We start from the raw sequence: 57,068 nt of genomic DNA on the forward strand, positions 1-57,068 counted from the left end.
TAAGGAATTATTTATAGGCAGTGCTTGCTTTATATGCCTCCTTATGGTACCTTTTCAAGACTGGCAGGCTCACAGAAGAACAGCATTCTCCGTTGCATGGTAATGAAGAGGGGCAACAGCAGTATCAACAGATGCCTGCTGGCATCTCTGCATCACACAGTGGAGTGTGGGTGCAGAGACATCTAATCTAGCAGTATTGCAACTAGCAGCACAAGCATGAAGGCCACAGTGTAACACGGCACCTAGGAGGGAGAGTCTTTCCAAGGATCGCTATTGCTTTTATAGTAAAGTTAGTTTCTCCAGAGATGGCTGCTGCGAGTCATACAGACAAACCAGCTCAGGTATGAATAGGTCACGTGTCTCTGTCGCATGATGCAGACATGTCCATTCCTTTTCCAGCTCCCCAAAATGACTAGATTGCTAGAAAATAGTTGAAAAAAATTCTACCTCCACCAAAGCCAAGCACAGAACCACACACAAATCCTGGGTTAAATGTGGAAAGAGGAGATTTTAAAAACGTGAAGGGTACAGGAGTAAGTAGTTTGAGCCTGGAGCTTACATGTGAGAGTAGCAAAACAGAAAATGTTTTACCAGCCATAACTGTAAAGAAAAATGATTGAGTTTTTATCACTTTGTAAAGAAAATAACTGGCTTGGATTGAGCCCTTCCCTAGGAGTGTTTGCAAACCAAACATTACATAGCTGCCAAGTGCCTGAAAACCAAAATGTGAAACCGACCTAAAACAAAAGCAGAAGTGATTGCTTTATTTCCATCAACACAGAAGAATAATAATCAGAGGCCTAGATGCAAGGTGGTTAAAGACCTCTAGGACGTGATTCATCTGACACGGTAATGTGCACAATGCCTAGGCCTCCTATATAAGCAACAGAAAGTTATATACACTGCTAAGGTGAAATTCATCTTATCCTAAAAGTTGGTCAGATAAGTCACACCCCTGAAGTGCCTATGATCACATTACATATAAGATGCCTACAGTTAGGTGAGATGAATACTTTGCCTAATCTTTAACATAAATCAGTCTGCAACATCATCGTGTGCCCTTTTCAGTTAAACTAGGCATTTTAAATAAAAGTAGAACCAGAAATAAGAATAGGATTTTAGAGATGGACAAGATCTGGAACTGTCTTGGGACATCTGTGCAGTGATGGCAATTTCCCAGGTTTCTGCTACGCTACAGATTTTACTGACGTTATGTTTCACTTGTCTTTCAGACTGCATACCTATATGCACATACGTTAGCTAGAGCTTAATATGAAACGCCTGATCAAGGTTCAGGTGCACTTAGAGTGTCTTTCCCACAGAAATGAAATAGATGGGAACTAGATTACTTCTGAGAAACCGGCAGCCACGCAAACAACGTCTCACTTTCCTCAACAGCTGCTTGGATGCTGTAGCCAGCTAGAGACAACACCTACTTTAACCGACTGTGTGGGTGTTCACAGAACGCTAGCGATGCTCAGCCCCATTAGGGGAGTGCGTTAGAGATCTTATTTTTCAAACTGTCATACCAATATTAAGTAATGACTTCTCTCAGTGTTTCTGGGAGCTACAGAATAAGGAATGTTAATTCCATTTTATGATTGCCAAAGTTTAATCAGAGAGAAGTAAAAGCCTAAAGAGAGGCCTTACCCCTCCTCCCAAGTTTTGCCAACCTAACTGTGTTGGTCCGGAGAGTGAATACAGCACCTTTGTTTACTCCGCCTTTATTTTCTTGGAAAAGTAACATGAGCTTTTTACTCATTAGGAGGGTTTCCTGGTATTAAATTGGTACAACACCAATTTAAGTTACCTGGCAAATACTTCCTTGTGCTGATGAAATTTTAGTCAGTGCAGAAACACACGTGTACCTACAAGATGATCGTATGTTCCCCCCCACTGGACTTCACCGTTTCTCATACACATCACACATTGCATTTAAAATCCTGTTCCTGCCTTACTGTGTATTCCTCTGTGTGTGTGTGTGTGTGTGTGTGTGTGTGTGTGTGTGTGTGTGTGTGTGTGTGTGTGTGTGTGTGTGTGTGTGTGTGCGTGCGTGCAGAATTTCAGAAATATCCCTCGTTTGTCAGGTTAGAAGTGCCCTGACCCACGCGATTGTGCAGAACTGTACAGTGAGTTAACAGACTTCCACACCGAGACTGGATTTAGGGTTACGCACTTGAAAGTTAATATCTGTGTTTATTAGTGAGAGTGAATCAACAGCTGATCCCATGCTATGCAGAGCTCAAACTAGATGTGAGGTCAGTTGTGCCAGACCCTGCTTAATCAGCTGGCTTTGCATGGAAACATGGTAAGAGGGGGCAAGGCTAGGAGACGCAGCTCCTATTGGCAGCCTCTGGCAGCTCCCTCACACTACAAAGCAAATGGTATAGAAGAGTACAGGTGGGATACCTATAGTCACATTGGGCTCACCCACCCAGAGACTGCACAGTTTGACTTTCTTCTGCATGTTATTGATTTGTGACATGTAATGGCATAGCACAGTTGTCCTAGCTGTACACTAGCGCTCTATCCTGTGAAACAGTTCATTCAGGTCTGATGTAGCTTAACTGAGCTCAGGCGGGTTTAGCTGCCCTCTGCACTCCTGCAGCCTTGCTGAAGCCTCAGGGTACCCCAGAGGCAATCCCTCCACAGGGGCCTCGGCCACCCCCTGTTTAGGGACTAGCGACCTCCTTAAAATTGCTACTCCGCTGCCGCTAGCTATGCCACAAGCACTCACCTGAGGTTTGGGGCCAGCGCTTTAAGCATTTCCCCCTCCTGAACTGGAGCAGGTGTGGCTCCTCTCCACAGCTGCTGGCTGTCCTGAAGTGCATCTTTCTCACGCTTTCCTGGTACACTTGTCCCACTTGGTATAACTATCTAGCGCTTGCTGGAAGGGATTCTAAACATCACGTGCTCACATCCCCATACCCACACATTTGAGCTATAGAGTCAGCCACTGCCTCTCCCCCATCTATGCCTGCAATGAACGTTTAGCTCAGGAGACTGAGAAAGACTCACCCCTGTTTAGCCTGGGGCCTTAGCTCTGACACACATTTAAATCCCTTAGGTTTAAATCACACTGAGATATGAACCTGAGTCTCTAGAACGTAGGCAACTTCCCTAATCATTAGAGGCTACTGGTTATTTTGAGGTGGCTCTGCTTGTTTTTCACAGACAGAAAAGTCACATCTAGGTATCTATGGTGGAGGAATCATGGCTGAGTGCTGTGTGAAAACAGATGCCTGTCTCCGAGCAAGTCAGCCAGTCTTGCGTGTATTCTCTGCTCTTTTCACCTGTGTTCTCTTGCAAGCCAGCATGGACAATCTCTTCCTAAAAAAGCAAGGGAGGGTCTCTCCACTATTTGTTTAAGCATTCCTGTGCATTATACAGGGAGCATACTTACCTTTCTCAGGGTTAAGGGCTTCACTGTGTGACAAGCCTAGCAAGTACTGAGGTGTCAGAGTGCCTGAGAACCAAACAAGGCTCTAGTCCCAAGAGACCTACTCAAGGACATCCATGATATAAACTTTTTACACTGACAGCTATGATCAAAACTCTTCACACTGCTGGCTACCGCTATCCAAGCACTAGACTATTTTTTCCCTACTTATTCTGATTGTTCCTTAAGGGCTAAATGCACAAAAGGATTTAGGCATATAGTAATTCATTATGCAATAGAGAGGGCAGTGGGGCTAGTTAATAATTCCCTGCCTCACCACAAAGACAATAATTTAAGAGCTGTGAAACAGCTTCAAGCGTGGCTGAGAAGGCCTGCCCACAAAAACTTTAGCCAGGTGGCATTGCGGTCACACGCCCAGCCTGCCCCAGCTGAGGCAGCACAGAGACTTGAAAATGGGCCTCACCTTCCCAGATGTGAACCCCAAGCACCTTCTCTCATTCTTTCAACAGAAAACACTGACTTTGCATCTAACCTCTGGAGATGGCTCAGACAAAGGCACCTCACTATGCTTGAGGGAGGCTGGGGTCCTGCCCAGCTCTTTTGTACTTTCTTTTGACTGGCTTGGTCAGCTCCTTTCATTACATCCTGGCATCAGTGAATCCCAGCATTCGTTAGTCCATGCCGAGCAGGGAATATCGCACTGTTACCTCGAGCATGAGAAGTCTTACAGGGGGCACTGCAGCTAGACTGGTAAGCATCTACAGCTGTGAAATCATGCAGAAATTCTGTGATAGATCCCCAAACTAAACCCAGATTTCCAAAGTCTTAGTCCAGAGTTGTATGGAAAACACCTTTCAGTACACTCTTTTGTGGCTACTAGTTGTCAGTATTGCATTTTATCATCAAAGGACATCCTCATATTCAGCCCTCATCCTTCATCTCATTGCTCAGCTGAAACAGTCAGTTCTGAGCTCAAAAGGCTACAACATCAGGGAACAAATAGCAACACCAGTCAGGGTTGCCAGACTCGGGAGAGATCCCTGGGGAGGATTGTTCCCTGCTGAGTTCCCTAGATTGCTATATGTAACTTCCTGGATTACTGCAATTAATTCTAGCTCAAAGGAAGAAAATCTTGTTTTAAATACACCATCACCACTTCCTATACTACTGCCACCTTCCTTCAGGCTTTTCCTGAAGAACTGAAGTGTTATCAATACTTCCAGTTTCTCCCCAAGTCAAATGAAGGTGGAGCACATCTGGAGCCAACACCAGAAGCTTCAGCTTTCCAGTGAATTTCAATCAACCTGAAATAAAGCCATGTGAGACTGTCTGGATCCTCTTCCTTTCCTCGCGGAGAAGACCCGTGGCTCAGAACCGGTGCAGATAACAGGGAGAGCTCTCTTCTCTGCAGAGTTAGCACCCTGAACTTAACATTATTAAGAGAGTGGGGGCAGGAAAGGTAGTTCCTGTGAATCTTCTGCTCCTCCCCCTTCTCCTTGCTTTTTACACAGTGCTAGCCCTGGCATAGCAGAGAGGAGGACTCTGCTGCACATATTTCTTTCCGGCATGGGAGAAGTGGGTGAGCAAACAGAGCAAAAGCAAGAGGAGCAGAGCTGAATTTGGCCTGGAAGAGATCTCACATGGGAGCCAAATTGATTAGGCAGAAGCAAGGCCAAAACTGATGGAAGAGTAGCTGAGGAATAAATGTTTTACAATGAAGAAATGACGAAAGATAATTTTATTTGTTGGGCAAGGGGCTGGAGCCATGTGGGGAATGTGCTTTAGGAATTATGTGACCTTAACATACTTGGGAACCCTAGCACTGCCTTTTCTTTCTCTGTCACTTTCACACAAAAAAATTACAGATACAATGTATTGCTGTGCATTACAAAAAAAGTTCAAAATTCAAAGGGCAGATACAGAAAAGTCTTACAGTTTATGGGTCTCACTCAGGATTTTTGAAGCTTTGGGCATCATAGTGCTGAAGACTTCAGAAGTCCTCTCATCCAAATGATGGCAATGCTTGAGTCTCCTGATTAAGTAAGGTCTGAGATGGGGCAGTATTTTGGGTGCACCCAAACCAGTTATATTCCATTAAGATCCTAACTTACATTCACTGCTTACCTTGGCGCAATTCTCCCTTATTTTGAAGCCCACAGCTAATCAAACTCCTCACTGTAGTTTGTTGACAGAAAAACCCTGTAAAACCAAGTTACCAGGCACTGTCTATTATTCATTCAGGGTGCAGGGATCCTTTAATGCTGGGATAATATTCTAACTGTGAGGATCAGAAAGAGTACTAGGAAGAGGAATTAACCACAGCAGTAATCTGGAGGTGAACTGAAATGCTTTAAAAATATTGCCTTACAACTCCAACCTGCAATAGAATTACATATAGAGTAATGGCAATGATGGTACAACCTTGCTTTTTTGATCAATAGTTAGTTATCCAAATTAAGTCAGTCCTAATTCTTAATTATACTGAAAGCTCACTTAATTATCCACTCTTCATTTATCACAGCCAGCTGAGCAAATGCCTCACTTCCACTTGCCCCAAAGTATCGTTTCTCTTTCACCTTATCCTTGCTGCGTGCCTCCTCATTCATTTTCCACATCTCTCTCTTCTTCAGTCTTGCCTCTGCTGGCAGACTTGTACTTCCCTGATTTTATGCATTGGTCCTTTTTACTAACTCAGTTACATGACTGTTTGAAGCCTTTCCATAACCACTGACTAAATACAGATTGATTGATTGATTTAAGAGACAGTTTTTAAAGGCATTACCAAAAAGATACGTGAAATAAAGCAAGTTTGATGAGCAGGCTCCTTAGGAATGAATAACAAACTCCACCGGCTTCTCTTCTTCTCCACAGACATTTTCTTTCCTATTATTTTCCTTCCCTTTCCATTTTCTATCTGCTGTAGTCTGCGTTTGTTAGCATGCTCTCCTTCGAATTTACAGATTTTGGAAACTTGCGTTACTTAAGAACTAATACATATGTTTAAGTAAATCTGAGTCATAGCAGGGAACACAGGAGACAGGGTACATAATATTACAATATTAAAACAGTTTCAAAGCCTCTTCACTGCTCCTGGCCCAAAGAGTAGCTCCAAAATCTAGGCTCAAGCATGGTGGATCTATCACTTTATTATTATTTTTTTTTTTTACTGGTAATGTTTCTCTATCCAACTTCCCTTAAAAATTAAAGTACCTTAGTTCAAAATTTGAAAAGGAATAAAAAATTTTGAAGATCACATCTGCACATATATTTAACATTCATAGTTTTAGAATACAAGAATCCTTTGGAGCTTTGTGCAGTGTTGAAGACCTTAAAATAGTTTTCATGTGTTCTCCTAAAGTTCATTTTGTCCTATCCCAGTATATACAGTTTCTGGATGCTACATAGCTGCTATCTGCTTCAACCACAGTGACAGCTTTTCAGTGCCTCTTACTGCAACGTGCTTTGATCCCAGAGGGACCAGGGATCCTCTCTGCTCTTCTAGTTCTAGCTTAAAACATATATCTGAGTTTATCTCTAAACAAAGTCCAGCCATTTGAATCTCAGTCCTGAAAAATGAAAAAAAAAAAAATCAGGGCAACATATATTGTTCCATAGTAATCACTCACCTTGCTGAGAGAGCTTTGTATTTTTGCTGTGCAGCACGATAGGGAGGGTTACCTAAACGTTCAAAATCAACTCCCTTTTGGCTGTAAGTTTCCAAACTTGTATACAAGATTAAAAAAAAAAAAAAAACCTAAAAAAGCCCTTCCAAAACCAAAAAGCACTCAGTAGCAATCGCAAAAAATTATTTGTTCTGACACTACCTCTCACATAGCCAGCGTTACTGCAAAGGGAGACACTACCAAGTGCATGGTTCTAACAGATTGCCCAGAAAGGCTGAGGAGTCTCCTTCCTTGGAGATATTCAAAAGCCATCTGGACACAATTCTGGGTAATGTGCTCTAGGTGACCCTGCTTTAGCAGGGGGTTTGGAGTAGATGATCTCCAGAGGTCCCTTCCAACCTCCGCCATTCTGTGATTCTGTGAAGCCATAGCACAACAGTACTCAGAAAGACTGTTTTTTTTCATTGCATTTCCTTTCCCTGGCCATAACATTTATTTATATAGATGATAGGTACCAAGGTCATATAATAAAACTGAGGCCCTCATATATTAAGTTTTTGTCCTGATCTGATTGGTAAGCAGCCATCCATACCAAAATAAACTTCTAATTTAGAAAGGATAAACCAGAATGAGCTAAAATTTGCCTTACCTGAAGTGTGTCAGAAACAAAGAATTGAATACGCTTGCTGGAACTTGTAGGTAGATACATAACAATGATGGGAGGCAACACAAAGCTGAACATTATTGCGTATTTTTGGAACAGCACAATGCACTTTAAACACCTGGAGAAGGAGAAAGCACTCTAAACTAATTGTATATGCTTTGTACCACACTTTATATAAAACTGTTCCTTAATTGTGAGATCTCTGAAAAAGAATTAGTGTCTAGAAATTACTCAGGGCAACAGAACCGAAATATTGACTGAAATCTGCAGAGATACAGGAAAACTCTGCACATTTTTAGGAAAAATGTACATAAAGAGATGACCCTACTAAGCTCACTCGGACCAGACATACATTTCTTCTTTGGGAAGAATCAAGCCTCTCAGGCATGTTGTGACTGTACTCTGTATGTCCATGGACACAGCTTGGAAACAGTGGCAGACCATGAACTATGGAAAAAGAAGAACAGAATGGCTTGAACCTGAAACACAGAACTCAGATATCAGCTCAGAAAAGGCCTCATTTGCCCACCACTGTGAGAAAAATGACATCCTGGGCTCTTTTGACTCAGAGACCAGCACGGGTATGGAAAAAGTTTTTGCTTTTGCACTCTATACTAGCGATCTTAAAATACTGTAATCAATTACACTATTAAAAACTGCCTAGTTCTGAGCAGTCTGTACTATGTTGCCGTAACATCATATTATGTATTTCTGGACATGTTTCTCCCCAAGGGGTAAACATCTTTTTCAAACTGGTTGAAAGAGCCAGCACGAGAAACACTGAGGCTGAAGCCAGGGCTTGCTCTTGGAGTAGAAGAGCTAGAGGGAGGCCTATTTTCTTGCTTCAAAAGGGATTCATTTCCTGGGAAACTGTATAAAGGTCAGAAGCACATTATGCTCTCTGTGATTGTGAAAAGGCATGTGGACACTGATGTTACATAAATATTTACAACGACTATTACTAACCAAACCTGTTTCCAGCCCCTACTCCTCCCAAGTTAAAAAAAGGATAATAGGAAAGAATTGAGTAGTGAAGAATAACAACAGTGAAAGACTAGCCTGAAAACACTAATGGAAATGGCACACTTATCTGAACAGGAAGAGACATTACCCACCCCCTAAAGAAAAAAAAAAAATAAAGGAGCATCTGTAATTTTCCAATGCAGATTATGGAAGACTGCAGGTCAGCTGTGACAAGAACGATAACAGCACCACGCTTTTGTTTTCTTCATTTTACCCTTGAGCAGATAACCTTTCATATTTTGGTAGAGGAGGCACATTGGTGATGATGTTTTTGTGATGTTGCAAAACTCCGTTTTCTTCTCATCCCTCTGGGAACAAATTCATCCATGTCATTTAACCACAGCACAGCTTTATAAAGAACACACTGGCTAAAGGCACAGCTCTTTGTAGGGACTCAGATACACAAATATCTATCCTCTGTATCAAAAGCTAGCTGATGAACTGTCAATAAAAGGGTATTCATAAATGACAGCATGCTAACGTAGTGTCAGAGAACCAGACAGAGATAGTATTTGGCCCACTGTTAGTTCACATTTACATAGGTGATCTAGGACCCAAGCAGGCAAACTGCAGCTCTGGAGTTACACATGGCCTGCAAGCTGTTCAGATATGCCCCTGTTGGACAAGAGTTAGTGGCAGCATTATGCTGGTGGCAAGCTGCTGGGTAATACAACACCACAGCTGCAGAAGGAAGTGAATCAGCAAGGTTCGCTGGGGCAGATACTGAGTCACCTTGAGACCCGGCAGTATGCTTGGGTTTGTGGCTGAACCCTGACATTCTTGGAAGCTCTGAGATCTATGAAGAATTACTGTTTTTTCCTTTTTCAGGACTACTCCTGCAGTTCCCCTTCCTTTCAGCTCTCAGAAAGCTGTAGTATCTGTCTTAATGCATGCAACTTCTGATTGCACTTCAGTGGGAGAGGCAGCTCTCTAAGGCACTTGTGAAAACCTCACCCACAAGCTACAACTGTTCAGGAGTCATGAAGGAGCAGATGAGATCCATAAAAAGAGACGTTTAAATGGAATAGAAGAAAGTGTTCTTAGGCTAAGTTTTGTTATGGAAGAATAGAGACAGTAGAAACCAGAGACTGTAACATTTTAAGTTAATCTTGAAATAGATTTGGCATAGTCATTCCCATCCTTTGACAGCAGAAACTCCTACTGTCCTTTGGGCAAATGGTTTTATGATGCAGCTCTATTTAGTGAGTTTTGAACCAAGGATTAGAAAACACACTTTGGTTTTATTGTAGGCCACTCCATTATGAACATTAGTAAAAACTTCATTGTGTATACATCAGTGAAAATAAACAAGACAAAACACAGGAGAAACAGAAAAGCTTTTGTTAAATGTTGCTAGAGAATAGCCCAGTGTTCAAAAAATTTAAGTGTATTTATTTTCCATCATTTTCCCAACTATAACCTGAGATTTCCACTACCTCCCTTTCTCATCTCTGCTGCCCATTGAAACAGTGCTTGAGAGAACACTTGTTTCTATAGTCAGCAAAGGCTGATGTGCAGGCAGACTAAAACTGATGTAACAGATTCCTTTCCTGCAGTTTCTTCTGTAATCACTTCCACTATATACCAACACTCTGACTGGACTATTTGGAAATATCTTTTTCATGACACACGTTCCAGAACCTGTGTTCCTGGACACTGCAAACATGTCACCGTGTCACTCACCGCATTTCTGGGAATCCAGCAATCTATATGTCTAATTTCTCAGCCCCGTACTCCAAACGCCTGCCTTCTCTTTTCACCAGTGTCCACTTGGAATCTCAGTCCAATGCAGAAGTTGATGGCTCACCCAAATGCTTCGTTCTAGTTTACTGCTATGGTCAAGTTTTCAAAGTTAATGCTCTGGGATGCAAGTAGCACAATAGGAATAAAAAAAAAAATCAGAAGATTAGAAATGGATATATAATTGGCAGCAGGAATTAGATTCTATTAGACCTTTTAAAATGGCATAATTTATCAAAAGTTTTCTGAGGATTTATTGGAATAATAAAAAACAGTTCAGTTTCATGATTGACAGAAGGGCAACATGAGCAGGTCTGTAATTCCAGAGATAAAAGATAGTTGTGCTTATATAAAGACATTAACAAAAACAGCTGCACCATTCATTTAAGCCATCAGCTCATCAGAATAGCATCTCTTGGTTTTTCCAATTGCTCATGGGCAAAAATATTCAATCTGTTTCTAGATTACAGTAGCCCTTGCTAACATTGGGCCTGTGACAATCCTGGGACCACTGGCACTTAAAACTACCTCTAGTCCTCCTTTTTTGGCTTCCAAGAAGTAAAAAGAAAAGTTCTACCTAAATGAACTGTCACATTTAGCTAATGACATTTGGTCTGCCTAATATTTTACAGAGGATGATCCTGCTATAAGTTCTGGGGTAAGGAATGGCCTGCCTAATTACCTACCCTGTTGGTCTCTCTTTAATACTGATCAACCTCTGATGCAGAAGTTTCCTTCACAAAATTGAATATTCCATCTCTCCTGGGCACCTATACGTGCTCTGCCTCATTGCCATCTATGAACTAGCAATCAGATAAGTAAAAGAATGTTATTGCCTTTGGCAAGCACAAGCATACAGGTCATGGAGCACGTCTGCAGTGGCTGCCAGGCCATTTTAAAATAGTGTTTTTCATTAAGTCTTTTAGCAACATGAAATTTGTTTTTCTGTATTAAATGGTACATAGTATTCTAGTTGTGGCATTTGCAAAATGCCACACATAACAGTGAGAGGCTCCAAGAACTTTCCATGCAAAGAAAAGGACACCGGCCAGTGCTGGGTACACATGTGAAAATGTACCTTATATATTGGGGTGGCAAGGTAGGCATTATCTCTGTAAATGTACTTTTGATTAAGCATCCTGCTGGTTAGTTCTTGGTGGTGCTGCAAATGAAACATTTTGTTGTCATTGCTCAACTCAGAATAGAAGCATCTCAAACTCAAAAAACAAGTTTTCTTTCCCGTATGAACACCAGGGCAGCTCCATTCACAGATTTCTAAGCAGTAACCTCTCGTGCACTAACACCTAAGAGACGCCAAGGGGATGTTTCTTCTCTAAAGTGCTTCGGTAGGAGCTGTGTGGGTGTACCATTCAGTCTGGTCCTTTTGTTTTGTGTCCTTGCCACTGCAGCTCTCCACGTCATTGAGTCCTGTCATACTACTTTTGTTGCCATCCATTAAGTCTTCTTCTGCCAGCTCTTTGCTCTTCTTGGTGCCCTGGCAGAGGTCACTGGAGCTCTCTAGTAAGTTGATGCAAAATTTGATAATGAGTGCTAGCCAGGCCATCCCAAAGAGGATCCACAGAGAGATTACATTCTTGTACCAGCCTGGATAGGTGAGGTCTGGATTCATCCCTACAAGAGAATGACCCAACACATTTCTAGATTGGACCAAGAGTGTCTCAAAGGGAGGCATTACATGTAAAGCAAAAACTCAGTTCACAGAATCAGTCAAGGAAGCTCCTCAGTTAAGGAAGGACTACTGGTCATGACTCATCAGTAACATACTATCAATATAAAGAGTAACTCATGGACTCACGATGCTTGCTTTGCATGGTGAAAATGGAGTTCACACAACCATGATAATTGAGACAGTATACGAGTCATAGGGTAGGCAGAAATACAGACGAGCTTTAGCGCTTAGCAAAAGACCTAGAGGAAATATTATCTAACATTAATGACTTCCATATAAAACACGAGTATGCCACCTACTAAGCATGTAAATAGATACTTTAAAGCAAGTATGTTTCATAGATATGCAGCAACAGTCCAGAGCTCACTAGGAATTGTAAAGATTACTCATAAGAAAGAAAAATAAATCCAAAATTAGATCTATGTGAAAGCGAAATTGTTCACACAATCATGGACTACAAGTGTACAGTTTCATTTCTACAGTTATCATTCAGCATGACAATACTGTATTAGTATGCAACAGGTGTTCCCAGCAGGCAAAGAGGTAAGCGGATTTTATTTGCTCATTGGTGTATATGTCTCGTTAAGCCAACTGTAAGCATGTGAGTGAGTCTTTAAGACTGGGAGCAAAGGGAACTGAGCAGTCATAAGGGAAAAACTCTAAGACCAATCAGGCCCTGGTTGAAATTACGTTACCTCTGGCTGATTTCTCAGTAAGGTAACTTGCGATCTCTTCGGAGCAGAGCCCACATTTTTAGTCTGCATTTCCACAGTGTTCAGCGCAAAGAAGCTTCTACATGCTGAGTTAATGTCAGTAGTAATATATTAACATTGTTAATAATAATACAGGCAAAGCAAAGAAATGAGCTCAGCTCTATGAAGTGCCTGGACCGTATCTGTAAAGCAGGCTGGGGTACACTTACAAACATAGAGAAGACAGAAACTACAAACCAGTGACAGCAAAGTCTTTGCATGAGTTCTTTCCTCTACTGCTTCGCAGGTCTCATTATTTATTTTTCTTACCTTAGGAAGGTTTGCCAGTTTATAGCTGAATACCTACAGTGCAGCTGATACTAAAGAATACCAGATACTTTTGGGACACAGCCCGAGGAGTTAACAGGTATGACATGATGCTTCCATGGACCAGGAGGTCACTGCCCATACCACATTTCAAAGAAAAGGACACACAAGACTGGGTTGAAATGTGATATCAACAGAGGCAGGAGATTAGGTGCTTATCGTCTGTTACTGGCCATATGTAATAACCCTGCCCCAATACTGCCTGGATAAACTAGTGATTCCTAAATAGTCCCACAAAGCGTTATCATCTACAACATTATGACAAGTAGTCATTCATCAGTGGAGCCACATTAAACAGTCAATCCTTTATATCTGTTTAATTGTATTTTCATTACAATGGAACTGCAAGATATTTTGAGTTTGTTACTGGGCCATCAGTCCTAAACTTTTGGGACCTACCAACCACTTCTGTGGTAACTACTCTTTGGGCTGGCTTTCTGCATCAAAGTGAATTTCCATCAGAAAGATTATTGTAATCATCCTTCAAACAAGCACCTTTCATCAATGCTAAATTCAAAGGTATAAGAATTGTTTACTTCTAAATATTAAATGAAAACAAGAGAGAAGGACCATTTGAGGCTTCCAAGGAGAATCCTTTATCTAGAGATCATCTGATTTATACGTGCAGTTTTGGGTATGAGAAGATCAGAAGCAGTTCAGGACCCGCATGGCACCATGCTCCTAGTAGAAGGGCTTACTGAGTGTGTAGATTAATAGATTTCAAAGCCAGTAAGAGAAGGTATGTTAATACTACTAAATAAAAGAGGTGAGGGACCATTCTACAACTCCAAGGGCAAGCTCCGCAGCGTGGCTCATGTTCCCCTCAAAACACAGCAGCTTTGTCCAAAGTGAACATTGGACATCACGCTTGGTATGTGATATCCTCTAGAATTTGCCTGGGCCGGAACAGTGCCAAGGAGGGGAAATGGGGAAAACATGGGAAAACAGCATGATAGTCAAAAAAAGTGCTTGCAACTATGCCCCGGCTCTGTTTAAAAGTAAAGACATAAACCAGAAACACAGAATTGTAAGGCCAAAATGGTCTGGCCTCTGCACGCCATAGGTCAGTAACATGTATCCAGTTACTCCCATACTGAACCTCTTTTTATCTTTGGCGATATACCAAGTAACACACAGGTGAAGGCATGCCTGGAAATGTGGGGGTATACTACAGAAGTACTTCAAAATTAGCAGGAAATGATAGAAGTAAAGCTGCTACAGCACAGAGTCCAACAACATCTATAAAACCAACACAGGAAAATGTTGAAGTGGCTAGCTTTTGCTAAGCTCTATCTGGCTACCCAAGCCAATTATCTAGGCTAACTTGTTTCAAGCTAGTTTTAAAGGCATCTACACAAGGTAGAGTCAGGGCTTTGGTGCATTATAGACAAGTCCTAAGGTACCTATCACTAAGTTTCCTGAGCATCAAACAAGCACTTTGAAGAAATGAAAATAAAGAATTCACAGTTAAACGTTTCAGTCTTTCTATCTCCCAGGGATTCATGGGTGCATGTATTTCTATAATCAATTTTTTTTTTAAATGAGAAAGCTTTTATCAAAAAGTGTGTTCTGTGTTTCAGTGAATGCATCAGGCATGGTCCCAATCCCATTTACTCTGGCAAAAGGTTTTGGCAAAGGAGAACAAGCAGTGCCTGGTGCCTGACAGTCTTCACCCTGGTGACTTAGGCTGCCCTTCAGAATGCAGTCATCTGGGGTTCTGACAGAGGAAACGGTCAGTCTGTTAAGGGCAAAGCAGAGTAGCCTCAGCTTAAAACTAAATGTTCCCAGTGTCAAGTACTTCCACTGGAATGCACCAAGTGTGCAGTGAGAGAACGTGGCGATTAAAAAAGTAGCGTTCCGACCTGGTCTCATAGTCATTCAAGGAGGACATCACCTGGATGCTGGAAAGTCACTCAGTGACCTTGAAATGATTGTTTTGTCCCTCCACATGTGACTCTGCTACCTCAGAAATCATGCCCTCTTCAGCCTGTCAAACGCCTACCACAATGGATTTGTTATCTGGTCTGAAGACTGCTAGTGGTGTAAAACTGCCAAGCTGGGAGCTCGATATGCCACACATTTGGCTTTGATGTTGAGTAGGTGAAAGCAATGAAGTTTGAACTACTCACCAATCACATAATCTCCAAACCCTATAGTGCTTAGGGTAATGAAGGAATAGTAGAAGCCTTCTTCATAACTCCATCCTTCTTTAGCAGAGAACAACACGGGAGGTAGCAGGAGGAACAATAACAAGCAAGTTAGCAGTGCGCATATCCTAATCAGGAGGGTAGCTTTTTTCTAGTAAAACAGGGAAAAGATGACACTGTTAGAAGAAAGGTGGGACAAAGTCCAGCTCAATTTCTGATTGAAGATGATTCTGGACTCCATAAAAATCACACAAACATTCGTGACATTCCCTCAGAATAAATGGTATGGCTCTCCCAGTCAACACAAACTGGGCATCACTTATCGTGAGTCCTAAATGCATGCCATTTTAAGGCTATTCCACAAATGCTCCATGTAACTCTCATGTGCAATTTTAACTATGATTGACGATAAACAGATCAGATATCCCAGGGCTGCGAATGGCTCTAAGGCGCTTCTGTTGCCGTAGGGGAAGTCATTAATCAGAGCAAGTTCCATCAATTAATAAACAACCTTATCTGACACCTCATAGGGCTGTCATAAGTTAAATTTATTCACTTCCAGTTATTCCTGAGTATTATTCCAATTTTGGCCAAGAAGTTAGGCAGTCTGTTCTTGTTAGTATAAGGATGTCAAATATTAGACAATGCCCTTTCTCTCCCAAACTTGTGGGCAAGACATACCTGGCTGCATTGCTTACCTGCCAGTGAAACTTCTCCTCTAGGTGATGGGCACAATGCTGAACCCCTGACAGCATCAGCTGCCCAATTGAGTTCAAGAGAACAAGATTCAAGGGGATCCCAAAAAGTGCAAAGAAGATGCAGAAGACTCGACCAGCTGCAGTGCTGGGGCTTAGGTTCCCATAGCCTAGAAGGAGAGGAATAAGGTGTTAAATCTAAAGCAGTTTATGCTTATCCTCCTTCCCAGGAGAGATGGACCTCCATCTTCTACAAAAGAAAGAGAAGAAGGTCACTGCTCCAAAAGGATCTTTTTATAAATAACTATAACTTACATCCATTGTTTGTCATATCCTATTATAGGCTGGAAAACAACATTTCTTTCCCTGCCAATTTTGTTTAGTTCCTTTTCCATTTACCAGCGAATTTCCTCTCCCCTACCCACTGTCCTAGCTGGGATTTGACGTAAATGCAAAACTTCCGTTTATTTCACTTTTTGTAAGTATTGTTGGCATAGGGTTTGCTGGTAAATGATCCTGTACGGCTGTCAGAAGGTCCCTGAATCATAACAATAGAGTTTTAATAATAATAACCTTTTTCTACCTTTGTCCCACAGGACTAGTGAACTTACCACTGCCTTCTTGCTTATACTCTCCATTGTGCTGCGGGTACCACCTACACCTTATTATCGAAATTGTCAGATTGTTTACCATAAATCAATAAACTGAGATTAACTATATTTAATCTGAATAAAATGCTTCAATTTCATACCTAAAGAAAAACTTGTGTATTGGAAAATTTGTTATTTTTTTCTAATCGTATCAGTTGGTTTAACAAAACATACTGCTCTGCAAACATAGCCTTGCTTGTATCCTTACACCATCATGGCTTCAGTAATGCTGCTGCAATGTTTGCCTTTAGTCCTCACATTTCTCTTCTTAAAATATCCTGTAAATTAATAGACTTGCACTTCAGTACTTTCACGTGGCTTATGACATGAGGAAAGTCAGATCTAACTTTTGTTTTTTTCCAGAGGATGCTTTTAAGACAAGGGAAAGATTAGTGCCTGTTAAGCATTTCGGCATCAGCTTAGCCACTTAGAGCCCTATGGCCTTGACTAGATTTCAAAATCACTTTCTCTCGTTACAGAATTCGTATGTGTCCGTATACAAAACTGACGTAAGCTGGCAAAATGCCTCTTTTCTCCAAGAAGATCGTTAACTCCCGCCCAGCAACACACAGCTGCTAGCTCACTGCACCCCAGAGGCTCTCCTGCCGTGGGAGCCTCCTTCCTGCACTTGCCAGCGGCACGGCCCCGTGACGAGCGAGCAGCACCCCAGGAGGCAGAGCCCCAAGCGCTGGGCTCTGTAACAGCTGGCCCGAGCACCCACGGTTGGCAAAGTAGGGCCCTGCTCCTTAAATGACGTTCATCTCACATCAGCCGCTGGAAGCCACTGAACAACAACGTAATAAGCTCCGACTATAAACTTGAGATTTCAACACATTCTGCACCGAGTTTTACGCTGACAAAAATCTCTTGCCATGGACCGCTCCACAAATACACATGTATACCTCTGCACATACACAGGTAAACTAACCAACTAAAGGTCTGGCAAGAAACGCTCTTACAGTATGCATGTAGGCTATCTTTTCGTCTCCTCCCTCCAATAACTTTAGGTTTAAATGCTTTGTAAGCCCCTTACTTTTAACATACACAGTAACACGTAACATATTTCCAAAGCAATGGCTCCAAAATTCTGGCCCAGAAAAGGGGCAGAGTGCCACTGGGAAAGAACGGGATGCTGTTATGTAACCAAAGATTGTTTTGAAATACATTCAAACAAAGAGGCAAAAGCAAGACTGTTCAGCAGCCTTAATTCTAATGCTATATTCTTTACTTTTCAGTTACTCTGCAATTTTTATACACTGTCTTTTTTCTCCACATGTAATTGCTGACAGTCACTTCTACTGGCTTTGAACATTTCTAGACTAAAAGGTGTGACAATCTACCAGGCAAGTAAACCTGGTAGATTATCCCTTTCGAGTGAATTTGATGGATGTGTGTCTGGTATGGTCTGTGTCATGCTGATTGTGCCACACTTCAGCAAACTGATTCCAGTTTTTCCTCTGTAACAGTATTTAGGGCGTTTTGCAGGTTGGTCTGGACTCAGGGGACAGAGCTGGGAGATAGTTACTGTAAGGCTGGAGCTTGAAGGTGAGTCACATTGATCTGGCCGAGGACATTTACAGCCAGCCATTTGTGAGGTTTTTTTTCTTTCCCTTCTATATAAGGTTAACAAAAGCTGTGTGTTGGCTTCAGCAGCTCTTCTGCCACCTCAGCTTCCCATGCTATCCAGCCTCTAGAGAAGACACTCAAGAGACAGAAGAAAGGTCCATGATCTCAGGTTACACACAATGCGAAGCACAGTTACCTTCAGGATTCTGTGGACCTCACTTCATGCTGACTAGGAAGCATTTAAGGTCCGCAGTAGGTTAAGTTGTACATTACACTTACTTGAGAGTAGCAAATTCACTGCCTGAATGATGTAAGAAGGTCCAATGTGTATGGTGTTCAGCTGAATACCCGATCTGCGTTCTATATAGGATTGATCTTGCTCCCTTTTCTCTTGGGCTCAGTAGCTTAGGATAATTTCCTGAAGACCTGGTGAGCAGTTGCTGTGGATATGCTGAAAAGCCATGTCCCATCATCTTTTTATACGGGATACAAGACTGGATCAAACGGCACGGCAAATCTTAGACTGTGCAAAAACGACTAGCAACCTACCTCTGGCCCATGGCCCACCCTTGCCTTTGGACTAGAGAAATGGATGTCAGTATAACCTTATCATTCTATTTTCTTGTTACAAACCCCAAACAGGAATGAGCAAATGGGACTTACCCTGTTCAGTGAAAGGAACTAGAGCGACATGTTATGCCATTGCAGGCTATACATTATTCTTTGGAGCTGATTCAGACCTTTTAAATTAAGCTACACGCTGTCAGCTGTGTCCCCACACAAGCCTGCTGCTGCGATCTCACTTGGTGCTTGTCCGTATAGGCACATTCAGGGATATTCATGAAAACTATGTGGAGGTCTAAGTAACTGGATTAAATTCCTGTATACCTGTTCTCATTCCAAAAAAAGTCCAACATAGCTTAACCTTCCTCAAAATAAGAGCATTTCTATTTCTAACTGATCATATTCACATGCTTTAACTCATATGCTTCAGCTACATAGCTTCAGTAAATTCAGCTTAGTTTTCCTGCATGCCTATTACATTACCAAACATAAGAGATGCATGGGCTCTGCGAACTGGCTAAGAAGAGGAGACTGATGTATGATTAATGGAGTATTAGTAAAAGATCTCTTCATTTGCAAGACATTATCCCACTCACAGTGCCTCCAGCTCAGCCATGGCAACTGCTACTTCCTGCTACTGACAATGGGAGATATGTTTGGCTCCAATTCTCCCTGCCTAGTTGTGAAAGTCTTATTTTAAGCAAAGAGCACTTTGGATGAAAAAAGGCAGTTCTGATTAGCTGAAAAACATCTACAAATTCACCAAATAATTTCAGTTAGGGAAAAAAAAAACAGTTAGATTTTCACAAAAAAAGCCAGAAGAAAAGGCCCTTCTTTATCCAGTATCTTTATCAGCGGTTCGAACTTGTGCGCACAGTTTTGGGGAGATTTTGGGTTAATTCTTTCTCCTACCTGAGTAGATACAAACCAAGAGTTCCCATAGGAATGACCTTATCGGAAAGCTACAGGATGTTCTTGTGTAGGAGCAGGGAAGGGCTCTTAGCCTCGCCTGCTGACAGTATTTTGCTTTGAATGCTCAAACACTCAAAGCCTGGGAGCTGTGTGGCTCGCCTTCCGCATGAGTGCCCGAACCATGGAGCCACTGGGCATTCAAGTGTGGAGCGCCAGCACCAGAATTACTTTACTCTGTATTACACATTTAAATACTCAAAGAAAGATGCTCCACTTGGCAGTTGGGGCAATCTCTAGTGAGCCACAATCCTGTTCTCCCAGGCACAAGTGAAAATTATACACTGCTCTCCTACACCCTGAGGGAGTGCTCAAACCATCAAGCTTCTGGCAAGAAGTACACTGCCATCTCCTTGTCTAACACTTTTCAGAAGATCTAACCTTTTATTTCCCCCATATTTCTTAAAAGTAACCTGAGTGTTTTAATCTGGTCTAAAAGAAAGCTTTTGTTCATGATGAATTTAAACGTTGCACTGAGGAAAAAAAAAAAACTTGAATTCAGTTTAGAGGGAGAAGATTTCTTATTATAATTCAGCAGTCAAAGTGGAAAAAAACAGACATTGATTATTCACATAGCCCTAAGCTATGTTTATCTAGTTCCTGAAAAGTGACCGTATGCCTAGCTTAGCTGGGATATGCCCTTGATAAAACTGTGAGAAACCTGTCTGACCTCATAACTGATGCTGCTTCAAGCAAGAGTCACGATCTTCCGAGGTCCCCTTTAACCTGAATTACCCTGTGACCCTTGCAAGCAGTAAGATTTTCAAAGGCAATTAGGTACCATCTATACTCAATTGAACATCAGTGAGACAGGTTCCTATCTTCTCTCATACCTTTGAAAACCTCTGCCAGCACTAGCTACTCAAAAGAAGTAAATGTGCTTGCCTTTTCAAGCTTCCCTTGAGATTTTGTTATACCCACATTCTCTAAAAGGAGGAATGCTTAACATTTAGACATGCCTACTGAGCTCAGCACAGCTGATATTGGAAGACATAGTTATTTCTATTTCATAGGTGCGATCCACTGAACAGTGGCAGAGACAAAGAGGGCTCAGCAGTTCCAGTACTTGCACTAGCATGTCAGCTTTGTTAACAATCCCAAAAATTATGAGAATGGATTTTTAAAAGGCAGCGGTGGCAGGATCTAAGGAACCATGTCTCATATGAGGAAGCTCGTTTGAACACTGGCAGGTTGAAAGGAAAAGAAAGTGGAGAGTAGTAAAAATCATGTGGAGTGAATAGCATAGCAGATGCATTGACCATGTTTGTGGGCGATTGTCCTAAGGCATAAGCATTAGAGATCCTGTTACTATCACAATACTCTGTTTATCTGTCCAAGTTGGCCAATGTGGGACCATAAAAACAAACAATGCTAGAACTGTTCTTGACTTGCTTTCTATTCTGGGGACCAAATCCAATTAATCTGAAGCTCATAGAAAAGATGAAGAGTAGTAAGAATTCTCTTTGATGAATCTGAATGATCAAATATCAAAGTTAGCATGCATCAAAAGCGTATGAATTATCTAATGCTAAAAGAAAAGCCTATCAAAACAGTGCATGTATGATCAACCTACACTAATGCACAATCTACTGATGCTACAGTAAGGTTTATTGCAGCTCTTTAGCTGAAGCTGAGCGTGTGTGTGGACTGATGGGCTGAAAACACGTCTGAACCATGTTATTTATTGTTTTGCCCCTACGAAGTTCCAGGCAATAGCAAAATTTCCACGCACACTGCTCGAATCTGTGACTCACAATCCTGCGTAAAAGACGAGGAAACAAGGCTTGGGACAAGTATTGCTGCCTTCTTATATTGATTTGTATTGTAAGTATACTGCACACTGTATAGGATGAGATACATGCAGTAAGAAAAGCAAAGAGTTTGCCAGTACTCAGGAGACAGCGCAGAGGAGACTGATGTGAGCTCTATCCCCATCTGCCTTGGTGACCTCCATGGGCCCTTCTGCCATGTCCGACTCAGCCCTCGCAGAGTAGCTCTGTCAAGTGCCGTGGGGCAAGGGAAAGACCAAAAGTCAAAGGTGCACGATTCCTTAGTGGAGAATTCCCCATCACAAATGGAAGATTCAAAGGTGAAAATGGCCCTAGCTCGTAATTCCATGGTTTAACTACTTCGAGGCATCACGTTGCTATAACAGGACTTCCCAATGAACCTGGGAGCCTGCTGCCTAGAAGCTGTGCCTCTCCTTGAGAGCTCCATTACATGCTGGACACCACCATAGAGAGTCAAAGTCTTAGGAAAAAAAAATTTTGCTGGCCCAAAGCCCTATGCTGTCAGAAGCTCCAGGACTTCACAGCCCTGAATTAGCCTTTGCTTTTCCTAAGGGAATCATCTGTGGCTATGTACTAAATACTGCCCCTCACTCAACAACCCCCTGCTCCTTGCCTCTTCTTTGGCTCCTTCAAGGGATTGTCGTTAGGAGCTATCACACTGTGTTAACTGGGGAAGGGAAAGAGAGAAGGAAGGTTTGCTCTTCCCCTTCCATTCTTCACCATGAAATGGTTTACTTGCTTTTACTGCTTCTATTTAATGTTTTAAAAATTTGTTTAAAAGTTATACAAATGAGTACTTAGCTTTACCACCAGAAAAATGGGAATGCAGTGCTAGATGAAGACATTCGTACACCCAGAATAAAGGAGGACATTTAGACTACGAGAGGACAATACTCTTCCTGCTTCTCTTAGAAGTCTAGCACAGATGATCTCAATCTCATCTCAAATCCTTTCCCCTGCCTTCTCCTCTGATATTAAATCACTCTATCACATATTTTAATCTTCTGTCCTACTTTGAACTTGTTTTAACCTCTGGCCTGTTAGCTTAAACTAACGAGGAAGAGAGTAAACATAGAGATAATAGACTTTATGTCAGCAGGGAATAAAGATGTCTGAGGGAAAAAGCTGATAGTACTTTAGCTTCTTTTTTCTGAATGCATTCAATACTAGAGCTCTAAAGGAACTCTGAAAATTATTCTTCCAGGCATTAAGGAAGGAGAAGAGATCTGTAGAAGAACCTGCAGACAATGAGGTAGCATACAAGATTATACGAGAGGTAAAAAGACAGCAATGAAGAAAGCACAGAAACATAATAGTGAGGAGAAGGAACTTGCAGAAGGCCAGGACTGCAGATCCCATATGATCAAAAGTACAAGTACAGTTCCACTCAGTTCACACAATTGGCCAAAAGCTATGTGGATTTTGGGGCATTTCTCTAAGCAACAGCTTTGGGTTCATACACACCCTCTGTTCTTTGAGCCTTTCAGCTTAGAGTACCAAGTTTGTCTAGCCTGCAGGTTAGAACCTTACTTTTTTTTTTTAAAAAAACTTTTTCAGCAAAATTTGTGTGTATCTTTTAATCACTCGTTCTCTGGAAATAGATGAAGCTCTGGTTTCAGTGGAAGAAGGGGACAGCACATAAAAGACTGCATAATGAGACATGGGAATGTAGTTTGTCATCAGGCACCAATGGGGAAAGAAGCTAATGTTCTATTCCCTGTCCCTTGCTGTATCCCAATGAGATGAAGTTCTGGTGAGGACTTGGAGAAACACACCAAGCCTTTTGAAGGGGGGCAAAGCAGTTCAAGCAGAAACAAGCTGACAGACTCAAAAGACCATCTTATAAGAGAAAGGGATGGAGATAATGGGTTTGGAAGTGCTATTTGAACAGGCTAGAGAAGTAAATAGGTAATGCAAAAGCCACAAAGACAACTTCACATCACATAAGAGGCCAGCAAGGCCTCTTGCAATAGCATTAACTGCAGAGAAAGAGCATAGAAGACACAAGCACAACCAAAAGAGGAACTTGCAGCAGCTGGACCACATGGGGTAGGGTCCCTCCAGTTCCTCCATTACAATCTCTATTCTGTCTGCCTAAATTACTGAGAATTTCTCTTCACCAGTTTAACTCTGCTTTAAAATCTTCCTTGCCACATAAGGTGTGTAAACCTCACCACACCCTTCTCAAAAAACATCTCATCTGGATCATTTCCCCCATGGCCCTGCTTTGCACAAGGTAGGAACCTTATCCCTTTACTTACAGTGAAATCATCCTTATTCTTAGCCATGCAGTGATGTCTGGGTCAATGAGGATGCAACACTCACTATCTCAAAAACTGGCATAAACAGTGAAGATGGTTCATTCAGACCCAAGGTGAGGCTCTGTGAGACCATCTGTGTTTTCCCCTTCAGAAATGTACTATCAACAGTGTTAATACCTTAAAGTGCACAATTAACAACTTAATTTGCCAGGGCCAGATCGTTCCAAGTTTTATTTATATTGGTGACTTGTATAGCATTCACAACTCCAGCACTTCAAAAATCATCAACGAGGCCCCTAGAATTACTGTCAGCTTTAGACTGAGATATGAACAGTAGTAGTATTTGCTTCTTTTTATTTCCTTCCTGGTATCAATTTTTTTCCACAGTGATCATGGCAAGAACTTTACTTAAAGAAAAAAAGGGAAAGAGTAACGATGGTTTTGATGGAGCACAACCAGAAATACTTAGTCTAGATCTCTGCTGACATTACAAAAAATCCTTAATATTTTAATGTGATAAATTCGACCCTCCCCAAATGTTGTTAACTTAAATCAGTTGTGGTAAAACAGAGTCATTCTGACAGCTTAGAAACTAATCAGGATTCATCATGGAGGCAAGCACAGCAGCTCTGTGTGGACACTGCTTTGTACTGAAGGCTGGAAGGAAGTGCCCAGGCTTTGCATGGGAAAGCCGGAGTGCCTGTACAGACAGCCCTGTCAAACGGGGCTCCACTGCCATCGTCTGGTCGAAGACAAACCTGGTAGCACAACATGCCAAATATAGTTTCGAACAGAACGGAAATGCGTGGAAAAGACAGCAGGGTAGAAAGATGCGCTGAGTCAAAGGAATATCATTTTTAAAACGCAAAAAAACTCTTTACTGCGGCTCTTGCTGGGGAGCTTAAAGTTTCTAAGGTCAACGCATCTTCAAAAACGATCAGAAAAATCAAAACAATGCCCCATCTGGGAACACAAAGAAAATTCTGGATCTAAAAGGTACTTGAAATTGAAGAAAGCTGATAGATTCAACATAAATCAGAAAAGCTGTGAGAGGTTTTTTTTGATACTCAGTGACTATCTATCCACATCTCTTCCTCCTATGTTTCTTGAAATACTGGGTCACGCCATCAGAAGATGTTATTGCAAATTATTAATGCTTTGGGGGAATGGAGACATGGAATGACAATTATTAATAGTTATCTGCCATAACTAATGCTATGCCTAAATCCTTTCTAGTGTTTTCTATTGTATTCACTTTTTTCTCCTAGTTACATCCTTCCTTCATCTCTTTTCATTAAACATTCACTGAACCTTGACTCAACTGAACTGTTTAATTTATCCAGATATGTGGCTTTCACCTAAACATGCTTCCAGGTCCTCATCCAATATACGCAGTAATAAAAAGGAATAATTCATAAATATTAATATTGTCTATTGAATCTTTGGAAATAAGAGTTTTTCAAAATCCTTCCCTCTCTTTGCAAAAAAAAAAAAAAAAAAAAAAAAAAGCTTATTTCAATACACAGTTCACCTCAGACCTCTAAGAACCAACTGGGCTTGGGAAAGATATAGGAAAGTAAAGAGCACTGTGGCAGCATGAAGGGATACTAGTTCAGGGTACTAGACACTGCGTAACTGCTAGTGGGGATGTGTACCTAGCTGATTATCCCTGTCTCCAATTATTTACAGTCATTGCTATATTGGCACTGACAAATCGTTTCTAATTCTTAGAGCTAGCTTCTTGGCTGCTTATCCTTTGCATAGAGTAAGGAAGCTATGTGAAGCCTCACAGGGCTTGTCTGATTGTACAGGTCCTCATTCCCACTCCTTGGCTGCCTGCAAGGCTGCCCCATGAGCAGCAGAGTATTCTTACCAATCGTTGTTATTGTAGAGATGGAGAAGAAGAAAGATCCCGTGAAGTCCCACCTGCCCAGACTAGTGGAGTTTCCCTGGAGGGTTACGCCACTCTTGTAGGCTTCGATGATACCCTGCAAAGAGACAGTAATGTGAGGTCCCAAAAAACACCTTACAGCAAGTTTGTGTGACTGGCATTTCCAGTGCTGGCTGGTAAGGTCTTACATTATGACTAGTTCTGACTCTGTTGTTTCTCTTTCAATAGAGGATATCTTGTGCCTTAGAGACCCAGGAGCTGAGAGCTCAGAGAAGCCAAAAGCCAACATATTTATTCTAAGTAAAGGGCATCTACACAATAAAAGAAAGCTGCAGATGGACTATACTCACAGGTGAATGTAGGAGAGACTGGAGGGTAAAAACCAGCCAGAGAAAACCCAGCCACATAGTTACTATGCCAACCCAGCCACATAGTTACTATGCCCCATGGCATATTCATTAGGAAAAGAAAGTTTCTAGATGGGATCTTCTGACAGCAGAATTCCCAGTGCAGTGAATAAACATGCATACCTAAATGATACACGCTAGATACCTTGCCTGTACTGGGGAGAAAGGTATATGGTGCAATGTATGAAGAGCGTAATTATGAGATGGAAACCATACAGAATGATTAACCTACTAGCATGGGACAACATGTCCCCACATTAGAATTATTATCATCAATAAATGGACTAGATTAGCACGAGGCCTGACTGTGTTCAGTGTACCTGGGGAAGAATCAGAAGTCACTATGCTGAAGTCTGCAGAATTAAGCCAGAATTAAATAAGATTCTGATGCGTTAATAGCGTCCATATCTGACTATACCATCTCATGCCAATAAACTCAATGAGGTAGAAAAAACGAGTTATGGCCAAAACAGAATTAGTCATAGCATGTGCATTAAACATTTCACGCCCACTGACCAGAAATCCTTGGCAGCTGATTATCCTCAAATGCAAACTTAGTGAAGAATACATAAAATCCATCACCTCTGAGAAACACAAGCAGATACCAAATAACCCTTGCCCCTCCCCTAATCATAAGGTTTCTGATAAAGCTTTCATCATGGATAATAAAATAAATCACTTTCAGGTCAGATTTGCAGCAGTTATAGGTTCCACATCCACCAAGCAAACCAGCAACTCAAGCCTCTAAGGCAAGGAAGCTTTGTCCTACTTTACTGATGAAGAAATGCAGTGAGTGATTTATATAATAGTGTATAGGGCTATGAACTAATCAAGGTCTCCAGAGTCTCACTCAGCACTTTAACCACAAGGGTCATCATCTCCTTTCTCCAGAGTTCTCACTCTAAGAGCAAAGAGCAGCTCCTACATTAACACATATTTTTCCAAGAAAGAAACACGGATAGTTGCAATCTCAAGAATATCATCTTCATTTACTCATAAACCAAGACAGTTTAAAGCATTTGAGGTCACATTATAACCTATTAAACTCTAACAACATGCTCTCTGCTGCACAAGGTAGGAGAGTGAGTCCTTGCTGTGAAGATGGATGAGGATCGGATGCTATATTACACAGCACTTCATTCTCTGAATTGTTACCTTTAGTGGGGCAACTCACAGCAAGAATTATTATTTGGCATAAGTGGTGATGGAAGAATCCAGCCCCAGAAAAAACAAATGAGAAAGGTTATATTAGGAAGACCCCAGCAGGATTTGTTTGGATAGTTTATGTGTAATTTTCCTTGTCTTCTTCCATGTTAGTATCGGCACTGGGGTTTGTCAGGCTGTATGGGATGTAGGCTCTGACTTTTCTCCCTTCTTTTGATACTGCTTGATCTCTGATGCTACCTGACATCCGGTTTTAAGAAGTGCAGCTTAAGTAGCTCTGCGGACAATGCCACAGTCATCAAAAAATGCAAGTTAACTCCCAAACTAAACCATATGGCAAGGGGGAGACTGGAAACCTACACAGATGACAAATCTGCATTTGTTTTCCCTAGAAACTAGGGGTTACATTTGAAAATAAAAAGCATGCTATTCTCTCAAATTTCTTTCTGCCGTATTTGACCTCTGCACTTCTAAGTAGTTGGTCTTAAAGCCATATATGTATGTTGGAAGGCCAGTAGTCCACCACTCAGATGCATTATTAACTCAATCAACTAAACTCAAAGAAAAGTCTGCATGCAGTTTTCCTGTCTTATATTCTGTTGGGGCAAGCTCAGCACTTGACAACATTACATATGATATCAAGTTTTTAAAGTCAGAAGCACTTAACAATCAGAGAGGATTGTAACCAACTGTGGCTGAATCGGCCCAAAGAAATGGGAAGTTCTTCACACAAAAAGGGGAAATAGGCAGCCTGGGTGGGACATCATGTAAGCAGCAGGAACCAAGTCATTAAACGTTTAATTTCACATCATCTCATCACTTCAGTTCTGCATGATTAACAGAACCAAGAGACAAAGTAGCTGTAAATGCCCATGTTAATTTTGCAGTGGTTTTTAACAGTGCAGTGTTTCAGAGTCTTGTGTTAACTTTCCCTGAGGGTGGTGCTACTGCCAGGAAATACAGTGTCTGTCTTCAGAGTTTGCAGACAGGCTAAAGCATTTTACATGGCATGATGATCCTCCGCTCATCTCAATGAGAAGGTAACATGCAACTCTAAGCCACTAGAAAAGAGCAAGCAGTGAGCCTGTAGCATGCCAGCTGCTCTCTGTTTCTAGGGATTTAAGATTTATGGGAAGTTTTCCAAGAGCCTTCAGCAGCAAGCCCTTGGCTAAGCATTTCCTTGTTAAATCTTGTTATTAAACACCCAGATAACATGATTAACCATTAGAATCCTTAGGCCTGTCACAGCCTGATATGGGGATCACTAAACACTCGTGCAAATCAAAACCCTTTGAATAAACAAACACTCCTAGAAAAAACATCAAGTTTGCTCTTATTAGGAAGAAAGATGTGATTCTTCACATGGAAGATTTTTAGAGGGTGGAGATAAGGATACAGATTTCTTTCTTTTTTTTTTGGAAGAACATTTTATTATAATACCCTAAATCAACCTTTGAAGGACAGCTACAATGAGAATAGGAAATTAAAGATGGATTCTTCTGTGAGCAGTGAAATTAATGGAGCCTGGCTTCCTACACATGTGCCCATATAGGCAGCTTCATGAAAGACCAATCCATACATAGCTATTAAGGCACAGAAATTACTTCTGGCAAAGGAAGCCATTAGACTGTTGTGGAGAGTGCGAGCATATTCATGAAAGTAACAGTGGATACTTGCCCTGATTTAATATGTTTCCCTAGGCACCTGCTTTCTGCTAGTGCACCTTTTTATTAAAAAAGTTTATCATTTCTGTTTTTTAAACACATAGAAGAAACCTAGCTGATAAACACTTAAATAGAACAATTGAGTTTTCCCTGCTTTTCCCGTGGAAAAGGTACTGATTTCTCTCTGTCCCTGATCTTCAAGAAACTTGAAGGACCTTTATTATCTACTGGCCAATGGGTTAAAAATTTGCTTGAGAGAAACTGACCCACATGCTTTGGGTCACGTATGCTTTGCTCTCTTAGCCTGTTTTCTTGAGAACCAAAGACATTTTTTGTTTTGCTTTACATTGATTTTAGAGAGAAATCATAAGGATTTTCCTACTTCCCTGGATTAGATTAGTCATTTATAAGGCATCTTCTGCAAAACCTGAAGAATCAGAAGGCACCTAGTAGAGGTAGGGTCTCAAATCCAGTTTTCAGGAGTAGATATCTGATCTAAGATGGTAGTCAATACTACCAACTGCTCAAAAGTAATGACTCTTGAAATTGCTGAGCTCGAGTTTGATATTTGGGGAACTTGAAAGATCAAATGTGCAGCTCAGGAAGTACAGGAAGGAAATGTAGTGTTTGGTTAAAAATTGTCAGAAAGAAAGAGAACTTAGTTATGCTTGGTTTCTACTGACAGACAAGCCATGCAACATAAGAAAGTAATTCAACTTTTCTGCACTTATTTTTCCCTCTAAAGTGATTATATTAAGTTACAGTTCACAGGGACCACTGCAAGTCTTTGGTTGACAATGCTTGCAAGCACCATTTAGCCCTCAGATAGATGTTTCTATGGAAACTATTGCAATCCCTATTGGATTTATAAACTAGGATCCATTAGGTTCTTAAGCTCTTATGCATGAAAGAAACTTTATTTAGAAGCTCCCACTCTTTCTCATCAACTAGGCTGTTCCGTTCTGTGATGCAAAGCCTATCTGCATGGTCAAATCTTGTTATAGATAATTAAGAAAAAGATCATGGCTTCCACCCAAAGTAGTCTATTTAAACGCAGATGTCTGTCCTGTTACCTTCGTGATAAATCATACCTTAGAAAACAAATTGGGCCACCAACTCCGTGTTGCTCACCCATAAGCTCTGAAGCTTTCTAACTTAAGGACATCATGAACTGAGGCTTCCTGCCACTGGTTTGCAAATGCCATCTTTATTCTAGATTTCTATTTCCCCAGTACAAATCAAAGCCCATTTTTGTGAATCATTTTGCAGAGAACTCCCTCTCTTAGTTCAGGCCCACAAGTAACGCTGTGAGGATGCTGTGGATTTCTGCTGACGCCCTATTTAAGGGATCTCAAACTTCATTTCAGGATGGCAACATCCCTTCTTTTCTTGTCTTCCATTGCTAATTACCATTCCTAGTTTTTCTTGCATGAGCATCCAAACACAACAATCTTCTGATTCCCCTATTCCAAATTTAAAAAAAATAAATAAATAGTCACTGCTTCAGACTGATTGCCTTTTAGCAGTTCACAGCTCTGGGGCTGTCCTTCCACAGATGACTGATGAGTACACTCATCCTCTAAAACTCTTAATTACACAGCTTTGCCCCAACAGATGCAATGTAGATCGTCATACTAGCAAAATTAATGCCACCTGTTTGAATTACACACAAAAGAGCTCTTTTGCTCATATTGCCTAGGTGTTTATTAGGAATAAGTTTGCTGGTTTTACCAACATACCCTTTTAAGTATTTTCAGAAGCTTAAAGCAGACTTGGCCTAATGAGTTCACCTTCCTCTTGACATTTTTGAGCTGCATTTTTTTCTTCACAGCAAAAATGGGAAACAGTGAACTTAACATTTGCCAGGGAAGTCCCATTTTGCTCTTCTTGAGCCACATCTCCGAGTCTGTCTCATTTATTGTGTGCTACATCACCATTTCTGAGTACAGCTCTTGGCTTTCTCAGCTCACACACTTCCTCTCTCCTAAAACTCTCTCATCACCTATGTGCCTCTGTCACCAGTGCTGTCTTGGGGCAGCAGCACAGCTCTTGGTCAGCGAGCACCTCAAAAGGGAGAAACCGCTTTGCTCCGCCTGTGGGTTCTGCCTGCTTGTTTTCTACATCCTTACGCTTGCTTTCCAAGTCAGAGGCACTTCTCCCTCAAATTTTTCAGCTACAGGTATTTCAAAAGGAAAGAAAGGAAAATCTTTTTTCTGGATCCAGAGTTCTTCAGCTAGGAGGGATTATTACACCATCTACTCCGACCTCCTTAACATCAATCAAAAATTTCATCCCTCACCTCTGCGTTGAATCATAACTGCATGTGACAAGGGCACAGCTTTCAAAAAAAGCACCTAAAAATCAGGAATAAGGAGTGTGTGCATATGTAAATCAAGACACTATTCTCCCTGTAGTCTTTACCTCCTCCAGAACACTATGCTTCTCCTTCCTTCTTTAACTGATTCTAACCTATCTGTCCTCCATCATAAAAATAAAACATAAAATTACATGGGGGAAGTGAAGCCATTGGAGATTACGATCATACAAAGGATCTCTGGAAGAGTTTCTAACTGCTCTTTCTGGACCGCACAAAGTTTCTCTCTTTCAAATTTCTGGGCAAGAGAGAAACAAATCATATTTCAGTGGAAAAAAGTATCATGGAAAGAGTCACGCAAATGACCCTTCCATAAAACACACCACTAATCACTGCTCATACCCTTTGCTTCTGAACTATGATATTTTGGCCAGAGTTCACAGTAATCCTGAGATAGCTTTGTAGCAGTATTCCCTAACCGTATTTTAGAGTAGTTCAAGAAAGGCTAGAAGTATATGAAGGAACTGGAGTAAGGAATTTCATTCCCAAGTTTAGTTAAGTTTATACATTGATATGAAATTAACTTTTTCAGGGATCAAGCAGTCTCCTGAAGATTGTTTGCCTCATCTCAGACGCTTCTATACCTTTGCAGTCTATCAGTGAGGGAAGGGAAGCATTTTCAAGGTATCAAACTACTGGATTAATTAGAAAGTATAAACTCACATAAACCCTGTGCCCCAGAAATTCTGTGCAAGATTAATAAAAACATTTACTTACATTTCACAGGATACCAACTGCAATCAGAAGAAAATAGGAACATTATCTTTGGTTTCAGATTGGGAGGACAAGGGTCAATTAACTTCAGAATTATCCAAAAGGAGGACCGTGAATCACAACTCCCAGTAGTGAGCTCTGAACCCTTCCACTTGCCTGGAATGGAGACTTACATGAATTCTAACTGAAACAAGAGCAGGTGAGAGATGAATTATGAATTCAGTAGAACCCAGCTGTTTCTTAGTTTCATGTCACTTGAATTACCTAGGACCTGATTACCTAGGAACTTTCCCATCACCTTTCTCCCAAAACCATTCTATGTTAGAAAAGATACCTGACATACCACAGCTATACGAGTAAATCTGTCTGGTATAGGTGCAGCCTGTTCCATTAAAGAAACAACAAAACACATACTCTTGCTAATATAACTGGTACTAGTTCTGAACTTAAACTCTACTGGTAAAAGCACTTTTATCGTTATGGTTGGGTCAGCACTAAAGTTCTTGCTACTATAGAAGGTTTATTAGAACTCATCTAGTCTCGCTCTTTAATATGGAAGGAACAGGAGATACAACAGTGCTACAATCAATGCTAACCTAAACCACTAGTACTTCTTCTAAAGATTACGCTTTCGTATCAAGGAAGAAGTATCATTCATGGGCCACAGATTTGCTAAATTCAGATCACTTCCCAAACTGCAACAAAACAAGAAACTCAAGAGTGGGGCTGTAACAGCAATAAATACAGCCTACTGAAAGGATCTGCCCATTTAATCTTCAGAACGGATCAGAGCATGTTGAATTTCATTGTCCTTGTAACACTGAGAACTTCTTTCTCTATATGTTATTTTTCTTATAGCTACATTTAGAAAGGCTGGGGATGGAGTATCATGAACAAAAGTATCTGTAAGAGTTACCGCACCTTCAAACAACTGACAAAAATTAACATCTCTTTTTAGAAGGAAACCCCAGGTTTTAGATATCCACTGCTACTATGGTGTCTCAAACCTGCCTTCTCTTGGACAGCTTATTGAGGTACTGGTTAATTCCAGCTTGATACACTCATTTATGTGTTATTACCTACCAAGATTGACCAGCTGTAATGGAGAATTTGGTAATATCAAAGAACTTCTCCATTTAGGCAGAGGCATATAAACATAATAGGTTCCTGTGCTGCTGTTGCTTTTTTTTTTTTTTTTTTTTTTAAATGCAGGTAATAAATGCTACATTATTAATCAGAAGATCTAACAAGGAATCAACTATCCAGAAACAATGGTTCATCAGTAGGTCTCCTCCCTTGCCTTCAAAACAGTCCAATAATGGACTGCTAGCCAACTGCCTGTCCTGCCTTAGAATTTTGCACAGATTCGCTCTTTAACAACATTGTCAAAGATAAGCAGGACGATGCAAGGACAGAAGGCACAGTGCATGTACTCTGGGTGATACAGCTACACTTCTTGTTAATTAACAGCTTGTGTCTCTCAGTATAGGTCTGGAGGAAAGTGAACTGCCTATAACTTAACCATAGCAGTGCATTTCAGCAAGCAGAAAATTAAAGCAATTACAGGGGATTGATCCTATTTTACTGTGACAAAGCAATGGATATTTTGACTAAAGTGGGTTCTGTACAGATATCACTGCTTCAGAGTATTCAGCTGATATAGCCAATGCTGTCCCATAAAGTTCCTTATCACCAGCATCAGCTCTCTGAAGCTCACCCCTTAATAGCCATCCACTGCTGCGTCAGCTGGACGCAAGATGACTTTAGCAAACTGTATTTGCAGGGCTGCATTTCCTGACAGCTGGTACAGATCTCTGCCAGTTCGCCCTCAGTGCGAGCCAAGGTGCTCAGGGTCTTTCAGTCACATGGGATCTAGCTGCTCTTGTAATCACAAGAGTTAAAATTCTCTGTCTAGATCTAGCTGTTGACTTTGAAGATAACAGTATCTAGACCTGCCTGCAGGCTTTTCATTTATGGCCAGGCCTTCACAATTAGGTTCTTTTCACTTTTCAGTATGCCTTCAATCTTGCTAGACAAAAATGTATTCATTTTATTTAGCTCAGCTTTGATTTTCTCCTTCCTAGTTTATGTAATTAAATAGCATTGTGCATCTGCACTAATAGAGAGTGGATAGAACAGTACAATAAATACTGCAAACAGCTATATTAGGGAAACATATAAAAATAAAAAAGGTTATAGAGAAAAGAAAGGAAGGTGAGAAAAGGACATCGTGGTAACTGTCTGACACAGAAAATGCACTGTTCTGATCGGCCATGTGGACAATCTTCTGACTAAAGAGATGCTGAGCAACTATAGCTACACTTGTGTCCGTAATCACCGAATGCACTGCAGGAAAAAGGGAGTTCAGAGGACAGCTCAGCTGGACCAGAGCTATACATACGCTTAGCCTAGGCAGTAAGGCTGAGAGACTTATGCACTAAAAGTGTGTCAAGCTGGATAGTGTCCAGGGCCTTCCCCCCACCATAGGGAAGGAAGGGTCTCAGCTGTAAGAGATATGCTACTACAGAAAGTGCCCTCTTTGCTTGTAGCCTCACAGCCTGGGCACCTCCAGAAGTGTTCTCAGAATTGGAATGTCATTTTTGTCTGAAAGGCATCTCTTCAGTAGATTTTTCCCCAGTTGGGTCCAGTTACTGTTCTTCATGGTCCTGAGGGTCTGTAGTCTGAAGATCACCTTGTCATCGTAATCTCTTTCATCTTCCGTGAGCCAGATATATCGCCCATTTCATACACTGCCCAATGGCTCTCAGGGAATTGTTTGCTCTTGATTTTGATCCTGCTGAGCAAGCAGTCATGTCACAAACTTTGCTTAAAATCTGAGAAAGATGGCCCAGGGCTTGTTAGACAAGCCAATAAAACCAAACTTAGGTCTTCCCTGAGCAGATTTCCCTGAGTGTATAGTACAGAGACTTGTGGCTGGAGTCCCTCTGTCATCCCCTTGTACTTGTTCTGGGCATAAGTAATGAAACCTAAGCAACACGCAAACGAGTCCCCTCCATATATATTTTTATAAGCATGCATGCACTTTTTGTTTGCTTATATAGACATATATATACACACATAATGTAAGCACATAAATATAAAAAAACATTTGCATATGTTACCCTCAATTATTTAGAAAACGTAGAACTATTTCGAAAATGTTATGCTGCAGAAGAGCCAACCAGTCACTCAAGATAGAGTAACAGCTGCAGGAAGCAGAGGCCCACTAATACAGATGCCACAGCCTGTTCTCACACTTTCCCCTCTGCCTTTTAGTTTTTATTGTTGGTCTGCTATTTCCAGCTCCTTCCTTTTCTTTTGCCATCTAGATTATTTCTTTGCCAAAATAGATGTGAGCCACAAAAAAATCACTGACTGAGAATTCACTGGTCTAGCTACCACTGTGCAGTTTGCTTTCCTTTGCCTTTTCCTTTCTTTCCTGTCCATCCTCACACCACATTCTGCTAACTCTTCAAAGCAGGAACTCTCTATTGCTCTCTATCTGTGCAAGGGCTGGAACAGCAGAGCTCTGGTCTTGACTGGTAACTAGGAGCTATGTGATAAATAGGTTGTAAAGTGATGTTTGTACATGGCTTAGCAAACTGGAATCTTCTTCTATATTGGCCCCTATGCACTTTAAAATAAACATAGAGTTTAGAATTATCTAGGATGGAAAAGCTATGTATATAAGAAAACAATGAAGAATTGCCAGTAATGTCAAAGCAATTAAAATTCACTCACTGCTTTATGTTTTCAAATACTCTTTATATCTCTTTCCTAATTAGCAAATAATCAGCTGTATATCTAGAATACAAACTTGTTATCTGAAGAGGGTCAGTGATGACACTGCTTGAAAAACCGTGTGCTAAGCAGTTGACTGCATAGGAAAACATCCCTTTTTTGAGCACACATACAACATTCAAGCAATGCCACAAAGCAAATTAGAAAAGAGGGTAGGAAAGAAGTGATCCTCTGGATTATCTGTTTAAGATTAATTTCTTGCTGTGAAAGTTATTAAAAATAACACACAAAGCCATTCAAACTTAGACTATGGTTTCACAAAGCATAAAGGTACGCACAAACACTCTATAAAAACGAAACAAAACTTCTTTTAGCTTCCTCATCTAGAGCTTGGGCAGGTCACAAGTACTCACATAAGCAGACACAAAGCATATCATACCAGGATCTCTGTAGTCTAAGGGGATTTAGGTAGCTACCCTCTTCTCTTAAATACCAGGTAGCGTTAAGAATTAATAGAGGTCCTCCTGGAGTAAAGTAAGCCATCAGAAAGATATCAGAAAAATCTTTGTATCTACTTAATTGCGACTATTTTATCTGATAGGTCCTTGTTCTCTCCACTTCTATAGCCTCATTTCTCTCATTCAACAAGTGAAAGCCTTCTTACTTCAGGGCACAAGCTCACTGAGTGATGAACTGGTGCTGAATGAAACTCAGCTTAGAGTTGCCTTTACAAATTGCTAAACTAGGCTTCTCTTCTTTATTTCTCACTTCCCTCAGTTATTTAAGCAGACTATTTACATTCCACAGCTGGGGCAGCAGACAGCACACAACATGAATAATAAGAGGAAGGTACCATGGTAGTCTTCCAGGGCCCAAATACATACCATATCCTCACTGCACTACTGACTGACCCAGAGAACTCCCAATCCAGCAAGGGAAGGGATGAGGGCTGGAAGGGTCACCAGCATGGCTCTGTCTGCCAGGGCCACGCTAAGACTCCTAACAAGATTACCTATTTGACAATTGGGATTGTGTTGCTTTTTATCTGCTGAAAGGAGGAAAAAAAAAAAAGAAAAAAAGATTTCTCCAAGTCCCTTTGAGCTCTGGCAACCAGCTACCAGGGTTCCAGCCACCAAACACTGCATTTACAAATATGAAGTTACTTTTTTTTTTTTTCCTTCCTCTTTTAAAAACCTCTATTTGAAGTAGAGATAAGCCAAAACAAGCAGTATATTTTCCACCGCTGGCACCTAGTGAACTAGAGGGGCTGGGCAAATATTCAAATCACTTCAATATTGGAGAGGTTTTTTTTTTTTTCCTTCTTCTTTTCTTTTCCAGACAAAAACTAAGAGAGTACAAGGCTGCAAAAACCCTTTAATCTTATTTTGCTCATTTCCATTTCATAAGAAACAGCCGTTTGTACTTTAGGGAGACTGCATTTGGTCCAGGTTTGCACTTCACAGCCATATGGCAAATATCCTTGGAGACGTTTATAAGGATACTTCTGAGCTGCGCTATCAGGATTTTTCCATTTCCCTTTCAAACAACAAGGGGAAAACGGCAAGAAAAAGAGTTTTGACGCTAACGTCAAAACCAATTAAACTTACGGTGAGGAAGCCTTTCCATTAAACACTAGAATTTCTGGCTTGTGAGACGCCACAGGTTATAATCCACTCTTAATAAGTTCAAGAGCGAAACAAAAAACTACCTGCAATTAAACCCTTGGAAAACCGCTCCGGCAATCACCGTACAATGGGAGACACTACCACTACCTTCCTTCTCTCAGGACCCGTCGCTTAAAAACCGCGCGAACACCGCAAAGCGGGGAGGACAGCGGAGGACCCGAGAAAGGCGTCACCAGCAGCAAGAAACCACGGTCCCAAACAGCCGGGAGAAAGCTCATTCAAAGCAAACTGCCCCAGCGCCGCGGGGCGGGGACAGGCCGGGCCCGGCGCGGCGTTGCGGCCATGTGCGTGCATCGCTAGCGACGGGGCGGGGGGGAAGGTAGAAAAAATAAAGAGGGGGGAAAAAATATTTCTTTTCGCACGGTTACGCGTAAGGCGAGGCCGGCCGGCCGCGCCCACGCGCGGAGCCCCCCCCCCCCGGCTCACCTGGACGAGCCGCTGCAGGGCCGGCCCCCGCAGGCAGGTGTAGTTGGCCAGCAGCTCCCAGCGCTGCTGCAGCAGCCGCTCGGCCGCCTGCCGCTCGGCCGGACCCTCCAGCGCCTGCAGCACGCCGGCGCCCAGCCCCAGGTAGCCCAGGTAGGCCAGCAGCAGCACCGGCGTCCGCCAGCACCACCGCTGCTCCGCCGCCGCCGCCATCCCCCGGCCGCCGCTGCCGTCCCGCCGCCCGCGGCGCTGAAGAAGGGGCCGCGCCGGGGGCGGGCGCGGGGCCGCCCGCGGCGGGGGGGCGGCGCCGGGCAGGGCCCGCCGGGCTCCGCCGCCTGCCCCGGCCCTGCCCCCGCCCGGCCCTGCTCCCCCCGGACCGGGCCGCCCGGCCGGCCGCGGCGGCTCCTGCGCCGGGAAGGGACACCGGCGGGCTGGTGCCTTCGGCGGGAGGCCGAGCAGCGGGTCACCTCCTGCCTCCGGAGGGACGCTACCCAACTCCATTCCTGTCGAGCCGAACTGCCTGCCTAGCTATGCGGGACCTGCTCGAAGGTCGCAACACCAGCAACTCAGATAAAGCTAGTCCCCCCCCCTCCAGCTCAGGTGCTAAGCCTGCTCAGATGGCGGTAAACATGTGTTTTTGATAACACCTCTTCAATATAAGCAATTGGGGAAGTCACCACATAGCTCAGATGTGAAGGTGAATGGGAGAGGAAGGAATTCATGGGATAGTCTTTTCATGGTGGTTGTGGTTTACCTGGGGCACATGGGAGCACCCTCCCGATACAGCTAGTTCCCGAGACCTGTGTGATGCTTTGTTGTGCAGCGCTGCCTCAGGTGTTCCACTCTGTTCTCCCTCACTAGTAGAAAAAAACAAAACTTTTAGGACGTAAACAATTTGGTAATTTACCTGTTTTGTTGCAGAACGAGAGATAAAGAGGAATAAAAACACTCATGTTTCTGAGCAGGATAACTTTATACGGTGCCAGATGGTAATATCTTCTCACGCTGTCCTGTGAGTTTCTTGCCAGAAGAGTATTTGTACTACTGGAAATAGGGCAGTGTTCAAACAGGCACTGTACTAGTGGGACGCTTCTGTTACGTGTTTAACTGATGCTTTTCTGGGAGGTGCTTTAGGCTGACTAGCACAAACTCATGGCTTTACTGACAAGACTCAAAATTGAACATGCAAAGTTATGCCTCCACAAAACACCGTCTACTAGTAACACTTTGCAGGATAGACTACTTCCAGGTTAAAGATTCCACTCCCAACACATACTTCTAAACCAAAAAGAGTTGTTCTGCTTATTGATCAGCCTTTCCAATGGATTGATTATTGAACGATGTTTAAAATGAAAAAAACCCCCACCTTCCATAAATAACATGCCAGAGGGAAAAAAGGACACAAAGATACTAAATCACATACATACTCAGTTTCCTCTTTCATTTAAGATGTGGAAATAGACACATTTGAACTATATTTTTACATTATAACCACGTTAAAATCAGATACAAAGCACACTTCTAAATATAACCTTGCAGAAATGTTACTTACTAAACATATAGCATTTAATGTCTACACAGAAGAGAAATTATGTAAAAGAAATACAGGTGAGACATAGGGTTTGTAACTACAAGTAAGAATATTTTCAGTTCTAGGGCATCAAGCACACACTTGCTAGAAGGAATTTGGGAGGGAAGAGAAGAGATTAAGATTCACAACAAATCTTTGAAGAACCGTTTAGTATTTTAATGAATTGATTGACTGATTTACTTGAAAATTCTCCAAAATGTCACTTTGCAGTCACAAAAAAGTTTTAAGTTTGAGGGGAATACATGTGTGTCACCCTCCTATTTGCATTCCCAGGTCTAAAGATTGAGAGACTGGCTCAGATATTTGCAGATGATGTATTGGTGTTTTCTGGAAGGTACTGATAGCTCCAGGGCTGAGAAAGGGCAGAGCTGGGCTAAAGGATAAGCGTAAGACTGGAAGGACTGTTGGTTGAAGATGGGTGTTTTTCCTTGTCCTGCGCTGGGATGCAGTGGTAGCTGTTGAAGACAAGGTGCTTCTTTTCCACACCACAGATGAACCCTGCCTGGAATAGAGCTTCTCCCAGAGGCTGCAAAGCTAAATTCACAGTCTTCAGAAGCGCTGTTTTCCATGCGTCCTGGCTGAGCATCTTGCAGCAGGTTGTGTGATCTCCATTCTGTGCACCGTTGATAAAATGGATTAGAAAGAGAGTAAAAGAGTCCCCTTTGTGCACTCCTCTGACTCCTAGCAGGCCCTAGTGATAGCACAGTTCTTGCAACTTATTTTTCTTAGCTGGTCAATTGTTTCCTGTTGACTATGTTTTTGTTGGAGGAAGAGTGCTGAAAAGTACTTTATCCATCCGTGCACAAGAACTGGGCCTGTGCTCTCAGTGTGAATCTCAAATCAACCTTGACTATGGACGTGCATGACATTTAGGATCTTCTCTGCGTCTTGAAAAAATTACAACAGTGAGCAGAAGATTTCTATCACTTGTATGACACAGGAGGGGTAGTCAGCGTCTTTTCTTTTCTGACATGACTGTATGCTTGACTTAAGGTGTCTTTCTGAATCTTCTGGAATGCAGCTTGAGAGTTGCTGCAGCTACACTTAGCCTTACCAAAAGCAGCAGCAGCAGAAAAAAATCCAGAATCTAATCTCACTGTGCTGCTCCTTGGCAGAATCAGTATCAGGTACAGGAGCGATTTACCAGACTGAGGTAACAGCAGTGCCAACTCACAGCTGTCAGATGTCAAAGAAGAAAGATCATAGTATATACTTTGCTAGTAAGTGGTACATGTTTGGTATATCTGATGAATCTTATTATCACTTTTTATGGCATGCAACATAGTGTAAAATATGTTATACGATCACCTTTAGACTGTTGCATGTTTTATGGCTTGCTGTGACTAGATAAAGCAAGGAAGGCATGGAAAAAAGGAAAGGTAAATAGAACTGATTAGATATGAAAGTCAGTAGAACTTTGTCTTTCACACAAACAGGCGTAAAATGTTTTATAGTGCTGACACAAGACAGTTACAGAATACAGCAGTTGTAATGATGATACCAAGTGAATATACAAGCATTATGTCCGAAAGAAAAAGAAGACTGAGAGAAAATGTTTCTCATGAGATTTGCGAGGATACAAAAAGCCAGACAGGATAGACTTGGCTGCTCTCAGGGAAAGAGGCTACAAAGAAAGTTGTTGCACAAACTTATGGGAATAGCTGGCGGCACAGAGGAAGATCAATGCAAAGACTGAAGAGATAAAATCTATGAGGCAGGTAGTGGTAAGACATGAGTGAAATCTTAGATGGGATAAGCATGTCACAGTTTTCAAATGATTCAAATACATCTGATAGTTGGCATTCTTACATGCCAGCATTCAGATTTGAGCAGTCAGGCTGCAATATGCAGGAGTCAACAACTGGCAAAGAAAACAAGCACCAAGTAAGATGCAAGAACAAGCATCTATTCTGACTCTCCTCAGAAGTCGAAATCCAGCTGACAAGACCTGTGGGAAGAGATTTGTAACTCCCACAGAAGTCTCCACATGTTTTTTGGACACTTCCCCAAAATGAAACATCAAAGCAGTTGCTGAAGGGCTGACATTTGATGTTACTATATTCCGTCAGCCATAGGCTAGCTTGGGGCTAGTTTGCATGTCCAGTCATATTTCAGTCACACCTTATGTTAAAGTTCCACTTACAAATGAGTTTTAAAAGGAATAATTAATGGTTAATACAAGTTATAAACATACTGAATGAATAGCAGTATGTAAGTATTTACAACCATATCCATGGAAGGTATTATTGATGGTTGTCTGACAGAACTGATAACAATTCTTTTATCAAGTTTCCATAGTTTACTTCAATACAAAGTATGACTACAGTTTTATATTTTAGTAGCAAGCCTGTTACAAGGTGCTCGTATGTCCTTTTTAAGCTTTTCTGCCCCTTTGGAAATGACTGCTGCTACTTTTGACTTACAATAACTGTGACAAAATCAAACTCCTTATTCTCACTGGTAATGCTGTGCACATGACCAAAGTCCATATCTAACACAACAGCCTATCAATCTTGTTTAGAAGTAAATGGATAGCATCAGTTCTGTATAGTGCATAATAGCTCTTCAGTGAACGCAATTACCAGACTCTAAGATATTTGTGAACTAGCTGGAAGTAAGAAAGTCTGTTTGCATTAAGATTTGGTTTGAAGTGCTGTTTGCAAGTGGTTGTGAAATGAACCGAGATAACAACTTGCTCTCAGCTGTCAGTTTGTTCTGAATGGAATTATAACAGTGCAGGCAGTGCTGCATAGACACATAATTTCTGCACAGTTTAAGAGTATTAAGTATTTTAGTCCAGGGACTAAAGAAATGTTATCATTTTATATGTAGGATGAAGGTTGTTAATTTCAGACAATATCAGATGAAGCTTCAGGGAGCCAGGTGAGGAAGGAGGCAGAGATACGGAATGCTGCCTTTGCTTCAGTCTTCATCGCTAAGGCTAGCCCTTAGGAATCCCAGACCCTGGGGACCAGGGAAAAAGTCTGGAGAAAGTATGATTTCCCCTTCATCAAGGAGGATCGGTTTAGAGATCATTTAGGCAAACTTGACATCCACAAGTACATGGGCCCTGATGCGATGCACCCATGAGTGCTGAGGGAGCTGGCAGATGTTATTGCTAGGCCACTCTCCATCATCTTGGGAAGGCCATGGAGAACAGGGGAGGTGCCTGAGGACTGGAAGGAAGCCAGTGTCACCCCAGTCTTCAAAAAGAGCTAGAAGGAGGAGCCAGGGAACTACAGGCCTGTCAGCCTCCCCTCCATCCCTGGAAAGGTGATGGAAAACTCATCCTGGAGGCCATCTCTAAGCATGTGAAAGATTAGGAAAGTGATCAGGAGTAGTCAGCACGGATTCACAAAGGAGAAATCATGCTTAACCAACCTGATAGCCTTCTCTGATGGAAGGACTGGCTGGGTAGATGAGGGCAGAGCAGTGGATGTTGTCTGCCTGGACTTCAGCAAGGCTTTGGACACTGTCTCCCATCACATCCTTGTAGGTAGGTAAACTCAGGAAGTGTGGGCTAGATGAGTGAATGGTGAGGTGGATTGAGAACGGGCTGGATGGCAGAGCTCAGAGGGTTGTGATCAGTGGCACAGAGTCTAGTTGGAGGCCTATAGCTAATCGTATCCCCCGGGGTCAATACTGGGTGCAGTCTTGTTCAACTTATTCATCAATGACCTGGAGGAAGGGACAGAGTGCACCCTCAGCAAGTTTGCGGATGATACAAACCTGGGGGGAGTGGCTGACACATCAGAAGGCTGTGCTGCCATTCAGCGGGACCTGGGCAGGCTGGAGAGTTGGGCGGAGAGGAACCTCCTGAAGTTCAACAAAGGCAAGTGCAGGGTCCTGCCCCTGGGGAGGAATAACGCCATGCAGCAGTACAGGCTGGGGGTGGACCTGCTGGAAAGCAGCTCTGCCGAGAAGGACCTGGGAGTGCTGGTGGACGACGAGTTAAGCGTGAGGCAGCAATGTGGCCTTGTGGCCAAGAAGGCCAGTGGTATGCTGGGCTGCATTAGGCAGAATGTTGCCAGCAGGTCGAGGGAGGTGATCCTGCCCCTCTACTCCACCCTGGTGAGGCCTCACCTGGAGTGCTGTGTCCAGTTCTTGGCTCCCCAGTTCAAGAGACATGGAGCTCCTGAAGCGAGTCCAGCAAAGGGTCACTAAGGTGATGAAGGGACTGAAGCATCTCTCATATGAGGAGAGGCTGCGAGAGCTGGGCCTGTTGAGCCTGGAGAAGAGAAGACTGAGGGAGGATCTGATCAATGTGTACAAGTATGTGAAGGGAAGGTGTCGAGAGGATGGGGCCAGTCTCTTCTCCGTGGTGCCCAGTGACAGGACAAGAGGCAACGGGCACAAACTGAACCACAGGACATTCTGTCTGAGCATGAGGAAAGACTTGTTGACTGTGAGGGTGACAGAGCACTGGAGCAGGTTGCCCAGAGAGGTTGTGGAGTCTCCTTCCCTGGAGATATTCAAAAGCCAACTGGATAGGGTCCTGGGCAATGTGCTCTTGGTGACCCTGCTTGAGCAGAGAGGGGTTGGACTAGATGATCTCCAGAGGTCTCTTCCAACCTCAACTTCTCTGTGATTCTGTGATTCATTGGATGGATGTCATTATGCGCCTGGCCATTACTGTTGATATTCCTCTGCATTTTTGTTTGTTTTCTGCTTGGAAGTGAAGAAAGATTTATGTACTAGCTTTCTCAACTTGAGACGCTTGGTGATAAGTCTTCTTATCTGAGCTGGAAGGCAGCCACCATGGATTTTTTAAAGATTACTGACCATCAGAACTGAATTCCAACATAAAAAGAAAAAGGATAGTAGTTAATTACTTCAGGGGAAGTTGCCCAAGGGCATTGTTGAGTGAGAAATGCAAAACGAATCCTGGGACAGTTTTTTTTACCATGAGTGGCACTTCTTTGGATTGGCAGATGCCTTTACAATTCGTAGAAATTTCCAAGCATCTGAAATATTACCTTCTTAGGAAATAGTCCACCACCTGTGGTTCAGACCTTTGTCCACAAGGCTTGCTTAGTGTGAGATGTAGAGATGGGAAACGATGCTTTCAACACTGCTTTCTGTGTACCTTGCTCAGCTAGGTATGTGGATTCTAGGCCCATCAGGTTCCTCTTCCAATTTGGTGGCAGCTCCTTCTGCCAAGCCTAAGTTAGGCTTGTGCCACTTTAGCTGGAGGAATTTTTCCATCATGTCAGCTCCCACATTGAAGACCAGAGCCAGCCAGGCCAAACCAAAAACAATCCAAATTGCAGTTAGGCTCCTGTATACCGGGATATAGTGCTTATTGGGGTCTGTGCCTGAAAAATGCAGGAAATTCTGCATATTAATCTTGACTGCTCTGGACTGCCAGGCAACACACCAAAAGATTCCAAACACACACACACACTCATACACACATGAACACACACACCCCTGCAAAGGTGTGTGTTTAACAAGGTTATATGATCTATGGGCATCTTTTTTTTTTTTGTTTTCTTTTGTTCCAAATTTCAGGTTAAGCCTAGAATAGCTGGCATCAAATCTGTGAAGGCCAGGCTTCTGGCACTGACAAAGAAAAAAGTCGTCTCAGTGAGGTAATGATTATTTCTGTAGTGTTACTTGAGTACACGGGGTCTGAAATCACTTGGAGAATGTTATTTGGGAAATGCAGCCATTTTAAGTAGATGGATATGGGAGTCAAACCCCAGACTAGTATTTGCACAGAATGGGCACTCAGTGCAGCTGGTACTGAAGCAGGATAGTCAGCACTGCAGCCATCCATTTAGTTTCTGTCATCCAGATCATCATGACATTTCATGGCACCTGGATTCAGAATGGTATGGGCTTGTTCTCTCCTTTCATGACGTAGTTACTCCTTCTAGGAGAGGAGAGCTACCTCTCATGAACTAAACAGATCCTAGTGTCCTTAATGAGTAAGCACACTATATGTCCTGTATTAAAAGCATTAGTTTAAAAAAGCTGATGGAAAGACAGCTTCTCACATATCTCCATTGCTATGTCTCAGCTTAGATCCCTGAAGACTGTATACTGCCACTGGGTTCATTTTCTTTCACAGACCTCCTAGGTTGTGACTAATATTATCCTTACTGTAACTACTGAGCATTTCACATTTGACATAATTTCATAAAAATTTGACTCTTGTCACTCCCACTTGTTGGGAGTGGGAGGCAGTAGTTGAAACAAATCACTGTTAGGAGAGGATGGCTGTGAGGTTTAATACCAAGAAAGAGATTTCACTTATATTCCAGTCACCCATGGATCGCATTCATACCAGCTTGCCATAGTTACTATTGAATGAGAGTTCAATGTCATATGTGAAATGAGTTTGGTGAGTCTCAGCTTAGCTGCAAGAAACATGTCTGTGTCATAAAATACATTATCTCATTATTAGCAACCTGATTCAGCTCTCTGGTACCAGACTTACAGTGGAATAGGTATCTATGCTCTCTATACTTAGGTTTATACTGGAGTTACTACTTTCAACAGAGTTCCTCCCAGTGGGGTGAGGATGCAGACAGACGTGTAAAATTCATCCGTGTCCACCCTTTTTATTACCTACTACATAGTCCCCAAATCCAATGGTGCTGAGGGTGATGAAGGTGAAATAAAAGCCTTCTCCATAGCTCCAGCCTTCTACATAACTGAAGACCAGTGGTGGGAACACCAGAAAAAGCAAGGTCCCAGTGGTCAGGAAGACGGCCACTGCCAGCGTCTGAACCACCTGCAAGAGAAAAAGAAGATGGCAGCTCAGCAGCACTGAGCATGTGTCCAGTGGAAACTGCTGTTTTTGTTTTGCTCTTGGATCACAAACCAACCACTGCTGGGAGCAATGTACAAGAAAGGAAATACAAACCAATGCTTCCATGCACTGCAGGCTGACCTCTCTGTTTAGGCTGCACATAGATACATGAGCATGACACGTCCAAAAAAAATCTCAAAATCAGGGGGAGAAAGGGTTTTTTTATGCTTTACGCTATGAGTTTTTAAGTAGATTCAAGCCATATTTTCAAATTTACTTTGGCAACCACAGGAATTAAATGCTTACTTTACATTTTCAATTCAAACTGAGGTGCTCTCATAATCACTTGGCTCCAAGAACACAGTCTTTTAGGAAAAGCACCAAATATTGCATAACTCATGATACAAAGATTGGCAAGAACAAATTAGGGTTCTCTTCACCACTGCTGCTTCCAAAGATTTATAAAGTGGCTTGCAAGAGCTCAGCCAAAAATATGTTTGGATGAAATTTAAGTGAAGTCAGTTTGCCTGCTTTTATTTTAAACTTAGAAGCATTCAGAGCAGAACTGTTTTCTGTCAGCACAGGGTAGATGCGTATCTCTCAATACAAATGTCTGCCTTCTGGGAGAAGTTAAGGGCAGCTAAGTTACAGCATATGTGACTGCATTAGTTAGGTACACAGAACAGTCGATGGGTCATGACAGAGGAATGACCTCATGGTTTGATCTAAGGATTGAGAACCAGGAATTCAGGGGTTCCCAGGGAACTCACGACTGGCTAACTTTTGACTAGTGATGTGTGGTCTGATGCAAGCTCATTGCAATCGTTTAAAAATGCCCTCATGGGTATTTGAGCCAAAGTACGATATTCTATGCATGTGCTTTTTGTGACTTGATGAAAAGTCAAACCACTTGGTTTATGAAATGGAAAGTCCAGGTAATATTTTCTTTTCTTTCTCTCTCTGCATTATCTCACACATAAAATGGTTCCCTGCGCTAAAATTTGGGAAACTTGGCAGGAGCCTACGGGGTGACTTTGACAAATCACTTCTATATTATTTACCTTGTCTCTCCACTGTATAATAATATGGATTCAATTTGCAAAACACTTTGAGAATTACTGATGGGCGTGCTAGAGTTGATTTCTGTTCTCATTTAGTTCATTGTAGAAGTGTGATAACATTTAATTAGATAGTAAAGTTTGCATACAGCTTTATACTGAAATGCTCAATATTACTTTTTTGGCTGGCATTTAAGAACTTTCTGGTACAAACCCATAAGGTATAGGAAAGTGTAAGTCAGGAAGAATCAGTTGTAATTAATTACCTAAAGTATTGTTAAATTGTGTTTGAAAGGAGATAAACCAATTTCCTGGGAGAGGCTTTTCAGAGTGAGCAAGCAGTTAAAGTTCCAAAGCTCTATCTGATTCATCATTTCTGCCAGAAATTAGGTGTTAGTTCAGGTGTAAAGTGCCATTACAAATCTCAGAGAAGATGCAGCTATACTGGCATGAATGTCTTTTTGAGGTAGACCTGCCTGTATTTGGGAAATAGGCATAGGTTATGCAGCAAAAGAACTAGTTAGTCTCATGAACTGAGTCTGCGTTTGATAGTACCTGGATAGCTTTGCCAGCAAATCTTTACCAGAGATTTCACAAATGTGAAAGAGAAAAAAGCACATGCCAGAACTCTGAAGTGTTTTTGGATGTTTTAACGTGACAGTCAGGATAGTTACAACAAGCATATCTGATCTTCCCTTTCCCTAACTGAACAGGTCAATTCAAAGAACCTTTACTCAGAAATATGTGCTAACTTTATAAACGATCTTCAAGTACTTTGTGTTATCACTGTTTCCCTTATTCCAATATACTTGGAATAGCTCAGTGAGTCAGCAATAAACTTATAAGGAGAAGGCATATTTATTTACAATTCAAGACAGGAAAAGGAAGGAAGTGGTAAATTGCTGGCACAATCAGGGAAAATAATTCAAGCCAGGTTAACAGGGCCAATAAAAATAAGTTGTCCTTGCACAGTGTAGAGCCAGATTCTGAGCTAGATGCTAGCACAGATAATATGAGCTAGATAATGTGAGCTTGATATCAGCAGAGCGTGCAGGTGCATGTATTCTGCTAAGGTCAGCAGAGCTCAAAGAACCTGCTCAAAATTGAGACCACACTTGCTTAACAGTATTGCTGAATTAGGGTCTAAAAAGGCAAATCCGGAGCTCCTCAGGCAAAAGCAAATTGCTTTAAAGCCATCATGTATACATACATCAGTCTTCTGATAAAAAGGGTCATGCGATTGGTGTGATTCAGAGAATGTGGGCACACACAGTGACACTCAGTCTAGCAGCAGCACTACCTATCTAAGAAAACAGCTTTACTCAGTTTTAAAACAATGGAAATTAATGATAAATTGACACTGTACCTGGGCACGGCCTGGCTTGTGCACCCATCTTTCCAGAGTAATCAGATGAGCATTGAGTCCTTTTCCCAACTGATTAAGGAAGGCCAGGTTGAGTGGCACTCCAAATAAGGCATAAAACACACAGAATACCTGCCCTGCCACTGTGCTGGGGGCCAGGTTACCGTAACCTGGAATTAAAGAAGGAAGACAAGACAGCTACCTGAAAAGGCTTTACAGTCAGTATTCAGGCTATCATGGGAACTTCAAAGGCTTCCATTAAGCTTCAGCAATCTGGACGCCTGTCTGTTATTATTTTTCACACTGAATTCTGTCTACAAATTGCCACAGCTTCTGATAGAACCCTGTGCATTTGTTGTTATTAACAGAATATTTAACATGAAAAATATTAATTTAAAGAGTATCCTAATCTTCCATAGGTCTCTGATTTTGTGGGGAATGCAACTGAGTGCTTCAAAACAACCTGAAGATGTGCTGTGCATGTACAAAATCATATTGCATGTACCAAGTAGGCACTTGGCCAATTTTGCAGGTGTAATACACTATGAAATAACAGTAACAGATATAATTGGAAACTGATGGCAAAATGTAATGCACGGTATTCAAGACTCTCTTGCAGGAGTATTCTGTCCAACAATCGTACTTTTGGGGGCTTCACAGGGCAGCTAGAGGAACCCCCAATTCATAAGAAAAAAAAAGTACCTTACCTATAGTGGTAACAACAGTTCCTGCAAAGAAGAAGGAGTTGCCAAAGTCCCAGTTGCTGGGATTGGTAGAGTTTCCTTCTGGGTTAACCCCTTTTTCCCATGCTTCCATGAGCACCTGAAGCAGAAGAGGCCAGAGGAGCAAAGATGAGCAACTCATTAGACCAAGTCAGGGAGAACGTCAGAAAAGACGCAGAAGTAAATATTGCTTTTGATCTTGAGCAAGCAGTGCAACAAGCAGTGTAGATAACAGGTTAGCCTTTGTCTAGAAGGACCTGAGTGAGGTCTTGTGCTGGCATGGCAAAGTTCTGTGAAATGGAGCTGGCCAGGAAATTCAACTCTCTCTCCCTCTCCACAAGCTGCATTGGAGAATTGACCACTGAGGTAGCATTGGTTTCATAATTAGTTGAAGGCTGAAGGGAAGGGAATACAGGGACTGCCCAAAGTGATCGAGCTGGGAAAATGAAGTGAAGTGATACCATAAAAAACAAAGGCAGTTCCTCTTCTCCCCTACCCCAACCATCCCATTCCAATTTTAAATTTGGGCATGTGTACTTGTATGTTTGTGCTTAGGGGGAAGGGTATTAGGAACGTGCATACTTCTAGTTCCTCCATATAAGCACAAAGGGGGAAGGGTATTAGGAACGTGCATACTTCTAGTTCCTCCATGTAAGCACAAAGGGGGAAGGGTATTAAGAACGTGCATACTTCTAGTTCCTCCACGTAAGCACAAGTGAGGATGAGTTACTGTTTTTTGGCTATGGCTTCTCAGTATTGTCAATCAATACCAGGCTTCTAGTCTCAAATATTAGGTAATGAAATATTTTCTGCTGTTCCAGAGAGCTCTTATCAGAGGAGCAGAACTATTGTGTGCAAAGAGAGGTGCAGTTCCTATTCATATATTAAATATCTTGCCAGCCACCTTAGTGAAGACTGTGTTCCCTGCCCTCTTTGAGTATCTCTCTGAAAGGGAGTGGGTACCTTCTGCTCATGGGCTGGGTGGAGGCTGGAGAATCTCCTGTTTGTTACATACCTGTTTTGAGGTCCAGGTCACATGTGCCAAATGACTGAATGAATTACTTGTGAATTCACAGTCCTAGTCTTCCAGGTACTCTTCTATGATGCAAGACATTAGTAGAGAACTCAACAGCAATCTCAGCTTTAGTTCCAGGAGCATGAGATGAAAGAACATATTCTTTCTTAATTCAAATGGTGACTGCTGCCAGAAAGGCTGCTTATCTAATAAACATATCCATTATAGGGATTGTAATTTTGCATAGGTTCTTCAATATTAGCTTCTCTGTGTTGGTGGATTGGCTATCCTAAGTTTAATAGCTAATGTTATTCCTTCATTAAGAAATCTAAGTGTCTGGTGCTGGGCATCTTGTCACATGTGATCTCATGACAGAAGTGCCAGCAGATTTTCTTTTTAATATCACAAAAAGCCTTACACTATTCATTGAAAGCTCGTCCTCAGAATGGGAAGAATTTGACACATCAAGTTATCTATGTTTTATTTGCTGGTTAGAAGAATACTCAGAAGCTACTGAGGTGTGAGTCATTTGAAATGTCTGAAACAATTTCAGGTTCAATTCATCCCTGTAAGGAACACTTCTCAGTTCTCTCCATTTCAATGCACACAAGTTCAGAGGTACTACATCCACATCATGAAGGCCAGAAGGGAAGCGTTAAATGCTGAACACTTCAAGCATTCTGACAAGCCCAGATTTCTTGGTATGACAGAGTTTCTTTTAAGCGCAACCTCATGACAGAGATGGCATGCTGGGGTGCAGGAGGATCGTTCCTGAACAATCTCCTGCTTGGGACAAAGAGCAGCACAGTGCCTCTTAGCTCCTTTCTGTCTACAGCTCAGGCTGGGCTTATGGCTGAAGTGAGAACAGAACACTTGGTGAAGGGTTGCTGAACATTTGCAGTTGCTTTTGGGACCAGAACTAGCCAGCAAGGAAAAGCAATCTGCTACGACCTACAGTAAAAGTATGAGGTCTGCATAAGGCTACAGTAGGATGTGGAGAGAGTACCAGCTGCCTGCCATTCCTGTATCTGTCCCTTTGCCAATATGCATTACAACCTCTTGCGGTAATAGACAAGGATCAGGCCCTGTCAGTCAGTATTTATATCAATTGCCTTAGGTCTGAAAAAGTATGGGCATGATCAAAAAAGGGAATTTAAAAAGACACCTTCTTACTCAACTAATCTGCTTCCTGGTTATACTGTCAGTATGCCATATTTTTCTGACAAAAGTATGTTTATCCTAGATACACTAGATCAAGAGTTTTGGATTTGCACTTTCCTAAAGCTCCAGGCTGTTCAGGGCCACCTCTCAGCTAGCTAGTCGGAGCCCATGCAGATTATAGACAGAGAAAGACAAGAATTTGCTTCATGCAAAATCAGGTCAAAGGTTAATGAATTATAAATGCAAACTCTATTACTAATGATAATGGATTTGCAAAAAGAAGCCACAAGTTGATTCTCAGATTCTAGGATTCAGGTTTAAAGAACTAGCAGTAAAAAAAGGCATTGTATACTTGTCAGGTAAGCAAACTGAATCTGGTGGCTGTGTCTCATCATAGCACAAATACTGTCACTTTTCAGACTGGAACTTCTGACATGGTGAACAAGCCTTTGACTATATAGTAAAAACCTACAGAGATAACTTGTTCACTGCATTAGTTTTAGAGTCTATTTGTTATTACTAGTAAGAGCTGGACAAAGTTCTTAAGAGGGGTTATAAATGACAGGGGAGTCAGATGGCACCTGTGTTTACATTCACTGCTCCCTTGAGGATTAAGTGTAATTACTTGGAAGTTCGGTGCATTGTAGCTGATAATTTGGTGCCCTCAGCTGTTTTTTTCTGGAACAGCTAAAAGTGAAATAATTGTATCTAATTCAGCTGAGACTCAGCAAAATGCGATTCTCTGAGTAGCCCCACTGCACTAATAAAGATCCAGTGGAGCAAGAGGGAGGAGAATGTGGATATTTCTGACCTTCCTCCCCTTAGGTTTCTAGTGTACCACAGATTGAACTAAACCTTTTAATTTTATAAGTATCCCAATTTGGTTTAGAATGAGAATGAGGATTCTCTTCTCTACCATCATTACTACAGAGACAAGGAAAAGACAGGTAATATCACCAATCAGTGTATTTGAGAAACGCAGGCACGTTTTTAGGCATTTAAGTTCTTGAAAACTCTAGATGCTTTCTGGATAACACAAATGTTTCACAAGTCATATCACAGGATTAGACATCAAAACATTGTCCTTGCAGAAAGAGGTTCAGGCACTTTCTGTTCTCTTTATGATTTGGACTTTATTATTTGCTTAAATCCATTTACAGAATCTAGGCTCTTTGCTGATTAAAATATACCTTGGCAGAAGTCCTCTGACTGAGACGGTGCAAACTTGCATCCTGTGTGGAGTGGTTTAATGACCTGAGAGAAACAGAACTGTTTACACACCCAGCTCTGTGGCTGGAGAAATTTTAAGCATGAAGAAAGTGATCATTCAAGGATTTCTGTCCAATTCTTGCAATCCTAAAATGATAGGATATTTCCATAATAATACCAAGGAGGGGTTTATAATTTGTCTCCTGCCTGTTTTGAGGGATAGATTAAAATGCAATTGAATATGTCAATCATTCTCAAACCGTACTAAACAAGACCCCTTTATCACTTATTATAAAGGGTGAAGAAAAAAATACAGCTCATGGTGGCTGACTTCAATCTTTTCCTGATAACGGTCTTGCACTTCTAGACCTCTCAAGTAGTCAATTCCTACTAGCGAAGATGGGCAGAATTTGCACAGGTGTGGGCTGAAGTACCTTGGCAGGGCAACCTACTTCTTGTAAGGTTTTTTTCCCCCATGCATAATTTCCAGGCAATAATTAACAAGGGATACAAGAATAGCAAAGTTAGAACTACTGCAAGGTAGCATAGAGGTGCACCAGCAGACTTGTGTATTTTGGGAGTTCATGACTGGAAAAAGAAAGAAATGCAATAGGTGAAGGTAAAGTCACAAAGGTGCGTGAATGGAGCTTGAGAAACCTCTGTCTTCCTCTAGCACAGTTAGTCCTTTATTATCACAGACAATAGATCAATTTATAACACATTTGGACAAAACGGTATAATTGCTTCCATGTGAAATAATCTCAAGCCAAAATTAGGGGGCCTGTTCCTCTTACCTGCACAAACTGCTCCAGGGCTTGCCTGTCCAAGCATGTGTAGTTCTGCAGGAACTTGAGCTTCTCCAGCTGGAACTGGTCCCGAGAGTGGGCCTCTGCCTGTTTCTCCAGGAACTGGAACACCATAGCGCCCAGGAGGAGGTAAGAGAGATATCCCAGTACCAGCAGCAGAGTCCAGCTGATCTGCCGGCTGTGCACCATGAGGAGGGGCATGCTGCTGCTGGTGCTGCTGCTCTGAAGTCCCTGCTCAGTACTTACTAGGTTACTGTTCCAAGGAGCACTCTAGCCAGGGCACCCAGCAATCACACCCCCATGTTCCTAGCTACTGCTGCAACGATTTTTTTAACAGAACATACAGGCATCAGGCCTGTACAAAATGAGACAAACACAGACAAATTTTACCCGTCTACATCTGTTCTTTATCCAGAATAAAGGGAGAGCATTTATGGCTTAATAAGAACGTGCATCATAATATTTTGCTCTTATTAAAACGCCTTTTATCCAGAGATCTCAGTCAAATGAATGAAGCTTGACACAATTCTCTAAGGTAGGGAAGCTTCCAGGCTGGGAAGCTGAGGTAAATGTGTGGTTTAATGACTTACCCAGGGTGACACAAATGTTGAGCCAGGAACAGACTCTCTAAGTCTTAACTAGTAGAGTCTTACCCTAAACACTAGACTTCTGTACAAGAAAATACTTTAAACTCTCTCATTACAGTAGACTCCCCAGAACAAAGAAAAGTATGGAGCTGAATAAATGGAAAAGTCAATAGCTGCCGTTTGTACCATACAAATATCAGTGGGACCACTGAGCACAGCATAATGAAGCTCATAAACATCCTGAATTCAGCCTCGTCACAAGACAGCTTCTCTTTTTTTTCTAACCCTAAAAAGTTCAGTCCCCTCACTGCTTGGCCTGCTGGTCCTGAATTCTTTGTCAGAAGATTCCACACTTGCAAAAACCCTTAGTCCATTGAGTTAGGGAATGAACCACTCATGTCTGCTGCTTTCGCTCTTCATATTGCTCTTTTGAACCAAATGCGTAAGGGGAAGGAGGACTAAAGGTTAATCGTTAGCTAAAGAAGTACCACATACTCACTCATGGGAGCCTTAATGACTTTCATGCACTGAAAATGAGCTGGGGTTGCATATCTTTCTTTAGGAAGAGCCTAATGGTGTCTGTCTTAGTGGCATCTACTATCAGACTGCTTTTGAAAGAAAACATACACACACTGGAAGAAGACTGGGTGCCTAGGGCTGCGATTTTGTTACCAAACTCCCTTCCTATTAAAAAGTTCTGTTAGAGAGGATACAGATATCCTTCCTCGGCTTAATATTCAGGATTGTTTTTCATCTACCTTCAAGTGAAAAACTGTTTTCATTCATATCAATTTCTGGGAAAACTATGTACTTGCCAACCTTGCTTAGAGCCAGACATCCCCACCCAGAAGAACATGCCTGACTGGCAGCAGAAGGCCAGTTGTCACTCTGAAAAGTCACACATATTGTGGAGAACTCCTAGTAGGAGTATCTTAGACTTTGTTTGGGATTGCTCTGTTGCTGCAACTAGGAGAGAGAAAGAGATTAGTAGAGAAGTGCAACATGCAAAAACTCAAGTTAGAGCTTTGGTGCTTTGGTGATTCTTTTAGCTGAAGTAAAACATGGGAGCTAGAAGCTATAGTGGGATTCATACTACCAAGACTTGCAATAGCATTATGAAGCAAGCTGCTCTGAAGCAACTGAGATGCCAAATTTACTCATCCCTGATGGCAGACCTTCCGGTGGCCTATGGTATCGGCGACAATTACTTTCAGAGATTCTAGCAAGAGATTCTATCTTGTTTCTGACTTCCGTAACTGAAAGGTACAACCTGTTGTTCCATACCCTGTGAAACGTGATGGGTAGATGGGCCTGGGATGTTTGCACAACTGCTTGTCACACTGCTTGTCACAGGTGTGACATTCAGACATTTCTCATGTTACAGTTTATGGGACCTACTTCTACCAGTCCAGGAGAGTGCTATCTTACTGATTTTCTGGAATGGATGCAAACATATTCAGACAGCATTTGATGGGCTGAGACAGATTCCCCCAGTTGAAGTAGGTAACATGATTAAAGGTAATAAACTGTTAACTAAATTATTAATGAACAAATACATCAGTGAATGTTTTTAGGTCCCCCTCTATTCTGTTCAACAAAGCATTCCATCTGCCAAACTTGGAAGTCTAAATTCTCATTCCTTAAAAAAAGAAATGATTAGGCTTAATTGCAGGATCTTAATTTTCTGAGGGTTTTGCAAACTGACTTACTAAACTTGACAAGATAAGTTTACCGCTGTACTTTAGACATTCCTACTTAAAGTACGTCAACATTAGAGGTGTATCCTATTTGGTTAGCCAAGGGAAATGATTTATAATCACCTATCAGAGGAGGTGTTATCATCTTTACCACTACTATTATTTGAAAAGCATTTCAAAAAAACAGGTAACAAAAATCAATTAATGGGAAATAAAACATAACTGACAGCTGGCGTGGACTGCAACGGACATGTAGAATATGAGATAAGATGTGTCCTGAGGCTGACTTAGTAAGCAGTGGTTTCTAAAGAAAGAAGCAAAAAAATAAAAAAAATCAATTGTATGTGCAAGAGAAAGTGCAGAGTAGATGTGCAGTTAGGGATGAACCACTTTCCAGCTGAATGATCTTACAGATAACTGTAAGGGCAAAATTATGAAGCACATGTTTAAGGAAGTATTTTCACAAACATGCACAGTTCCATACAGCTAAATAGAACAGTGTGCTCTCAAAATGTTAAACATAACAGTCTGTAAGTGACTGATACTATCATATTTACTCCCATGGAAAAGCTACAGAAATATATAGCAGCAGATTTCAAATTATACAAATCATCAATATTCTGTCTGCAAAATTTTTCCTGCCTTAGCTTTAGATTACAACATAGGAAATAAACAAAACAAGATTCTTTGCAGTAGACCAGCATTTATGTCTTTCCATGGGTTAAAAAACCTCAAATCTATATATCTGGAATTAAACTGAAGACTCACGATTTCCGAGTGAGTTCTGAACCTGGCAGAGTGAGCTTAGCAGGCCTTACCACATGGGAAATGAAATTTGGCTTCCAGGTAAAAAGGTATAAATATAATATGCCAAAATAACAATATTAGCAGATCACTTTTGATGATGGCATGACAAAGCACAATGCCTAATCTAAATTCTTTTGGTGTTCCTCTAGCCATCTTCTGATTAAAAAATTAAACAACACTTAAATGAGAAAACATTAGAAATAAAAAATGTTGAAAGCAAAACTGCTCTTGAGAATAGCTGAACTTGGAAGTTAACACAAAGGTCTTACAGTTCCAGTGCTTCCTGCCAACCTTGAATGGAAGGATGCACTTAGTTTCAAATCTAAGGAAGTAGTTTTCACAAAATGTATTTTGGATCTAGATATGAACAC

The 57,068-nt window shown here is 41.8% G+C and overlaps 2 protein-coding genes across 2 annotated transcripts; both read right to left on the reverse strand.

Moving 5' to 3' along the window:
* Nucleotides 1-9,784: 9,784 nt before the first annotated feature.
* KCNK17 (potassium two pore domain channel subfamily K member 17) lies at nt 9,785-38,182 on the reverse strand. The gene is made up of 5 exons (XM_068939554.1): nt 37,928-38,182; nt 25,735-25,849; nt 16,065-16,231; nt 15,349-15,517; nt 9,785-12,082 (listed from the first exon to the last, which is right to left on the reverse strand). Exons 1-5 carry the CDS (start codon nt 38,135-38,137, stop codon nt 11,784-11,786), a joined length of 960 nt encoding a protein of 319 aa, XP_068795655.1. The 5' UTR covers nt 38,138-38,182; the 3' UTR covers nt 9,785-11,783.
* Nucleotides 38,183-44,172: 5,990 nt separating this feature from the next.
* On the reverse strand, nt 44,173-53,807 carry KCNK16 (potassium two pore domain channel subfamily K member 16). The gene is made up of 5 exons (XM_009686710.2): nt 53,595-53,807; nt 49,401-49,515; nt 48,697-48,863; nt 46,089-46,254; nt 44,173-44,830 (listed from the first exon to the last, which is right to left on the reverse strand). The coding sequence occupies exons 1-5, from the start codon at nt 53,805-53,807 to the stop codon at nt 44,607-44,609; spliced, it is 885 nt and encodes a 294-aa protein (XP_009685005.1). The 3' UTR covers nt 44,173-44,606.
* Nucleotides 53,808-57,068: the final 3,261 nt, after the last annotated feature.

This window comes from Struthio camelus, chromosome 3, assembly GCF_040807025.1.
Source record: "Struthio camelus isolate bStrCam1 chromosome 3, bStrCam1.hap1, whole genome shotgun sequence".
NCBI classification, from domain to species: domain Eukaryota; kingdom Metazoa; phylum Chordata; class Aves; order Struthioniformes; family Struthionidae; genus Struthio; species Struthio camelus.

Coding starts and splice junctions, on each gene's coding strand:
- KCNK17 (XM_068939554.1), bottom strand. CDS start 38,137: ATGGCGGCGGCGGCGGAGCAGCGGTGGTGCTGGCGGACGCCGGTGCTG. Junction 25,850..37,927: donor CCCTGCAGCGGCTCGTCCAG/GTGAGCCGGGGG, acceptor GTCTCTTTGCAG/GGTATCATCGAAGCCTACAA. Junction 12,083..15,348: donor GTTTGGAGATTATGTGATTG/GTGAGTAGTTCA, acceptor ATTCTCTTGTAG/GGATGAATCCAGACCTCACC.
- KCNK16 (XM_009686710.2), bottom strand. CDS start 53,807: ATGCCCCTCCTCATGGTGCACAGCCGGCAGATCAGCTGGACTCTGCTG. Junction 49,516..53,594: donor CCCTGGAGCAGTTTGTGCAG/GTAAGAGGAACA, acceptor CTTCTGCTTCAG/GTGCTCATGGAAGCATGGGA. Junction 44,831..46,088: donor ATTTGGGGACTATGTAGTAG/GTAATAAAAAGG, acceptor TGCATTTTTCAG/GCACAGACCCCAATAAGCAC.